This window comes from Astatotilapia calliptera, chromosome 23 (assembly GCF_964374335.1).
Source record: "Astatotilapia calliptera chromosome 23, fAstCal68.1, whole genome shotgun sequence".
Lineage (NCBI taxonomy): Eukaryota > Metazoa > Chordata > Actinopteri > Cichliformes > Cichlidae > Astatotilapia > Astatotilapia calliptera.
The window spans coordinates 48,070,129-48,142,217 of record NC_137443.1 but is presented as its reverse complement, the minus strand read 5'-3'; the positions used below and the strand labels follow the sequence as shown (position 1 = coordinate 48,142,217).

Here is a 72,089-nt window from a genome sequence, read left to right as displayed (position 1 = left end):
GCCGAGTACTCTGAACTGCCCCTCGGCGCATAAGCATAGACAACAGTCAGGACCCGTTCCCTGACCCGAAGGCGAAGGGAACAAACCCTCCACTGGGAGAAACCCCAACATACCAGCAGCAAGCCGAGCGGATACCAAGATACCCACCCCAGCCCGACGCCTCTCACCAGGGGCAACTCCAGATTGAGACAGAGTCCAGCTCCTCTTCAGGAGACTGGTTCCAGAGCCCAAGCCATGCGTTGAGATGAGCCCGACTATATCTAGCCGGTACCTCTCAACCTCACGCAGTAGCACAGGCTCCTTCCTCACCAGAGAGGTGACATTCCATGTCCCAATTGCCAGTCTTGGTAGCCAGGGATCGGTCTGCCAGGGTCTCTGCTCCTGGCCGCCGCCCGACTCACATTGCACCCGACCCCTACGGTGCCTCCTGTGGGTGGTGGGCATGCAGGGAGATGGGCTCCTGTCCCTTTTTCGGGCTGTGCCCAGCCGGGCTTCATGGACTAAGGCCTGGCCACCAAGAAAAAATGGATTCCACGTAAAAAAACAAAAACAAAAATAGGACTCTAGGGTGGATGGTGGTTATTCAAACAAACAAAAAACAAAGCCAAGGTGAAAACTAGTTGACCCACCAAAGCCTATCTCTGGACAACAGGCAGAATAGTTGTTGCTGTGGTAACAACTAATATGGATCAACACAAAGAATAAAGAAAGAATAAAAGCCTAACTGCTCTGTTGAGCAAAAGGAAATATATGAAATCCTGCGCTCACTCGCCTTTTTGTTCAAAACTAAAATTACAGACACTTGATCATGCATGTAGGTGTCAGTCACTAGCTCCTGGCTCTACCACTCAGTGTTAGCAGGCAAGGAGCTAGCAGCACTCTGCAGCCCACATCCTATAAATGTGTCAGCAGCCAATCGTCTTTCCAACCTTTCGGAAGAGTGAAGACTGAAGAAATACCAGCCTTCCTTTTTGGTAAATGGTAAATGGACTGGTTCTTATATGGCTGAGCACTCAAAGCACTTTACACAACTTGCCTCATTCATCCATTCAAACAAACACTTTTTTCAAAGTGTCTGGTCTAATTCATGACCTACAGCTTTGAAATAAGATTCTGGACTCATCGCTCACTGTGTGACAACAACAAAAGGCACCAGTCATCCTCCAACCGGTCTTCCTCCAACACCACAGTGTTTGGGATTTTCACATAGCAGTCTAAATCAGCCTTAGAAGACTTAATCTGGTGTTGGGTCTACATGCAGAGGTCTGCTCTCTTTCTCAGTGCTGGATAATTGTGTTGATCCCACAGGACCTGATCTGTGTTGGATCAAACATGTCACACTCAGAATCAGGAAACGTGCTGAACAGCATTTCTTCAAGTCCCCGTCATATGCATCTTGACAGGATTACAGGAAGCAACTACTTTTTTCAGTAGTGTATTATTGTAAAGCACATTTGGTTTCCCTCCTCGTCACATGTTCTCAACACTCTCTCAGCTATTTTTCACAGTCCATCTGCTCAACACTTAGTGTGGAGGAAACAGCTCATGATGGAATTTATTGTACTTAACTAAGAGCTTTGTTAGATGTTTGGATTTCTACTTTTCTACTTCAGTTTCTAATTCTGTACTTATTCATTCAAGTGTTTGAAACTGGATTAAAGAAATGAAATACTGCAGTGGTGTCGATATCCACTACTTAAACAATGTGAATGTATATAAGGATCAGTTCATCCAGGGTTGCTGTGGTTCAAACTGATGGCCAAAGGCTGCAAAGCTAAAGCTATGCACAGTTCTCTGTCATTGTTGTTCAAGCTCTGCACAAAAGCAGATGCCCTACCCCAACACCATCACCTGGGCTACATGCAAATAATAATGAGTTTGTCCTCCGGTCACTCAGTTCAGGTTTTCCAGAGCACTGATATATTGATTGGGGTTGAATGCAGACTGACAGAGGTCAGCGCTCATTCACGGTGCATTGCTTTAATCCAACAGCGGCACTGCCAGTACATTTTGATGATCATGGCTGGGCCTCCTTAACCACGAATTGCTGCATAAGTGCAGGTCTGAGATGGCAAAAAGAACCTGCAGGAGAGGGAAAATATAGAAAAAATTAAATAGAAATTAATTTTGAAAAGATGCACTTTACTGATACAACCATGAAATCAAACCATTCTGCACCTCCCAACTGATCAACAATAACAAGCCTAATTCGGCTTTTTTATTTCATCGATTGATAAATGATTTATTTAACTGAACTGGTTTCAGCAGATAAGTATAATGAATTTGCATTTTTCTACCAAAACAAAGTTTCCAATATTAGATGTTATATCCTAGTAATTTATCGAGCACTGCCTCACATCCTGATGAAATCACAATTCTAAAGTCTTGGATCTCTTTGCTTCACCTCATTCCCACCAAAGTATTCAAATCTGTATCTCACTGTCTCACAAACCATTTAGAAAATATTTAGAAAACAGCTCTCTACAGTCTTTTGTAATGACACCACCGGTGAAGAAAAAAAACTTGGACTCATTAAGACTCACAGTCCTTATGATAAGTATCAATCAGGGTTCAGAACCAATCAGAGCACAGAAAAAGCTCTTACTAACGTCATGACCTGAGGATCATCATGGAGTCAAAACTAATGATGCCATTAACTGTTGGAAGTCTCCGAAACTTTTAGGACGGCAAAGAAACAAGACACAAACAAACACAGTTCATCATACATTTCTCTGAAAGCCTTGGCACGATTAGTGACCCATCTCAAATTGACTCTGAGAAATTGATCCACACATTCGTATCAAGTAGGTGAGATTATTGCCACGCTCTATTTGCAAGGGTCTCCAAATCACAATACCACAACCAGAATCTTTACAGGTACATTTGACCACACTGAAGCACTGAATGTAATACAGAATAACCCTGAAAATTCTTCTTTTAGTTAGCAAAGCTCTCAGTGGTTTGGCCCCCAGTACACCTCGGACATGCTCGCTGTCTACAACCCAGTCAGACCCCTCAGCTCATCAGGTTCAGATCTGTTCCCAGAACCGGATCTCAGTCAGCGGAGGCTGCTTTCACTTATTGTGCTGCTGTTCTTTACAACAAGCTGCCTGCTGACCTGACATCAGTTACATCTGCATTCACACAGGCCTGCACTCAGTAGGTGTTATTGCTGTTTTCATTGGCTTCAGACAAACTTTTTTCTGTGTTAAACACATTGAGTTTTCATGTAATGAAATGTTCAATATGAATAAAATCTGCTCTGATAGCTGTCTTTAGTCTGTGGGGGTTTCTGGGTCCGCTGGTTCTTGTTCTCCTCTTCACAGACTCTCTGTGGGGTCCAAGTCAGGCAAGTTGACTAGACAGTCAAGCAAAGCATTCGGTACCAGTCGTGGCGCTGTGGGGAGGCTCTACGTAGGTCCTGCTGGAAAAGGAAATCAGCGTCTTCACAAAGCTAGTGAGCAGATAGAAGCATGAAGAGGCAGACACCAGCAGAGGGTCACTCCTCCTCCACACTCTAGATTTCTAAATGAAAAGTAAAATTTACTTTGATTTGAAAAGAGGACTTTGGACCAGCTCCTTTTCTCCATAAACTCAACCTCAATCTAGAGGATTAGTTCCTGCTTAGGTCAAAGGTTCCCTTAGACAGCGAGGTTGAAGGAACCTGAAGCTGCTCTTCAGATGTCCCGTGTGTTATGGAGGGGGTGGGACTCATTGTCCATGATTACCAGCAGTCTTGTCCACGTTCTATCACTGATCGCCTCCTCCAGGGTTTCGAGCTCTGTGCCAACAACAGACTGGGCCTTCCTGATGAGTTTGTCTGCGTCCTTTGCTTTGATGACTGCATAACAAAATCAGAGATAATGAGACAGGGGAAGGAAAGCTTACACAAGGCACGAGGACTATCAAAATAAGACAGGAAACACGACAAACAAAGAGACAGAAACCCAAACTCAAGACACACAAACTTGATGCAATAAGCACATGTTCAAGTTCAAGGAGACTGGAGGGAAACGCTAAAGGGAACCTTAAGCAACCTAAAGTCATCTAACATATTACGAGGTAACAACAATACGGGAATCAGAAAAAGTCATAAGCAGAAGGAAGCAAAGCTGCACCAATAGAAACTATAGATAAAAACAATAATGAGTTAACAAGATTCAAAACAGAACTCGTAGTCTTTGTGTGATCAGTACAACTAAAATCAAAACTGATACCAGTCTCTTTCCATTTATTGAAGGGAAAGTCAGAGGCTCACCCCAACAAACACAGAGTAACACAGCTTGTATAGTTGTTACAGTGATGCACCAACTGACAAACCTGCTGCAAAAACACATCATTAATTTGTGATTATATCTCTCCAGTGTGCTGTGAGCGCTTCTTATCCCACGAAAACTGAATATTTTTCAGAATATTAGAAGGCAGAGGAGCTAGCTTCCTGATGGATTCCTTCACATTTCCCGATGTGATGTGACACATCTGATTAGGGTTATTATTATAACATTATTATAACAGGTTATTATTACATTCACAGTAAATGTTTCTTTAAAACCTTTAATAAGAAGCGTTGAGAACTATCTACATGCTGGCAATGTGACTGCTGTCCTAGAAATGTACATGTGTACTTTATAAGGAGTCTTTATAATGCAGGACTGTCGTAAGCTCAGTGAATCAGATGTAATTATTCTCTTAATAAATGACTGTTTTTATGTCATATTATGAGCTAACGCAGTGATTGTTTATCCCCTCGCCTGCCTCTGAGGTCTCTCTCTGGGATCAGTCATAAGACTCCAGTTTTGCTTATTTCGTGTTTTGTATAACATAACAGACGCTGGAACAGATAAACAGGATGGCAGAGGACGTCAGTAGGCAGCGCACACGCCGTCAAATTATATTTCTATTTCAAGGTCTTCCCACTCATTAAGAGCCAAGAATTCATTATCAAATCTCTTTGTGTTGCTGTGTCCTTGTGCGCAGTTCAGTAAATACAGACACGGTGTTAGCACCAAAGCAGCGCCGCCTGTCATATCATCAGTAAAAGCACGGTGTGTGGAGGGCTGAACTATTGCTTTCCCACATTACGAGCTAGAGCTAGATATTATCATTAATTATGGTTGTCTACACCATCATAAAACACTAAATGAACTGAATGAAAAGACGGAATAAATGTCTCCAACAGATGTGTGCAATCAAAAGGACGCATTTGTAACAAACATATAAGCATAAAACATTTCTGATGCTCCCCACACAGCAGGTTATCATCTCATTCCAGTTCCTTTAAAAACACACTCCACACGGTCCATTTCAGGGCAAAAATAACGTGTTGCCTTTCATGTTTAACACATCAAAAGTTTCAATTTATTCTTCCTGAACAAGTTCTGTTAACCAAAGCCAATCTCTGTGTTTGAGAGGGAGGGGGGCTCTTCTGAACTCTCACACTGTGCAAGAGATGTTGTGCAAATTCAAAAACGCCCACTGCCATCTCCACTCTCTCTCATGCACAATCACTTACGGTTGCTTCAAGTGAAATACACATTTTCCGTGTAAAGTTTCCACAAACAATATGAAACGCACAAAGTGCACTATGTGTATCACATCGTTTAATGAAGTCAAACTGCTATAACTTCATTCAGTGATACAGTGAAACGTTTTAATGTCCCACAGTACAAATTTGGTGTCATGGAGATTGTCTAATCTGATCCACACAATAATCCAAAAAGAATCCACAATGACTCCTAAAATAAGGACTAAGATTATGTTTTCAAGGACAATCTCTTTGTTTGACAGGAAGGAAAGAAACCTTAAGAGGCTAAGACGGGGAGGTGGGGCGAAAAAGAGGAAATCAGTGAAAAGAACGGAGAATGTTTAAGCATCCAAACAGGATCACAAGATACATACAAATGACAACGAGACTGACAAACAGAAATGAGAATGCTGATCTCATACTTCTGCTACCTTTAAGGATAAGCAGACAGAAAGCAATGAACATCTTCCATAACGCTTTGTTGGGAACAGTAGCAGCAAACAAGAAAAACATTGAAAAACAACCACAGAGCAGATCAGGTGTTACGACGCCCTGAAGTCACAAAGCAAACTGCAGGAAAGAGAGAAGAGAGGAGACATAGTGTAGCATGTAACCGACCTGCTGACGTCAAAGTCATCATAGGTGATCATTCCAGTCCTAATCTGTTTTGGAGAAACTGACATTTTTGGAAAGAAATACAAACAATATTACATATTCTGATAGAATTGATTAGAGGCGGGACTAGGGTCGTCACTTCATGTGACTTAATGTGTGTCACTGACCTCCTACATCAGGTGATGCCACAACTGCTGGTCCCAATAGGAAGGTTTCCTATTATTTTATGGTTTGAATGACCTTTCTACTAGTGCATTTAGGCTCAAAGGAGGTCAGGGTCATAAAAATGGTCAAATATAGTATAAAGAAAGCAATGAACTACACTTGTGTAAGTGTTAACATTAGATATTGGAAACATGAACACAAAGCCAGCTGCACAAAGAGACTTTAAAGTGATCGCCACAGTGATTCTGCTTTAAAATCATCAACAGGTGCAAACTGAGGTGCAGCCTGACTGCTTATAATAATAATAATAATAATAATAATAATAATAATAATAATAATAATGGATTGCATTTATATAGCGCTTTATATTATCACTGCTCGAAGGTCACTTTGGGTTCCTGGCTAGCTTAGCGTGCTTTAACAAGAAGAAAAGTCAGTCATTCACCACCATCTTCCTGCCACTAAAACCACCAAAGTCCTCTTCTCCAGTGTCGGATACGAACAGGCTCAGGATGGCTTCGTCATCCACTCTCAGCTTCTTTCCTTCGTTGTCACTTTCAAAACCAAAGAAATCCTCGTTGTCAGTGTCAGAGTCGAACACCCTCAGAAGGGCCGTGGCGGTGTCCTCCTCTCCATCATGCAGCAGTCCAGCCCTTCAAAATCCGTTGGTGATCGTGGATGTTTTCACACTTTTCCACGCTGTCAGATTCCACCGGTGGAGTTGAGCATAACTTGCTTTTCGCATTGTTTTTCGCGCTACTTGTACGGCACTATGTTGTCTGGCGGATGGACACGTGACCAACACACCACTCTTGAACCCCGATACTGTGTGTCTGATCACATGCCCTTCCGCCAGGCAACGTAGTGCCGTACAACAGCGGAACAAACAAAACAAATCGTCTTACGATATGACAAAAATCACGGACAATCCATAGAAAAGCCGCACCTGACTAAAAGCCGCAGGGTTCAAAGCTTGTGCAAAAAGTAGCGGCTTATAGCCCGACAATTACGGTATATCTCTGCAGTGTGACTGTGCAGCTGCTTGCAGAGAGCAGCATATTGCAGTAGTTTCTGTCTTAGATGCCATATAATAATAATAATAATAATAATAATAATAATAATAATAATAATAATGGATTGCATTTATATAGCGCTTTATATTATCACTGCTCGAAGGTCACTTTGGGTTCCTGGCTAGCTTAGCGTTAGCATGCTATCTGTGCAGCTGCTTGCAGAGAGCAGCATATTGCAGTAGTTTCTGTCTTAGATGCCATATAATAATAATAATAATAATAATAATAATAATAATAATAATAATAATAATAATAATAATAATGGATTGGATTTATATAGCGCTTTTCAAGGCACCCAAAGCGCTTTACAATTCCACTATTCATTCACTCTCACATTCACACACTGGTGGAGGCAGCTACGGTTGTAGCCACAGCTGCCCTGGAGCAGACTGACAGAGGCGAGGCTGCCATATCGCACCATCGGCCCCTCTGGCCAACACCAGTAGGCGGCAGGTGAAGTGTCTTGCCCAAGCACACAACGACCGAGACTGTCCGAGCCAGGGCTCGAACCGGCAACCTTCCGGTTACAAGACGAACTCCCAACTCTGGAGCCACGATCGCCCATATTCACACTGTAGACTGCACATCAATTTCCTCCCTTGACACTTGAACTGAAATCAGCTGATTGGAGCTCAAGTGGAGTCGATAAACGTGATGGCAAGCTGACAAGTTCAAGGAACTGAGCTGTTAGGAATCAGTTCGTTACAGATCATTAGTCAAGGTTAAAGGAATAATTGCCTCAACAAAACTCTGACTCTTTGTTCACCTGCCTACAGCGCTGAAGAAAGACCTGTGATTGTTCTTAGTGTCTTCAATCACTGATCAATAGTAAGCTAGCTAGCTTTTATAGAACTTTTTATAGCCTCTGTCCTCTATTCTATTCTATTCTATTCTATTCTATTCTATTCTATTGTAGAGGGGGGAAAAGTCATTTTCCAGACTAAATAAAGATCTTCTAAATTAGTGAGATGGCATTTCCGTCCAAGCTTATAGGTTATGTGCTTTAAGGTGCACACGTGAGAGTTATACCAGGGAGTCAAGTACTTCGATTTGATGCTTTCTTTTTCAGAGGAGCCACAGTATCCAGAGTCATACAGTGTGAGGATGTTATACAATTACTAAGATAACTGAGTGTACACAGTAGCTGCTCTGGGCTGTGTTGCACATGGTATTGATGAAATTAGCAGTGGAGGAATTATGTCCTTAAATGTAGTTACAGCACTTTCCAAAGACATCTGCTGTAGTGAAAAGTATTCAGCACTGTTGTGTGATCCATTGTTGTAGAGTAGGCCAGTTTATAAGTGCTCAGGCCAATAAGAATCAAATTTTATTCCCAAAAACATTTTCTGTCAGGTTCAAGGTTCAAGGTTCTTTATTTGTCACATGTCACAGTGAAATGTAGCCTGACACGCTCCTCGACATGTGCAAAAATTGGGGGGGGGGGGTGTAGAGGAAGAACATTATATATATATATATATATATATATATATATATATATATATATATATATATATATATATATATATATATATATATATATATATATATATATACATATATATATATGCCTCCTGTCAGGCATCATATCGGCTAAGATGAACAGGCACATGGGTCAATACATGAGCGGGACACAGAAAGGAATTGGCAAGAATACCAGAGGCACAAAACACCAGCTACTGGTAGACAGAACAGTCAGCCGAGACTGCAAGACCAGACTGACCAACCTGTGCACGGCCTGGATTGATTACAAGAAGGCCTATGACTCAATGCCCCACAGCTGGATACTGGAATGCCTAGAATTGTACCAGATCAATGGGACCCTAAGAGCCTTCATCAGGAACTCAATGGGGATGTGGCGTACAACACTAGAGGCCAACTCCAAGCCCATAGCACAAGTCACCATCAAGTGCGGGATCTACCAAGGAGATGCTCTGTCCCCACTGCTGTTCTGCATAGGCCTGAACCCCCTCAGTGAGATCATTAACAAGACTGGCTACGGATACCGACTACGGAACGGAGCAGTTGTCAGCCACCTCCTGTACATGGATGACATCAAGCTGTATGCCAAGAGTGAACGAGACATCGATTCACTGATCCACACTACCAGGCTATACAGCAATGACATTGGAATGTCGTTCGGACTGGAGAAGTGTAGTCGGATGGTAACAAAGAGAGGGAAGGTAGTCAGAACTGAGGGGATTGAACTACCAGAAGGCAACATTGCAGACATAGAGGACAGTTACAAGTACCTGGGGATCCCGCAGGCAAATGGGAACCATGAAGAGGCCGCTAGAAAGGCTGCAACCACCAAGTACCTGCAGAGGGTCAGGCAAGTCCTGAGGAGTCAGCTGAATGGTAAGAACAAGATCCGGGCCATCAACACGTACGCCCTGCCCGTGATCAAGTACCCTGCTGGGGTAATAGGCTGGCCAAAGGAGGAGATAGAAGCCACCGACATAAAGACAAGAAAGCTCCTTACCATGCATGGAGGGTTTCACCCCAAGTCCAGCACCCTGAGGCTGTACGCTAAGTGGAAGGAAGGGGGCCGGGGACTGGTGAGTGTCAGCACCACAGTCCAGGATGAGACAACGAACATCCAAGAATACATTAGGAAGATGGCCCCAACTGACCGAGTGCTCAGTGAATACCTCAGGCAGCAGAAACCCAAGAAAGAGGAGGGAAACGAGGAACCATCATGGAAGGACAGGCCCCTGCACGGTATGTACCACCGGCAGATAGAGGAGGTGGCTGATATCCAGAAATCCTACCAGTGGCTGGACAAAGCTGGACTGAAAGACAGCACAGAGGCACTAATCATGGCAGCACAAGAACAAGCTCTGAGTACAAGATCCATAGAGGCTGGGGTCTATCACACCAGGCAAGACCCCAGGTGCAGGCTGTGTAAAGATGCCCCAGAGACAATCCAGCACATAACAGCAGGGTGCAAGATGCTAGCAGGCAAGGCATACATGGAACGCCATAACCAAGTGGCCGGCATAGTGTACAGGAACATCTGTGCCGAGTATAACCTGGAAGTCCCGAGGTCAAAATGGAAGATGCCCCCAAGGGTGGTGGAGAATGACCGAGCTAAGATCCTGTGGGACTTCCAGATACAGACGGACAAAATGGTGGTGGCTAACCAACCGGACATAGTGGTGGTAGACAAACAGAAGAAGACGGCCGTAGTGATCGATGTAGCGGTTCCAAATGACAGCAATATCAGGAAGAAGGAACACGAGAAGCTGGAGAAATACCAAGGGCTCAGAGAAGAGCTCGAAAGGATGTGGAGGGTGAAGGTAAAGGTGGTCCCCGTGGTAATCGGAGCACTAGGTGCGGTGACTCCCAAGCTAGGCGAGTGGCTCCAGCAGATCCCAGGAACAACATCGGAGATCTCTGTCCAGAAGAGCGCAGTCCTGGGAACAGCTAAGATACTGCGCAGGACCCTCAAGCTCCCAGGCCTCTGGTAGAGGACCCGAGCTTGAAGGATAAACCGCCCGCAGGGGCGTGCTGGGTGTTTTTTTTTTGTTTTTTTTTTATATATATATACACATATAGTATATACATTGGGTGAATGTGCAGTAGTAGCAGCAAGCAGGTGAATTCTGTACATTAATATGAATAGACATCTGACTATTTTACAGGATAGACAATATAAACATATTTAAAATTAAAGGAATTTGAAATGTACATTGTGCCTTGGTTTAGTGTCTGGAAGAGTCCTGTCTCAGTCAATTATAGATGATGTGAGAGGGCGGGTGTGTGTGTTTAGGGCACGGATGGCTTGGGGATAGAAGCTCCTCTTGAGTCTCTCTGTCCTTGCCCGGAAGATGCGGAACCTTCTACCAGATTGCAGAAGTTGGAACAGTTTGTTGCCAGGATGGGACGGGTCCTTCAGTATCTGCGCTGCTCTAGTCCGGCATCTCCTGGTGTAGGTGTCCTGAAGCGGAGGGAGAGCAATCCTGCAGCAGCGTTCTGCTGTACGGATCACTCTCTGGAGAGCTTTTTGGTCCTTCACACAGCTGTTCCCAAACCACGATGTCATGTTCTGTGTGAGGATGCTCTCCACAGCGCCTGTATAGAAAATCCTGAGGATCTCTGGAGAGACCCTGAACTTCCTCAGTTGTCGTAGGTGATACAGGCGCTGCCTAGCCTTTTTGGTCTGGACCTGAATGTGGGCAGCCCATGTCAGGTCTGAGGAGATGTGGACACCAAGATACTTGAAGGACTGCACCCTGTCCACTGGAGCTCCATTGATGATAATGGGCTTGTAGTCTCTGTGCTGACCCCTTCTGAAGTCCACCACCAGCTCCTTGGTCTTGCTGACGTTCAGCTGGAGGTGGTTGTCCTGGCACCACGATGCCAGATTCTTCACTTCATCCATGTAGGCCGTCTCATCGTTGTTGGAGATGGCACCCAACACCACTGTGTCGTCAGCAAACTTCACAATGGTGTTGGAGCCGTGGGTGGCCACACAGTCTGAAGCGTAGAGGGAGTAGAGCAGTGGCGAGAGGACACATCCCTGAGGTGCTCCTGTGTTGATGGTGATGCTGTTGGAGAAGCACCTGCCCACCCTCACCACCTGAGTTCTGCCAGTGAGGAAGTCCAACACCCATGCACACAGACGGCTGTTAAGTCCCAGATCCCTCAGCTTTGTGAACAGTCTGCAGGGCACTATTGTGTTAAACGCTGAACTGTAATCAACAAACAGCATTCGCACATAGTTACCCTGTTTCTTGTCCACGTGGCTGAGAGTGGTGTGTAGGACGTGGGCGATGGCATCCTCTGTGGATCTGTTGGATCTGTAGGCGAACTGCAGCGGATCTGTGGTGTCTGGGATGGAGGAGGAGATGATGTTCTTCAGCAGCCTCTCAAACACCTTCATTACTACCGAGGTCAGTGCAACTGGCCGGTAATCGTTCAGGGACGAGGGGTTGCTGTTCTTGGGCACAGGGATGATGATGGATCTTTTGAAGCATGTGGGGACCACAGACTTCGCCAGGGACTCGTTGAAGATGTAAGTGAACACACCTGCTAGCTGGTCAGCACAGCAGCGCAGCAGATGCCGTCTGGCCCCGCCGCTTTCCTTGTGTTCACTCTCCTCAGTGCCGCTCGGACGTCATGCTCCGCGATGCTGGTCACCGGTCTCTCACTGATGACGTCACTGTCCTCGGTAGTCAGGTGGTAGATAACATTAGCCGCCTGGCTAACCTCGAAACGGGGGTAGAACCGATTCAGCTCGTTGGTGAATGCAGAGTCAGCGTTGATCGGCGCAGTGTCCCTGGCTTTGTAGTCCGTAATGGTGCGTAGTCCGTGCCACATACTCCGTGTGTCACCCTGGTGGAAGCGGGACTCCACACGTTCCCGGTACCGGCGTTTGGCATCTCTCACCGCGCGCCGCACGCCGTATGAGGCCGCTTTGTAGGCGCTCATATCGCCAGTGGCGAGACCCGCGTTGTAGGAGGCGGTCCTGGCGTTTACTGCAGTGCGGATCGATCTGTCCATCCACGGTTTCTGGTTTGGGAATGTGGTGACTCTGGCAGTGGGGATAATCTCCTCCGCTAGCATATTGACGAAGCATACTGCTACTTCCGTAAACTCGTTGATGTCGACTGCGCATGCTCTGAACATGTCCCAGTCTACGTCGTTGAGTGCGTCCTGTAGCGTAGCTTCTGATTGGGCAGTCCACCGTTTTACTTCCCTCTTGGTCACGTCTTCCCTCCGTATGCTTTGTTTATACTGTTCAGTGAGTCTGTTCAGTGACAGGTTGCTTCTCCCACAAGAACTAACAGACTTAAAAACTCCTTTGTCCCACACGCCATCAAACTGTTTAACTCGTCTCTGGAGGGGAGAGGGAGGGGAAACAGGAAACAGGAGGACAAAGGAGGGGGGAACAACTAAGCTGTAGTGCCTCTGCACCTCACTGTACAATACCTTGTGCAATACTTTTTGTAAATAGTCAACAGTGCAATAGACTCAATACTTGAAATGTGCAATTCACTTGTATTTTTATTTTTTATTCCTATTTATTCTATTTATCCCCTTTGTATATTTTATTTATATTTGTCTCTGTATTTATGTGTGTGTGTGTGTGTGTGTGTGTGTGTGTGTGTGTGTGTGTGTGTGTGTGTGTGTGTGTGTGTGTGTGTGTGTGTGTATATATATGTATATATAAAACAATTCTGTAACTGTAACTTCTGTCGTTGCTGTGCTTTTTTTGGAAGTCGAATTTCCCAGAGGAACCCACCCGAGGGATTAATAAAGTTCTATCTTATCTTATCTTATCTTATACTGGGGGATGAGGAAGATGGCGTTGTGGTCAGACTTCCCAAAAGCCGGGTGTGAGACAGCTTTGTAGCCCTGCTTGTATGGCGTGTAGCAGTGATCCAAAATCCGATCCCCTCTCGTTGGACACGAGACATGCTGGTAAAAGTTTGGCATGACTTGTCTGAGGTTCGCTTTGTTAAAGTCTCCTGCTACAATGAGGGCTGCGCCCGGGTCCTTGTTTTGAAGCGAGCTCAGCACATCATGTAATTCGGACAAAGCCATACCTGTGTCCGCTTGGGGTGGGATGTAGACCGCTGTGGCGATGACCGAGGTGAACTCACGGGGCAGATAGAAAGGGCGGCACTTAATGCTCAGGAACTCCAGATGTGGCGAGCAGCCGCTGGAGAGAGTAGAAATGCTCCTGGCATCACACCACTTTCTGTTTATCATGAAACACACTCCCCCACCTTTGGTTTTGTTCGACTCTGCCGTTCTGTCCGCGCGGAGCACCAAGAATGAATCCGACGGAGTTACGGCCTGGTCCGGCACGGTGGGGTGTCAACAGGAATCCAAGTCCGTTTACAACAGCTGAATGGTTGGAATTAATTAACGATGGAAGAAAATAAATCACTAATTTACCACCGGGTGAGCCACTGTGTCACCCCTGAAACTGTAGCTGTGCACACGCCACACAAGCTGCTAGCTGAACTAAGAAACAATGTCCAGAGCTGACGATAAATGCATTTAATTTAATTCATTTATTATGTATTTATTTTACACATTAACAGGTTTCAGGTTGTATTGACAAAACATATATGCATGTGTAACCAGGCATGTTTTTAACGAGCATCATAAGACACTTCAGTGCTTTTCATGAATATGTTTAACACGTTTTTGTTTTTCACATAAACACATTTGATTCATGTCTGTTATCTTTTACCTGGTAGTTAGTTTTATCATGTAAAATTGTAACAAACTAGGGAAAAAGAATCGCATGTCAGATCATTTCTGTCCTTTCTGCATTATAGTTGTACACAGTGTTGTTTGTTGTTCTGCATGTGGCTGCTCCAATCACTCAGATTAAAGTTCATGTATATAGATTAACGATAAACATGTATATGGATCGAAAGGAGCCCATTGAGGTGGTTCGGGCATCTGACAAGGATGCCTCCTGGGCACCTCCCGGGCGAGGTGTTTTGGGCATGTCCCACTGGGAGGAGGCCCCGGGACAAACCCAGGACACGCTGGAGAGATTATATCTCTCGGCTGGCCTGGGAACGCCTCGGTGTTCCCCCGGATAAGCTGGAGGAGGTGGCTGTGGAGAGAGAGGTCTGGGCTTTGCTGCTTGGGCTGCTGCCCCCGTGACCCGGCCCCGGATAAGCGGAAGAAAATGGATGGATTAACACAACAGCAAATACATACATGTGTACCAGGTTCTCCAAAGGGTGACATGATGGTGACGAGTTGCATCTTTTTTATTGTTTATGGTCTGAACTATGATAAATATTCTTCATAGCCTTAAACTTAAACCAACCTCCTGTGTTCAGTCTTTGTCTCTGCGGCTCTGTTCACTGTGGTAAACGTAAAGGAAACATGCTCTTATCCAAACAGACTCTGTGTCTGTATGCAGCCATCTGTAGCACAACTTCATCATGGAAATAAACTCTATTCGAGGTTTGTTAACATACAGCAGCTCATACTGGCAATGAGACGTTTTACACTTCAAGAACAATAGAACCACATCTGGAGTACAACCGTCTTGGTTTAGTTTCTGTCCACATGAATAAGTCTTGGTTACACTTCTCATGGCTAAATACTGAACCAGGAGTACAGGAAACAAGAAACCTGTACATGGGTGCAGCGCGCTGTATTTGACACGTATCTGTAGTTAAAACCATCTTTGCACAGAGAGGTGAACAAATGTGCGCACACACATGCAACGCAGATGTAACAGTCCAGGCACAAATATACCACAACCAATAAATAGAGACACAAAGTATATACAGCATTTGAAGAGAGAGTGGGAGGAGCTACATGTCATTTATAAAACAACAAATCTTTTTAGAAAATAAGTTGCAAGAGCTCTTAATGGCACCACTCAGTGACACTGACATTAATTTCTATCATTACATGCAATTGTATCAAAACTGTTGATCAGACCTTAGTACACATCAGTAAACTAATCCTGAACTCGAATCCTTAAGATCCAGTTTTTAGGATCCAGTTTACTATCAGTGCTCGTTCGTGGTGTTAATATATCTTTTGCATCTCTGATGTCGTTGTCGACTAAATCCATTTCATGCTTTTATTGTATTTATTTTTTACATATAACTGTAGCAAACAGAAGTAAAAAGAACTGAAAACACAAAGAGAGCTTTTTGTTTATCTTCCTGTTGGTGAAAGTTGTGTCCATACTTTTACTGAAATATGTTGTATACATGCTTACTTGAGGGTCAAGTTTGGTAAAGCTTCGGTCCATTATGGGACACTGCAGGGAGGGATTCACATGTCTGTCAGCTGTCACTTGTTGTCTTGTTGTAACTGACAAGCTGCCATTTGTCAGTTAGCACCGCTGCTCTGTGGCTTCTTCTTTATTGTTTTGGGAGCTCGGGTCATGAGGCCGTCTGGTCTCAGTGTCTGTCAGTGATTGGCTGCTCAGGATGCTTCCTCAGCCTTGATCCTGAATGCAAGCATATATATTTTAATGTTAACATAAAGTTTTGGTTCTGGTTTCAAAAAAGGACACGTAACTTATAATAGCACAACGTTGCCAATACAGAACAAGGTGTTGTTTCTCCCCTGCAGCGAAGACTCCCAAAGACTAGTCTGCTCATAGAAAATACAGTTTCAGGCGTTCGTGGATACAAATATTTAACTTGTAAGGCAAATTAAAGCGAGCTTTTTCTAGTCTTGTGCAGGCTGCTGATCAACATCAAAGTGAGGGTCGAGTTTATAACAGTGGTGAGTTATTACTGTCCTGTATGAGCACAGGAAGTGTCAGACAGCTAGCTTGGCTCAGGCTAACTATTAACTGAAGCTCCACTGTTGTGCTTTGTGACTGGATGCTGCTACTAAAGCTTAAACCCCGATGGCAGGCACACTCATTATATCTCTGTTTCTCTGTTATATTCATTTATAAGACACCTTCCTGCAGCTTTGGGCATTTTTATTCAAACTCCAGAGCCTATCAGTAGGAGTGAGGCAAACACCTACAGCTGGTGACTACAGAGGATGAAAATACAGCATAATGAGGGTGTGTTTGGCACTTTAGCCATGACGTTATTCAATCAGGCTTTGCTACTTCCCAGTGACAACATATACACATGGTTGGACTTCCAGATATATCAGGAACCTTGGCTTTGCTTTTATTTTCAACACCATTTTTTTACTTCAAGTATTTTTGCCTTTTTACATTTGTCTTCACTTACTGACCATGTAGGACACTTAAAAGGAAATATGTTGTGCATCACCAGTCAAGCTAAAAATATGATAAAGTATGGTGTGACTTTTTGGCCAATATCAGACATTTGCACTGTGTGATGCAGGCTCAGAATACACTGATTTTAAAATGTAATTGTGCTTTTACCAAAATGTCCAAACAAAAGATTTTTCTATGAGTGTTTTCCTTTTGATTGTTTTAACCTCTTACTGTGCAGTAAGGTGCTTTGGTATCCAGGGGTCTGGAAGGTTCTCCTGGTTGTAGGACCTTCACCCTCCGTTGTGATGGCCTGTACCTCCAGCCTGTACAAACTAGCAGGGCGTAGGCCTGACACCACTAGAACATTACCATCCTGAAAGAGAGGAGACAACAAGTCAAGGAAACGTACGGGACAAAGTGTGAAACACTCATGTTGTGTGAAAGTGCAGCACGACTGAACCAGCTTTCAGCTCAGGGCCCCTGAGATTTGCCCACAGAAGAAAATAATTTTGAACTTGCATTTAAACTAGAAAAGAGAAAGCCAAGTATTTCACTGTACTATCACAAAACTAAGACACAAAGAAATCGATATCAGCAGACGGTGATTTTTGTTGCTTTTTTACATTTAATGTGATCAATTTCTCATTTCACGTGTGAAAGCAGCTCCCAGCCTGGCAGATCCCCAAAGGAGGCATCCTCTAGAACCAGTAATAACTGCGCGTTACAAAGGTCAGAGACCAGCAATAGAACTGGTAGACAGGCTAGCGGAGATAAGTAGCCCATGGCCTCAATACGGTGGCTGAGGATGCCAAAGAGTGGGGCGGATGAGCTCAGAAAATTAGGAATTGGAGGAGAAGAGATCAAAGGAAATTATGGACAATGTAAGAACCTGATAGATGAATGAGGGGAAACCTCAGTCAGGTAGTGATGTGGCTCGACTCTGAACTGTAGCTCAAATGATAGATGGCAGAAGCTGCCAATCTAGTGCTGGAGAAGTGAGCTGCTGCATTTTGGGAAAGAATGTTAGGGAAGAGAGAACCTGGCTAACTTTCTGCTGCATTAGTACGTAAGGGATAGACACAGGGAACCTGCCGTCGTACAGAAAGGAATCGCTGCTGATTAGCATCTGAAGGCCGGATGCAGGGAGACTGGCCAGTTCTACAGAACATTGCTTCTGCATTTTGCGAATGAAAACTTGTTTTTTGGAAACGATAGAAAGATGCACAGAGCTGATCTCCAGAAGGCAGAAGGGTTTCCTGCAGAGAAGCTTGTTGCTGCATTCTGCGACTGAGGGATAGAGAAAGAATCTGGCATCCCAGTTCACTGCTGAAGGGTCCACTGCTGCTTTGTATATGAAGGATCAATGCGGAAAAACCAGCATCCCAGTGGGATAGAGAGAAGGGAAACTGGCAAACCAGTGCCCCCTCTTTTTTCTTTTTTCTTTTTTTGCAAATGATAGATAGATGCAGAGAACTGGTGGTAGAAAAGCCTACTGGTTTTTGTGAATGACGGATAGAGAAGAACCTGGCATCCCAGTGACAAACTTGCTTCTTTAATTGCTCCTGAAGGAGGCATAGAAAACATCAAAGCTGGCATCCCTTGTCTAACACAGACAAATGGAGGCAGGTGCACAGAACTGAGCTTGCCCCTGCTACCTGGCACTGATGGGTGGGAGGAGCTACAAGATACACAGTAGCTTTTGCTGTTGGAGGTACAGTTTTGCTTCAGCATGGAAGAAGACTTCGGACAGACATTTGGATGTGTGAGGTTACAAAAGTTAGCTTCGAATGCTGGTGGTAGAAGCAGCTGACACCAGGCTACGGTCCAGTTTGAATCCGTAATGGAAGGATATTTGGGAGACCTTTCGGAAGCGCTGGAATGGCACGGCTTCTGAGTCGGGCGGCTTTTCGACTAACTTGCCCGGTCTGTGGGCCTGTTTCAGAGCAACGTGAGTGGAGCTGTGAGCTTTGCTGGTGGGTGATCTTGTTGAATTTCACAGAGGTGGCGAGTGGCCAGAGTTACTTCATAACTGAGGGTATTCGGCATTCGCCATGACATTGAGAGTGTTTGGGTTTCTTGGATTGCCTGGAGGCAAACCGATGAAGCAGAGCTCTGTAGTTCTTCGTCTGACGTGGTGACGGACAAGAGGGCGACCGTAAGCAAATGGAAGGTGACTGAGGGACTTTTTTTGCCTTTTCCTGCTTCAGTTCCAGCAGTGATGAGTTCCCTTCACTGTGCCTTTTCTCTATTGCTGGTTTAATAGTGAGTAAAGACAGATGTCGTTATGCATCTCTCACAGACTTTAGAAAAGCTGGTGACGACCTTTAGGCCCAGTATGAGTTGAGTCACTTTTACAGGTTAAAAACTTAGATGCTCATCGTGGTTCTTTATTTGTACATTTGTACATATAACCAGCAGTCGAGGCACACTGGAACTCTCTCATCTGGAGCATCTCTCAGTCATGCTCAGGGCTTTGATGTTTTGCAATAAGGTGGATTTTGCCATACCAAGCAATGCATGTATTTTAAAAACATCACTTTTCAGATTTAATTTTCCACATTGTATAGTTTAGTAAAGTCACTTCACTGACCGGCGGTAGGATCTGGGACTGGGAGATCAGGGTGCGAGGCAGCTTGACATTGTAGTTGCGGTTAGTTGAGATGACTTCTGCCCAGGTAACCTGGTAACCAGTTAGCTGCTGGTGGGATGAAGTCATAGATATATCCCAGCTAAAGATAGCTGTCACATTGCCACCCAGGACCTCAAAAGATGCGATCAGGTTGGTTGCTTTCACCAGGACTTTCTGAAGATTCATAGCTGAAAAATACACAACCGGACAGTCCAATGAAGTCAGATACTGGAAAGGTTTTCCTCTCCATGAGGAAGCAAGTGGCATAAACTTCCAATCGCTCACCAGAAGAAGTATAAAAACAGACAGACTGGAACATGATTATGTCTCCTCAGGCAGTTTTGAATATTTGTGCATATGATTCCTCTGAAATTACATTTCATGTTTACATCATTGTGTTGTGTATTTATACTGCTTTTGAAATGTGAAGGCTTAAAATGGGAAAAACAATCTGGAACGCTTTCTGGCACCTTCAGGAAATGAGTAGTTAAATCTGACAGATAAATACACAATACTGAGTTAGGTTTTCATGTTGTGCTCCAGCCGACGACATCCCGATATTTGCTCAGTAATAAGAAAAGGTGTCGATGTTGTGCTACCTCAGAAGCTACTGAAAAAAGCATACATGCATTTACATTTTAAGGTCATTTGAAGCACATCTTTTCAAACAGCTCAACAAATAACATCAAACAAAAGATTTTAATATGTGTACTTTGTTACTGCATCATTGTAACTAATGTAAAAGTGCTATTTTTACCAGAAGGAAAAAAATATGTTAATGTCATGGTAATGTGATGGACACTCGATGGAGAGGTGTAAGAAAGAGAGGACATGAGAGGAAGTTAAGATTTTATTTTGAAAGGTAAGGATTGCTCAACAAGTGAGATTTGATAATCTGGAAAAGTTCAGTTTAATTTATATTATATAATTACACCTATATGTACTGTTGCATTATGTTTTTGTTAACTTTCAAAACTAACTGAAGCGCACAAATCTTTGTGCCATTCGAGGATTGTGTGAAAAACGGGGCAGTTTAATACAGGCTACACTGACTGGTTTGCAGTGTTGCTATTTACAGTTGCATTTGCTGCACTATTTTGCACCATGTTATCATCATAATTCTTTTCTCAGCGTTGCACTACTACACCCAGTCTTAAAGTTGTCTCACTTCCCATTTCCAAGTTTAACCCTGATCATGGGTGTAAAGTTTCAAATTCCTCAAACGATGTACGGAAGGTAGGGGAGGGGCTGGTTGCATCGAGAGATTTGATTGGTCAGTTCAGCGTCAGTAATGTTTTTATACATATGTGTGCTGTGAGTCAGGATTGTTTTGTGTCTAAAGAAAAAAAGGCTTGATTAGAAGCTAACAGAGTTGACCTCGCTGACTCGTGCTGCACTTAGAAAGTGTTGAGGTGTGCAGACACTGATAAGTAAAATGAAATAAACAAGCCATTATGCGTTTGCCTCACCGGTTTCTCTGGGACAGTTGACAGGTGTTGGACTCTTGGCCTGGATGGTGGTGCAGGGAGGCGTATGAAAGCTGGTGCTTTCTGCCAGAGGATGACTCGTTTTGCTGACTGGCTGCAGAAGGACTTTGTACTTACAGGAGAAGAGTAAGCCCTGCAGGCTGATAAAGCTCTCCTAGATTAGACAGACAGGGTGTGAGCATGGCTGACTGGAGACTGATTCCCAATTTCAGATTACTGCAACTCTCATTTCACAGCAGGCAAGGCAAAGACTAAAATCACCTGTTCACAATGCATACGTTGTCTCGTCTTATCAATAACAAGATTAATAAAAGCAGTCCTTTTTATCTGTACCACCCATGTGATGCCTTTCAACTCTGTTTTATTTTGGCTATGGAAATGAAATAATTTCACCTCCATGATCAGAATGATACTCATTTATTTGAATAGGGTTACCTTTGTACTGGTCTCCTCCACAGGGCTGGTCTGGTCGTGTCCACAGTATTCAGGTCCCCACTGGATTCTGTAGAATTCAACCAGAGGATCTGCACACAACAAGCCAGAGAAGAAGCAATGTTTATGTTGAGTCTTGCACTTTGTTCATTAGCTGTATTATACTGCTATGTCCACGCAACCTTTAAAGTGTTTTTCTTCTTTGAACCTGCTTTTTGAAACCTAGTTATGTCATGACACAGATCAGAATTGTTTTGCTCTGTCGCTTTTTCCCTCACGCTTCCTCTGAGTGCTTTTATGGAGGTTGTTAGGATGAGAGTTTATACTGTAAGGATCCACCAGCTGTTATTCACTATAATACCTGACAAGGTGAGGAGATTTGAATACTCATTCATGAGATCCAATATGGTGTCTCACTCCCATTTCTGCTTTATCAGATTACATGTTCACTTTTTATTTCATGACCTATAACCCTGTTTTCAGGTCCATGGTGGAGATCTAGGATTTTACTGCAGAGATTTAGGTTTTTGATTCCAACCTTGCAGAAACATTAAACCACCAGCCCTGTTGTGATTGGGGCCATTTGTGGTGTCTTCTTGTCTCCAGTCACCAAGCACTCGCTCGGTGAACGTGTGTGCTTCCAACCACAGCCCTAAAACTTCAAATACATGAATTTATATTCACCCAAATCTCTGCAGCTTCCACTGTGCTGGATGATTCTGTCACCACCTGTCACCAGTCCTCCCAATCCTTTCTGCTATTTCGTTCTTCATCCTTGTTCTTAGGGTAGAGGTTTTAGCAGTGCTGCGCTGTGTCTTCCTTTTTTCCAGATACCTGAGCCATTATTTTTAAATGTCAGCTAACTAGTGAGCTTACTGCCCCATGTACACCAATAAACCTTTACTAAACTGCTGAACTTTTAATCATTACATCTTATTTCTGACCTGTATGTGGGTTAAAGCCCAACAACAGCTTAGCGTATTCCTGCGTTTCCATATCCTGCACAGCCTTCGGGCTGCAGAGAAATAGAAGCGAGAGGTAAGAGCTCACAGTTTGCATCATTGAAAGACGGATTGTCAGTCACATCAGGGAAAGATTACGGGAGCGACTAAATCCCTCACTCCACAGGACATTTTTGCACAGTCCACTGTTTGGCAGGTCAACATAACTCTTTCTTCCCCTGTGTTAACTGTGAGTGTGGTACAGAGCATTTATTTAGTTTTTAACTTTGAGTCTGTGTTCATAAAATTGTGTTTTTGCTCTGTATACTTTAGTTTTGTGCTTGTTTTCTTGCCTTTTATGCAGTTTGGCACTGACTGCTGTGATGCAGTAGTTTCCTAGAGACATTTAGCAGCTCTAAGCTAAGCTCGTGTTTCAAGATTCGCTTCAGCCTCTTGCTGATGTTGTGAAACTGGTGGTTAACATTGTGTCTCATGGCAGCAGACCAGCCTCCTTCCATAACATGAATTACTCATCATATTTACACCTTCTGCACAGAAAATACGTTTCTTTTTCAGAATGACGTGTATTGCAATTTTTGCTGAGTAAACCTTGGCACATGTATCTCTGCACGCTGTTTCAAACGGGGTATTTGTCTTTTAACAGCAGTTGTTTGAACGTTTGCAGAGCAGCTGCAGGATAGCTCAGATGTTACGTGTGATATGATTTGTACATACCCACGCTTCTCTGCCAGTAAACATGAACCCTGAGCTGTCCGTCCTGGTAGAACGGTGTCCCCACATCCAGGACGTCACCTGCAGGGCTTCTCGTGCCTTCAATACAGACAGAATACAATTAAACATGAACTGCATCACTTACAGTGATATCCAAACACATGCCATGACACAGCCGCAGGTACAAAAACCTTTGGTATCAATCATTGGAGGTAATTATTTTCTGTATGACTTGTTGGTGTCTCAAGCTGCTGTGGAGGAATTTGGGCCCCCTCTTGATGCTGGTGGCCTGTGAACAGCTCTTCTAAGGTCCCATCACAGTATTTCATGTGGAGGTCGGGACTTTGGGCCACAGCTTTCTGTTATAGATTTTGTCCTGTTGAAGAGTTGCTGTTTTGCAGTCGGTGCACTAGCATGAACTCAATACTAAATATGCTAACTGAGGCCTTTGCAGTCTGACTCTGGATGAATTTGCTCGGCCTCCTGGGATGGGTAACCATCTTTCCACACATGAATAATATTTTTTCCTGTGGTGTACTTCGTTATAACCCTTCCCAGACTGATGATTACATCACTGCTGATGTCGTTCCTCCTCAGTGTGTTAGTACACACCTGAATGCTGCAGACTTTGACTCTCATCTGCTGATAACCTCTTAATAAAGTGCATCTGACTGGGAGAAGCTGGACACTACTTACTTTTCCTCCTAATTCGGATGGAAGCAGTAAGGCTGCGCTGCACAACAGCATAACCCTGTAAAACCTTTGTTTTTCACATGACTACCTTTATGTTACCTAATCTCAGTGAATACAGAGCATCACTGTGGAAAGCTGATAGGTCGATCTCATTCAGGGTTTTTTAGAAGATAAAGTTGAAAATGAATATTAACTTATCATCAACTAGATGTACAGTAAAACCCAAAGTAAACAGAAACTGACTGAGGGCCTCCATTGCACATCAGAACGTGTAGGTTTGATGACAGTTTCTTCGTTAGTATTAACTATGACTTTATTTTCCCATCCTCGTGGATTATTCTGTATCTGCATGCAACAGTTATTCCCACCCGTGTCACACGGGGGGCTGTGCACGTGCTGATGCATCTCCAGTCGCTGTTTTCAGCCTGTTGCCTGTGATTTTAATGCTTCACTTTCAAGTTTTTATCATTTCATCACTGCAAGACTTAGAATAAAAAAGCAGTTTCTCCTTTACATTAAAGACAAATCTGTACATTTAATTTTGCCAATTCGATATATACATTTGGAGGCGGGGCTTATCACAACGTGCTTTTGTGAATGAACTCTGGTTTCCAAGCTTGTGAAGGTTTTTCCAAGAACAGAAATCCTTCAGCTTGTGAAAATGCTGAAAAACACACATACTTTGCATTTTAATGTCACGTACAGAAAACGTTGATGTGCTGGTGAACCTTTTCACCTTGAACGTTCACACGCCGCTTTCTGCTCTGCACAAAAGCACAGACGCTGACAGCGACTTCAATCCTTCTTTCATGAGGCACTCACTCTCACGCTCATTTCTGTAATTGTCAAGAACATTTCTATTTTTTCTTTGTATAATGTCAACCACCTCTTTGAAAGGAACGCCTTGACATTTTGAATTTCAAAGCTAAGAGTTTTCAGCCCCGTCACACTGATAAGTTTGTAGGTGTGGAATGTTAAGGTTGCATCTGGAGTGAAGCTCTGAGATACAGGAGATCAAAGATTGAACATCCCAGCAGGAGAAAACCTTTGAAATATTAAACCCCAACGTGCTTTTTTTAAAAATAAAAAGTGTCACCATAAGAGTGTAAAAGCAGACCTATCGACTATACAAACGGAGGAAGCTTTCAGTGCGAGCCTAAACATCTGAACACGCTTTTACACTTTGGGGAAATTTTAAGCCGACATGAAGACGTTTTCTTTTCTTCACGACAAAATTTCGAGCTGGAGCTGAAAAAGCCTCGGTGTCGTGTGCGTGTTTCCGTACTTTGCTGCGTGGTGAAGTGGAGGACAGCGCGCGGTCCTTTGAACTGAGTTTGTCCCCAGTAAGACACAGCCTGAACCTCCACACTGTAGCTCCTGTTGGTCCTCATGCTGTCCAGCTCCACCTGGCTCTGTGCACACAGACACACACAGACACACAATTAGGCACACACCACACCACTGATTCCATGTTATATTCAAGTCATATTTGCTTCCAGTTGTGATCACAGATGTAAACATGCTACACACACTCCACTCCACGAGGGTTTCGGAGAACATTACATGCATTATATCTTTCTTGGGTCTTAAAGAGAAGTCATGTTTTTGACGTGCTCCATCTGCAGCTGTGGCATTCTCACCTTTCTGACCGTCTTCCTCCTCTTGGTCAGGGATGAGGCGGAAGAATGTCCAACTGCAGTCCAGCTCCAACTGACCTTGTAGTGGTGGATGGGAACATCCAGGTCAGGAGGCATGCTCCACTCAATCCTGGCTCCCACTGTGCTCCCAGGACCAAAGCTCATATTTGCTACTCTCAGCTCAGTGGGAGCAGGAGGATTGGAGGGATCTGAGGGGCACATGTTGGATGTTATTAATATCTGTTTGCATGCAGAAACAATGACCTTTAGTGCACTGACATGTGCTTAGTTTTTAACCCATCCTGCAAAGTTCACAAAAGGCCGATTCATTCACACGTTACTCTCAAAAGAACCAAAAAATCGATTCCGGAAGACATCTGCCGTATTTACAGGTAGTACTGTGTGGCAGGCTGTGGTTTGTGGCTTGGCTGCAAGGGAGGAGCAGTGGGTTCAGGGCATGGTGTCAGGGGGGCTGACTGCCATCATCTGATCATGTATTTGAGTATATCAGCAGGACCAGAGCAGCGGTCTGTGCGGCGTGAAGCGGAGGAGGGCAGCTGGAAGGCCGCTGCAGAAACAGATTACGGATAAAAACGAACACTCGGCGTGTAACGCTGTGTGCGTGGGTCCTTCACTATCACACACTACCATTGCATTCATTAATAGTGAGGACTGCTGCCTGCCATTAGCATGAACTGGCTGGATGCTGGTATTTATATCCGGTGCTTCCTCGGCCTGATCACGATCAGTGATCAATCAGATGGTAAAACTGTTCTAATAATACATTCCAGCACATGAGGGCACCACCTACACTGCGTCCCTCAGTACCTCAGCACCGTGCAGCAACAGTGGGAGAACGCCATGAACACGTCTGAACTGATTAAGGTTCACATCTTTGCGACTTGCCGAGGCGGCTCCTCTGAGACTGTGGCAGCTACAGAAACCACACAGAGCAAAACAATGAATCCTCTGAGGACTCTCTCCATAACCTCTGCATATATACCACAGTACAACCATTTGCTAAACAGTCTATTTTCCCTTGCATAGCTTCTAACTGTGCCAGTGTTGATATTATGAACTTTTGGCTTCTTGACTTTAAGCTCATTAAAAACACCTCTCTTCTCTATCTCTTCTACTTCGGGTAGTAGAGGCAGGAGTGGGCCTGGTGCTGTGCTCTGTCACTTTGTATTTTCTAAGCTGTTAAAATATATTTTGCTTTCAGCTGATGTCACTGTAGCTGGTCGGTCTGAACTCCTCTTCTGTCACCACCTCTGCCTGTTTGAACGTTGCTGCATCGCCTACTTTCTTCACTGGCCTACAGCCACTCTGAGGATCACCACATCAGCACGGCTACATCAGCGCAGTCACTCTCTGTTGCCAGACTTTGCTTTTGTGTGTCTGCAGCTGGCAGCTTGTCCAAAGTCTGACTGTCACCTGGCTCCAGCCCCCTGACGGTGACTCATTGTGGTTAATGCTGCTGTTTGGCGAATGGGAGGAGCGGACTCTACGAACACACACACACACACAGACATGCAATGTGTGTCTGACCTGTGCTTGAGTGGAAGTGTCTGCTGGGCGTGGTGAAACCTCTGGTCCCGTGAAGGTTAACGGCTGCCACTCTAAACTGGTACCAGCGACCGGGCCGGATGTCTGACAGCCTCGCTCTCTGCTCCGTCGTCTGTTTGGGAGAAAACAGCGTGTTTGGTCAGTGTTTAGGTTTCTGTCTTGGCGATGACGATTTTTAACGTCTAAGAAAATAAGTTGATAGATTTTTAAGCATGTCACAATTCATTGTTGAGTTAAGAGGAATTTACCAAAATGTCTTATGACCCGTAAAACGTTTGCAGAATATTTGAACATGCAGTGATGAATTTTAGCAGATCCAGATCCAGATGCAGGCTTGTCTTTCAGATTTCCACCTCGGACACTTAACCTCACATTAATGCACAGCTGCTAGAAACTGCAGATGAAGTTATTAAACTACAAGCAAAATAATAATCTCATGTCTAACAAAGTTAAAAGTCTGAAAATTTGAAATAAATGTGATAAAATGTGTTGTTGCTGTGCCCGCCGTACATGTGGAAACTGTAACATCTACTTTTACCAGCAGCACTTTATGAAGTTCATGCCGAGCTGAGTTCAGCTTATTATTCGCCTCCACAACAGTCCCAGTGCATCATGTGACGCCTGTGTTGCAGTGCTGCCGCCATCAACAAAGCAAAAACAGAAACAGCAGAGCTGTTCTGTCAGCACTTGGAGACCCAGCACCTTACAAAGAGATTTTATTTGGGCTTTCTTTCCTTTAATTTGTCACGTCTCAGTAACAGTCTATATTGGAGGCAGTTAACTAACCTGTGCAGCCACCTGCCACGACGTGGCCGTGTCCTCGCTCGGCTGGATGCCAAAGTTCCATCTCCTCTGCAGAACGTAGACGACAGGCTCGGCCGAGATGTTGAAGCGCGATGACCAGTGCACCTCCAGCTGGCCAGAAGACACTTCTTCAAAGGCTAGCTCCTTCCTTGGCTTCAGAGGAGCACCTGGACAGACAAAACATCCACCAAAGGTGAAACAGAGTACAACTGAAGGGACAGTGCTGTCCATCATCTGCTGTAGCTCCGCAGTGGGGCTCCTAGTCAGCACCCACCAATGCTGCAGGGATTTGCAGATTTACTCAGGGAGAATTTCCACTTCATTTGTTTGAGTAAAGGCCCAGGGGGGCAGTTTTTAGGTTATCAGGACTGATAACATTAGAGTGCGTGTGCCTGCATGGGTTCTCTCTGGATACTCGGGCTTCCTCTATGTCATCAAGTGTGACTCATTTGTGACCAGTCCAGGCTGTAGCCTCTCACCCTGCGACAGCCGGGATGAGCTCTAGCTGAACTGGATAAGTGGGAGAAATGGACGCATGAAGCTTCTTTATTATTTCCTACAGTCAAATCGTTAAACACATTTATAGTCAGGGCTGCACATAAGTGGTCCGCAGGTGCGAATGTCAAAATAAAAGACCGCACCAGATAAGAAGTTGCAGCGCGCGTTTGCGCACATATCAAAGGCAGTGTTTCTGTCCACTAGAGTGGGATTTTCACGGCACATTCTGCACCACATCTCTGTGCGTTCATCATTTGTTTGAAGCCAGCTCACCTCCTGCAGCCACTTGTCCGAGAATACGCGCTTCTTGTGTGGTTCGGACTCCTCCTGACATTTCTTCGGAGGTGGAGGAACACCTGCTTAAAGGAGCTTCTTCAACATCTCTAAGAGTTCTAAACAAACGTCTGTCCTCCTCCACAAAATCTAATGGACGCAAACGCGCGTTGCAACTTCTTATCTGGTGCGCGTCTTTTATTTTGACAGCGAATGCTCACCTGCTTATGTGCAGCCCTGGTTGTAGTGATGTGATTCTGGCTCAACATACCCTTGTAGATGTCACTGGGAGTCTGGCAGGTGTGGCCACAGCTGTTAGAGCAGCATTTCTTCTGAGCAGAGCATTCTTTGTCGTGGTCACAGCTTTCCACACAGGCAGCAGCAAAACCACTGGCTCTCTGTGGAGGTGGACAGCTGCCCTGCTTCACCATCAGCACAGAGTGCAGGAACTCACAGCTGGTCACACACTCCCAGTGCTTTCTGGGAAACACCCGCTGGATGAATCAAAGGCAAAGTAGTTAGCACAGGTTAACTACTGTTACAGCTACTTCCTGCTCTTTGCTTAGAACATGGTGTAATTCTCACACTTGACATACGACAGTGAAACAATGAATAAACTGTGAAATATGATAATGTCAGGTTTGCATCAATAAGTAGCATCTAGACAAGAAGATTAAGAAAAGCGAGACAAAAAGAACAGCACTGAATATGAATAATATTTCCAGGAACAGGCGGATTCTCCAGGTCTTTACTGGGACTGAGAGTTTAACAGACTCTCCACCTTTATTTCAAACTGTGATTGCACAAACAACCCTCGGCTGTTTTTGTACTGTACTCAGAAAGCATACAGTACGACTGACTCTATGCTGCACCATACCTCACATAACTCTCTGCAGTTGCCTTTCCCCTTCATCTCCCAGGAGTCTCTGCAGGGCTCCAGGCACTGTGGAAGTCAAAGCAGTGTGAGCACGTTTAAGGTTTATGGTCAGAGATGAAGAAATACATTTGGAGGTTATGCACAGTGAAGTGTTCATGTTTTATTGCTGAACACAAGAGTGTGAGACAGTTTAATGTCTCTGTGAAACTGCAGGTAACCACAGATTACAGCCTGTCACATCTCGCTTTAGTTAAGTATAAATAATTGTAAAAATTATACAAACATGTACAGGGATGGTGTGTGTGTGTGTGTGTGTGTGTGTGTGTGTGTGTGTGTGTGTGTGTGTGTGTGTGTGTGTGTGTGTGTGTGTGTGTGTGTGTGTGTGTGTGTGTGGGCATTCAACTGATTGTACCCATAATATTAACTTCAATAAAATGAAGAATAATTGGTGCTTTTTTCATGAATGTTATTAATTCATAATGATGCTGTTGTTTCCAGGGGAAGTGGACATGAAAGTGTGGTGACATCAGACTAGCTGCACAGTGAGGACATCAGTGCCTCCTTCTGTCTCGTCCTTTTTAAATATGATCATATTTCTCTGTCATGTCTGTAAGCAAACACACAAGGTGACACAACTCTGTGTAGGTGCACACCTGTGTGAGGGGATTTATGTTACACTCGGGGGGTTTCTGGAGCATGTCAAGCGTTAACAGTGTAGTGCTCTGCACCACAAAGCCCAATCCTGCACCAGTAAGCAGAGGCAGCCCAGGGGAGCAAGTGTGCACTGGTTCTAATTTCATGCTGTAGCGAGAAGCAGTGGGGGAAAGTGAAAAGCACGACAGCCTCACGAGGGCATAGCAAGTCATCTGAAAGTTGGAGGAGTGCTCCAAATGCTCAGCAGATAAGGCACACGCTGCACAGGAAGTGACGCTTCACTAACTCACAACACTTTTGTCTGACCTGGAAAAACCGTTTGTTGCACTGTAAATTCAGACAAAACACAAAGTTATTGTACTCAAATCTTCCAAATATGGTATCTACTGCCATACTTACTCTGGCATTACGTTGACCTCCAGTAACACTGCTGGGAATCAGGATGTGTACATCGATCCACATATAAACAAACATCTAGGACTGATTTCTTCCTTTTGTGCAACATCTCTAAAATTAGAAATGTCCTGTCTCTGAGTGAAAACGAGCTCATGCATTTGTTTGCTTTCACAGAAAGAGCGAGCATGTCTGCTGTACTGTTACATCCAGAATCACATTTAAAATCTTTCTCCACAAATACTTCGGGCCCATCTTACACTCATAGTCTCTCATTGTGTCTCAGACTGTGGGCTTGCTTGTGTTTCACTGGATATTAGATGACTCTATCACTCATACCCTCCTAATCCAAGCTGTAGATCTTTAATGTCAATAATATGTTTGCAACAAGCAAGTCGTAAAAGATCTACCCATGAATGATTTTTCTCGCCATGCTGAAGCCTGGTGTCGCTCTGATTTGGTAGGACAGAGCACCCTGAGTAAAGATCCGGCTCAGCTGGCCTCAGGCTGCTTCCCAGTTCTCATGTGCACAAACTAAACTCAGTCTAACGTTGTATTAAATGGACATAAAGCTGCAAGACAAGGTTCCATTAATTGTTTCTGCATTATTTCATACAATAACATGAGTTGTGCATAATCATGAGCATCATCCTGGTCTCCCGCTCAGACAAATGGTTCGATCCACTTTGCAACACTGGGAGATGCAGTTGCTTCAAGTAATGACACCGATTCCTTTGATTCAGGTACGCAGCACAATAGACCGCTGCAGAGGAAGAAGAAATGAAACGACACAAATTGGGCTTTAAACATCTTTCTTGGTTAAGCTCATAGTCCAGGCTGCGGCTCAGGAGACACAGCGGGGTCATTTACCAACCAAACGTCAGTGGCTCGATCCTCACAGTGTAACTGTGGTTTACAGTCACACATGTTTACTTCTGTAAAGCTTACAGATTTGTCATCGCTGCTTACAGGGGGGACAATAAGCTTTTGGGTTAATATGAAGCCACAAACGCCCTCCGATGAAAACAAGCCACACATGCCGGGTTGTAGACGTGCTGAATGAAGCAGGTGTCGGTGCTCTTAGTGCTCCACGAGGAAGAGTTCAGCAGCACAAGCAAGATGAAGAATACGTTAAAGATTGTACACGAGTCCACAAGACAGGAGAAGCAGCATGTTGTGTGTGAGCGTCGGAGCTGCTGCAGAGCCAAGCAACAACACCGATGACAGACTCGCTTTGTGCCTGATGTTCCAACTAGTTTGGGTCATTTGCAACCTGACGGAAATATCTGTGCACAGAACAACAACGAGCGACAACAAATTCCAGCCACTCAGTCGGCGGCTTTATCTGTTTGTTCTTCCAGCATCACAGATCAACCCTTAATGATTATGTACAACTCTGAGTTTGCTGTCACAGCGTGAGAGGCAGTTACACCCTGGTCAGGTCGCCCTGCAGGGCTGACAAGGGAGAGCTGCACAATTATGTGACATGATGTACTGTTTTAGAGCCCCGTGCTGAGGCAACCACATCTTTTAATCAACAAAAGGGTTGTGAAAGTTAAAAAAGGGAAAAACTCACAGTCAGTGATGTGCACTAAGATAAGGGAAGATACAGGGAAGAAGAAGTTGCTGCAAAGTAGAGTGTGGCCCACACTGTGCTGCTCCGCAGTGGAGTGTCTGATTGCCCTGTTCCAGGCCTGTCATCTCCCATCTCCTGTCCACGCTCTCCACAACAGGACGCTTCCACTAACGCACACTGACATTCCCACTCTCGTGTCATTCCCTTTGCAGCTCAGCATCACTGAGTTTTCTGCCCCATTTCAAGCTTAAATCATTTTGTTTCACTACTCTGAAGATAAAGCAGCCCATGAAATGTATTTCTTACTAAAACCTGAGCCGTGCTGTTCTTATTTACCTACAACGCACAGCAGTGTGTGTGTCATTACACTATTATTATTGTAGTGCAGTAATTCTGTTTATGTGGTCATGTTGTGTGTCTTGGTTTAATGTTGGGGTTAAAGTGAGGCCAGGTGCAGGTTTGGGCTGGTTGGTGTTGGGGTGAGTTTCAGCTATGGTCCATATGTCAGCATGATGCCTTCTAAACTAATGGAGACATTATTGTGCTGTTGGGTTATTTTGGCAGTGGATGTTCCTTATTCCTCCATGACCAAATGGAGATAATGGAGCAGCATCTTCTCTGCTGACCGTGTAAAATGCCGTTCCTTTGGTTCCTGACACGGTTTGATTCTCTGCCCAGACGAACCCCACAGAGACCAAACAGGCCGTGTTTGTGTCTTGTTTCCTGTTTGACATTGTCTCTGAAAATGTTCCAGATTTTTGAACGTCCACAGGCGAACTTTAACTTTTCCTAGAAAATTATTTCGCAGGTACTTGAAAATATGAGTTGAAGGAATGAAAGAAAAGGTTTTCTGGCTCTTAATCAAACATCACATCAAGGCTGTTGTGTATTGAAGGACACTAATTACTGCTGAGAGGAAGAAGGTCATTACACTGCGCTCGATGCCAGTTTGTGTATGTTTCGCTCAGGACACTGGTGTCAGCACGTGACTATGATGCTCGCTCATTGTTCCAGTGCCACAGTGCCATCTTAAGCCTTTTTTAAGAGCTGAATCGAACTAGACTGTGTGGGAGTGTCTTGTTAATCAACTCTGGCATTTGCAAATGGCTGTATGCCTGCAGGAAATAGTGACAGAAGGATTAACAAGCTCTCATTACCACCAGAGCCCATGAGGATGACATGAGGCCAAAGTGATAGGCTGTCTCACAGCAACAAGGATCAGCAAGCTTATCATCAGACCTCTCTAAGATTAAGAGCTGGGCAGGGGTATGTTGGAACTGGGACTGTCATGTTAGCCACACTCACAAGTCTGACATGAGTAATATTTTATAACACGGAGGAATATTAAATCTCTAAAGTTGTCACTACGGAGATGTTTTATCTTTTACTGTGGTTCATATTTAAAGTGCTGTTTGTCTGTAAGTATAAAACTGTCTAGATGCAGGCTCATAATCCAGGTGTGGAAATCTGGAGTGAGGCCCACATCCAGCCTCGGTGTTATTACTGCTGAGGTTCGATGGCATCCGTGATGTCAGACAGCTGACAGGTGAATGTGGGCAGACATGAGTGGAGGATTTCGTACTTTAATAAAGATCTGCATCGTCATTTAAGTTTCAGACGTTCGTTGAAGTTCTTAAATCAGTCTGATATTTTAAATGTGCATGTTTGTTATAAATGTAAGTAGGTATTATATATTTAAGCTGTTAATCAGCCTATCACAGCGGCCCCCAACCTTCTTTGTGCCACGGAGCAGTTTAACGTCAGACGATGTTTTCACGGCTTTAAGGTGTCGCAGATAAATACGACAAAATTAAAGACACGACCGAGACAGAAACTGGTATTTTGTAAATATAATAATAGACGTGAATTCACTGTGTAACTGTGTAACGTTGTTAGCAGCGTCCTCCTGAAATGCACCAACAACACTGAGAGTAACATCCTCCTCTCTGCCCCTTAATGCTCTCTGGTAACTCTTAAATATTTCTTTCAAAATAAGACGCACGACTACAACACGGGAAAAGACCCAGGAAACCGAGTTAACGATGAAAACCCTGAAAATCATAAATTTCACAGCTGAAAGTGTGAAAAGCCTCAACTCCCTCTCCACATCCAGCCTCGGTGTTATTACTGCTGAGGTTAGATGGCATCCGTGATGTCAGACAGCTGACAGGTCAACTCTCGCAGCGCGGTAACGACTGTACCTGCTGATTCCAGGTCTTTCTGCAGCTCAAGTTGGCTCTGGGACAACTCTTCTGATAACTTTTTTCACTCCACTGTCTGAAATCTTGTGGGGAACAACTGTCCATAGTGACATGCCTTCCCCTGATAAATGTGCATACAGTTCAATTCAGATTAATTTACACAGCACCAAATCACAACTACAATCACCTCAAGGTGCTTTATATTGTAAGACTGAACAATAATACAGAGAAAGCCCAACGATCAGATGACCCCTGAGAGCAAGCATGTGGACACAGTGGAATCATTAGAATCAGTTTTTATGATCCATAAAGCCTGGTGGCATAAATCAATCAATGAAACTACAGGCTTATATTAAAGACATAACGCTGTGGACGACCTCCAATTTCCTTCTAAACTCAGACAAAAAAAGGTTTATATTTACGGCTAAAAATCTCAGAAAGATGGTGTCTGACCGGATTCTTGGGGCATTACCTTCATTAACATATTTCCAGGCTGGACGACTGTAATTCATTATTATCAGGAAGTCCTAAAAACTCACTGAAAAGCCTTCAGCTGATCCAAAATGCTGCAGCAAGAGTCCTGACAGGGACTAGAAAGAGAGAGCAGATTTCTCCTGTTTTGGCTTCCTGTTAAATCCAGAATTCAAAATCCTGCTCCTCACATACAAGGTCTTAAATAATCAGGCCCCATCTTATCTTAATGACCTTGTAGTACCATATCACCCTATTAGAGCACTTTGCTCTCGCTCTGCAGGCTTACTTGTTGTTCCTAGAGTATTTAAAAGTAGAATGGGAGGCAGAGCCTTCAGTTTTCAGGCCCCTCTTCTGTGGAACCAGCTTCCAGTTTGGATTCAGGAGACAGACACTATCTCTACTTTCAAGATTAGGCTTCAAACTTTCCTTTTTGCTAAAGCATATAGTTAGGGCTGGACCAGGTGGAGTTGAACCATCTGTTATACAATTATAAGCTCAGACTATTGCAGTACTTTGTGTGATGAGCGGCTCTTCTTCTTCATTCATCTCTTTTCACCCCCACATGTTTATAGACCACTGCATCGTGTCATGTTTGTCTTCTCTGTTCCTTGTTGTGTCCTGTTACATTAAAATTAAAAAAAATATTTATGCCCAAAATGGTGACTTTAAGTAAATTCATTACATGTAAATTTTCCATGTATAAATGTTACATTTAATGGAATCTGATATACAGTCAGTTCATACAAAGGATGTTTTCATTAATGTTTAATTATTTAGATAAATAACCATTTTATTTTGTATAAGTTACATTATCACATTATTACATTATCTTATCAAAATGATTGCTTGATGTTGCGTGTTAGAGTATCTCACATTGATAAGCTCTGATTTGGGTTTATTTTGCAGCAATGGGACATGGGCACCTTGCACAGGACGATGATCTCAGCAGCAAATCTACAGCACAAAGGCTGAAAAAGAAAAGACTCAAAGTGCTGCAGTGGCCCATCACAGAGCAGAACTCCGCCTGGCTGAAAGGACAGAGAAAAGCCCACAAACGTCAATGAACTGACGTAACACTAAAAAGCGGCTGGCCAACATTCCCCACATGAGTGTCAGATACTAATAAGTCATATAGAAAAGGATTGTTTCTAATTATTGCTGCTAAAGATGGTTGTTCACGCTGCTGAATCATGGATAAGCTACTTTGTTTTTCACATGAGTGGATTTAAAAACACCAGGACTACCTGAGCATCATTTCACAAACAATGTTCAGATTATCAAAAAGATAGCCATCCATCTTTTACTGTCTGCCTCTTTCATGACTCCTGATGTATTAACAGGGAAACTGCTTTGACATATAGGATGTCACAGAATAAAGAGCCACAACTGGTGATGAATGGCAGACTTAAGAAATGGGTAATAACCACTATAATCCACCAGCACGTCCCAGTACATACAGATGTACACCTGTGCACAGAGCATGCTGTCAGGTTGCATGTGGCCTGATTTATTGCTGCAAAAGCAAGGAGCATAAAACTACACACACATGAGGAGAGCGAGAAAGAGTGATTTATTACTCTGAAAGGCTCCAGCAGTCCCACATGACTTCCTATTTTTACACTCACAGCTAACTGAAACTCTTCGGTTCTTGTCCGTGATGTAAACGTGTATATGAGAACAGTGTGTGCCAATAATTCTATCATTTACGTTTTAATCTGCATCTTTTCATTCATGCTGCAAAACAAGGGGGAATTTACATGATATACATTTATAGATTTTTTTCCAGGCAATTCCAGGATTTTTAAAAATGTACTAAGGGAGAGCAAGTCAGAGGGGCCCGTGGGAAATAAGAAAATCTATTGGAAATAAATATAGAGTTGAGAAACGAGGGAAGTTGTTTTGGATTCAAAACTGCATGTTAATGGAAATACTTGCATCCTTACAAAGGTACAAAAATACTTCAATAAAGTGCTTCAGATTGAATGAGGAGCACATTCACGTTACATGCATTCATGCATTCATGAGCGCATCACTTTATAAACTTCTGTCTTATACTGTATGAAAATAGCACAATGTAAAACACTTTAGACTACAAGCCACATTTAAATCATTTAGTGCACTTCATCCATCGTGCATCCACACTTACAACAATTAACTTAAACTGCATGTAGTGGGGAAACCCACACAGGGAGGAAGAACATGTAGTGTGGCCCAGTTAACCAGGAGATTTATCCAGGAGGTGAGAGTGTTGTTATTTTCTATGGACAATCAGAACACTTCATGCAAATGAGGTTCAGGAACAACCCACTGTGTCAGGTTTGTGTGACGAATGGAAAATCAGAAGGACGTACTTTTAAAAATGTCTCCTACCTTTGCACACTGTTTATGATTATGACACCAGCCCAAGGATCCGTTATTCTGAAGACGAGACTAAAAGGAGGAAGACAAGGACACAAGCATAAACAAACGGGTCTGTCTGAGTTAAGCACCAATGAATCCAGTTTAAAGCTGAGTGATGTCACTTTCAGAGGAACGTGAGAAACCAACAGGTGTCTAACTTTGCAGACTGTTAAAGTATTGAATAGGAACATCTAGTGCCAACCCTGTTCATTTAAATAAAGCATGCAGACCTCATAGCTCAGATACTTTATGCACGACGATCTTTTCCAGCAATATTCAAACTTCCAAACATGTTGCTGTTGTCGGAGCAGCTCCTGTCTTTGGGATCAGACAGCAAAGACTGGTTGCAGGCCTGTTACTCTGATGTTTTTATACAATACAACCTCCAAAAAAACCTTATGACCTGGTTTTAAAACACAAACATCCAAAGTGCTCAGTTGGAGACAAGACAGGATGCCACTGACCAGTAAGTAGTGGTGGCTAGATCCATTTTTGAATGAACGCTGAGAGTCTCCTGCTCTTCTGGAGTTAAACCTGCTGACTTGGCTGGTGAATAAAATGACAGTAACAAGAAATGTTTGTTTCTTTTTAATCTATGAGCAGCTGGGGGATTGTTCACTGTTCTCCTTTTTTCTTCTTTTTTTCCATTTCAAAGCCGTTGAAAATGTTGGCAGCAAACAGTGAGATTGAAATATCGAACAGTGATTGTCTTACAGCGCTGTTTGCTCTGTCTGTAGATAAATGGAATATGAACGATCGAGAGCAGAGACAAACTGTCTTGTTTGGTTTTATTGAAGCCAAGGTCATTATGTCAATCAACAGTTTTACTTATTTTGTTATTGGCTGTTTAAAACTGAGCTCGCATCAATTTCCTGAAAAAGACTCCTTCTACAGAATCACAGGAATCAGATAATGAAAAAGTATTCATTGACTTTTTCCATGCAATCTTTGCCCATTCTTCTTTGCAAAATAGCTCCAGTTTAGTCATCTGTGAATCCCAATTTTCAAGCCTCGCCACAGAACAACAGGATCTAGGTGTGGACTTTAATTCTAGCACTGTCCACACCACTGCAGTGTAGCTCTGGCCGTTACCAGTTTAAGCTGGCCAGTGAGCCTCACATGTGGGTGGCTGTAGCTCAGGCAGTAGTGCAGGTCATCTACTTATTGGAAGGTTGGTGGTTCGATTCCTGGCTTCCCCTAGTCTGCATGCCAAATATCCATGAGCAAGATACTGACCCCAAATTGTTCTCTGATGTGTGTGAATGTTAGTTAGAAAATGTGCTTGTGTCAATGGGTGAATGCACAAGTTGTGTAGTGCTCAGAAGAGCAGAGAAGCGTTATATAAGAACCAGTCTGTTTGCAGTGCAGTGGGGAACTACTGCATCAGGTCGATAACTGGAAACATCACCAGCGTTAACAAATGAATCATTTCTAAATTTTGTGAAAGTAGAAATAATAATAAATCATAACAGAGGTGCTGGATTAGACAGTGGTGAAACATAAAACGTATACTATGGCCCTACAGGACAAGTCGTGCTTCTAATTGTGACTTTCACAGGAGCTTTGTGAGGAATGGAGCCCAAGAATAATTAGTGTGAAAAACCTGAGGATGGACGTTAACTATAGTCTAAATCTAAAACAGGGTACAAAGAATAGCCCTAAAATAAAGTGACACGCAGATTCACAAAGTCAATGTGAGCATGTTTCACACTTCAATAGTTAATGAATTGACATGAGTGCTGTGGGAATACTGGCTACTGCAAAACTAGGAATGGCAAATGATGTATCAGTGATACATGTCTGAGGGGCAGCTTTGGAGAGCTGGAACTGAAGCAGGGACACAGTACAGTAGTCTGCTTCTTGGCATGTTTGACGAGCACCACAGCACACATTACAGGCTGGACCGTCATTCTGTGCAGTTTCATTGGACTAAGTGAGGCACACTCGAAAGCCTGAACCAAAGAGTCACACTGCAAGTGTGTGCACGTGTCAGTGTGTGTGTGCACGTGTCAGTGTGCGTGTGCACGTGTCAGTGTGTGTGTGTGTGTGTGTGTGTGTGTGTGAGAGAGAGAGAGAGAGAATGGCAGAGGAAGAATCCGTTTGAATCCCTATAATGAGCCGTATGGTCTATTCTGGCCTTTCAGTTGAACAGTGAACATCAAGCATGACTGAACTTATTTTTATCATGTTGTCAACTCCATGATGTCACTGTTTTAGATCGTTTCAGACTCTTAGAATTTTATGATATTTAGATATCATTTCTAAAGTAAAGTTTTTTTTGTTTTTCTTGTTGAGTCAGTGTCTCTGGAGTATACTCACCATCATCCTGAGACCTTGTTTTGTAGTGTAAACGTGACTTTCCATTACCTTGTGCACTGGTTTCCCTCAGCTTTCCCTAAAGTGCCCATATCTGACTGCATATGTTTCATTTTATAGCAGTATATATAATAAGAAATATATTTACTTATATTAAAAGTTATTTTATTAACGTAATGTAACTTTACATAAACATTATTGCACAGATCTATTGTTTGAAACTCTTTTTCAGAACTCATGTAAGGGTCATGGATATTTTCTTTCAAACCAATAAAAAAAGCATTTGCTGATTAAAAAAAAGTTAAATAAGTGAAATTTAAGGACTGGTTATGTATAAACAGCCGTTGTCAAAGGTGTCCTGACCTGCAGAATCGAGAGCGCCGCTACACTGTGCAAGCTGAGGCATCGCGACGCACACCTGGCCCTGGAAACGCTCTCCGACCAGGACTCATCAGCATCGGCGCGCTGCCTCCTGGCACAGACACCTGAGCTGCAGAGGAAAATAATCCACAGGCTGGTCCTGACAGCGCTGTTTGTGGTCAGCATCTCCGTTCCGAGGTGGGATGCTGAAACAAAAGATGCGGAGTAATGTGATGGAAGCCCAGCTTTACTAGCTATTATATAGCCAAGGGTGGAGCTATGAGATCTAGGCGTACACAGCTCGGGTCATGAGGCTGAGGGATGCTCATGAGCCGGTGTTTTCATTCCAGTCGGTCAATGTGCGCACAGCCAGGAGTATTGGCTCAACAATTCAATACTTTATTGTCCCACAAGGGGGGATTAGTTTAGCAGCAAGGGCAACATTAAGAACAAACAAAACAATGATAAAAAGCCACAAGACCGTTATTTACTTGTCATTAGATGTAGCCAGAATAATATGATGCTCACAAAAACGCACGGAGACGAACAATGACGAATAAATGAGCAGTGGCGTCATAATTGATCGTGACTAGTTCAATGGCTGATTTGCAGTAAGGTACAGTAGTCAGGCAAATTGAAGGCTAGCTATGAATGTATTAATGAATGACCACATTCTTCACACTCTTTATTACCGGTTCCTATTTTACCCTCTCACGGCTGCAGCCTTCCAGCTCCCAGCCGAACACACACCACCAACACCAACAGTCACGGCCCACTTCAGTCCTTTAAAGAGGCTTGTTGAGCCGATGCAGCTCCGGTGCGTCCGCCCCCGCGCTCCCGCGCCACCGACCCACGCCCTGCCACAGAACCAAAATACAAACTTAAATTTGCTTTCATGAGCACTGGTCGTGATAAATGTCAAGCTCGAACATCTAATTACACCATCGTGGTTTGTGTGTCTGATACCAGCTTCATTGATGTTCGTTGTTTCTGTATTTTATTGATCTGCTTCTGAATCACGGGCTGCACTCCTGTGAAGACTTCCTGTTTTATGAGCCAGGGGGATTTTACGTCTATTTTCAGACTTTCGTGGAGCTGAACTTAAAAGGTTTTGCATGTGTGGCGCTGTTAATTCAGGTTTGGATGTGCACATTTGTAAAATAGTTTTACATGCAGTCAGATTGCTTTGTATTTTTGTGTGGACTGGAGTATGCATTTGTGAGCCCTTTAAAGTTACGCACAAATCACTGTACACGATTGTAAATCTTACTTTATGCTCGTGGATCATATCATAAGCAATTGTGACCTTTTTTGAGGCAAATTTCTGTCCATATATAAACAATGACCAGCTAACCTAACCCCATTAACGTCTGTGGGAGGAAGCCAGGGTACTCGGGGAGAACCCCACGCAGAAACGGCCCAGGCTGGATTTGAACTCAGGGCCCTCTTGCTTTGCTGACCACCACACCATCCAATTTTGAATTTTTTTCATGTAAATCGGGCCTTTATTTCACAGAATTTTAGTCAATGAAATATTTTACTGTTACTCTAGCTTGTGTTTCCTTGGTGTGTTTTCTGAGTGAATGAAAAAGGAGTCTACCTACTCTGTGCTTGTATGTGCTGCTTGATGCCAGCACAGGTTGCTACTCCATTAGTAGAAAGGAAACATTTATGTTCCTGAATCAGTGATTTTACACACTGGAGACATTTTTTCCGAGGATGAGAGCTTTTTCCTCAACATGACCAGGGCATAGCAGGGAATGTATTTGTCAGGGAATTCTAGCTGGTATGTTTAGTGGTAGCTGCAAACACCATTTTTATAGACTCCTCTATTAAAGTAACCACAAGCATATCTCTCATAAGTAAGCGGTTCACTGCTGGTTTCCTTGCCCAAGGAAAGGAGAAAAATGACGTTTTGGAAATTCTGAAGAGATCCTCCTTGGATTGTCAGTTCCCTCATGCCTGGCGTAAGGGCCCCCCTTGCACTGCTAGAGCATCCTGCAGTGTTAATAGGCGCTTTTTTCTCCGCTGCACTAGATTTCCAAACAGTCACTCATGCCTCCCCGCTCCCTCTCAGGTTTTATAGTACTGTCTTTGACCTAATGAGCCTTTACAGCTGAGATTTTTTACCTCTCAGAGGTTCAAAACGAGAGGCAGAGCAGGTTCATTACGCCTCTACATATACATTCAAACACAAGGCGATGAAATGCTCCGAGTGTTTTAACTAACAGTGGCTCCTCAGTGTACTCACTGGAGAAAATGACATGAAGCCTACAAGCAATCCTCTGAATTGTTTTCCGATTTGTTTTGCATCTGCCAGGGATAGTCCTAAAATAGGCTGTTAATGAAGTGAGTGTCTCCAAAGAAGTGGTGAGCTGCTGCTGCTGTGGTGGCCCACCCACTACAGGATGGAGAAAATCCCTCTGAGCCCCCCGGTGAGGGGTTTGGCTTACTCACAAATAAAAACAACATACTATGACAGCGTAGACTCACTATGTGTGTGTTGTGTCTGCCAGTGTTCTGGGGCTTTTTTCCCTCTTTTCCCAAAATGTCCTCTACACTTCGACTGGGAAGAACAACAGCATGAAAGCAGACTTTTGATAGAGCCTGTGATCCAGTGCATATGGACAGAGCCTTATCAGTTCTATCTCCCCACACGAAAGCCATTATTTTGGCCTTAATGCTGGTGGAGTCTTGGAGAACAAAAAGAACTACGTGCTTTGACCTTTACTCACAAAGTTCATCATTCATGGGAGATTTAGAAGTAATGCAATACTGAGTCTTCATCAAATTATTACAATTTCATTGTGAAACATTGCAAACATTCCCAGACAATAACGAGAGGTTTTGGATGCGTTTTAGCACGTCCTTACCTGCGATCATTCGAAGCACCGTGAAACTGGGGATTCCAATCAGAGGTTAATGTTGAATTGGGCTGGTGGGTGAACGAGGAGGTTTGTCTTTAAATAACTTCCAAATTGATTTGTTTCTGTTTGTTTCTTTGTGAACAATCTGTGCTGCTGCTGCTCCGCGACTCATTCTTCTTTGGGAATATAACAAACTGCATTCTACAGTATACCAGCAAATGCTACATGAGCTGTCGTGCTATGATTGATGCTTTCCACCTGCTAGAATAACAGCAACAGCTCCCACCTGCCTATTCACAACGTGTCTGCCTGCTCTCCACCTGCTGATGGTCTGCAACTCTCCTGCCTACTCAGTTCCTCCTTCTTGCTCTCCTCGCTCACCATAACAAGTAAGACAGAGTCAGACACTTACACAACTCACCACTACAACACTTACCTGTTGGATCTCGCTAAGTGCTGCTCTCTTCTGTGGCAGAGCTCCTGTGATCCAATTCTCATTGAGGCTCTCCTTTACTCCCAGTTCCCTGCTTGATAACCGTTTCTCCTTCTCTGATGAACCCTACTGCAAACTCAGGCCTGAGTCTGCTCTCTGAGTCCTGCCTGATTCAATCCCTGGCTGTATTACTACATAACAGTAACAACTAAATATAAGCATACGTGCATATGTGTTGCTAGTAGGACTCAAACATGTCATAACTCACTGGATGTCCACTTTTGTGATGTTGAACGAGTTTTCACTTCAGCTCACCTCTGAACAAATTGCAGTAACTCTCTTGCATCCTGCCTCTCATTAAACACAACTAACATCCCTTGATGGTTCTTGATCTTGCATCCAACTATCTTTTCTATGGAGGTCCCTGATTCTTAATCTATAATCACGTGGGAATAGTAAGTGGAGCTGTGTTAATGTTGGTCCCATTAGTCCCAATCCCCATCTTCTGCTCAGTGAATGTATCTTCTGACAGGCACAGCTACGCATTTTTGGAGTTTGATTGCAGCCTCTGATCTCCAGCTCTAATAGTAATTTTGTATGGCTTCGCGGGCCAAATGTAATTAGGCTGCGGGCCAAATTTGGCCCGCGGGCCAGAGTTTGACACCTGTGGCCTAGGCCCTTATGTCTGTCTAATACATCCCTGCAGTTTAACTAATTGGTGTGTGTCATCTGGAGGCATGGATACATAAAGCTGGGTATCCTTTGCATAGCAATGAAAATGTATGATATGTTTTCTAATAATACTACCAGCACGTGTAATATAAAAAATGATATTGGTCCTGGCACAGACCTCTGTGGAACTCCATAATTACCTTTAGTGTGTGAATATAATTCACTATTTACATGAACAAACTGGAAACTGTTGATTCTGACTGATATGACTCAAACCACTGCAGCACATTAATCTCTATGACAACAGGTGTTCACTCGTACTCTACCAAAAGCCCCTCCAGGGACAAATAATGATCAAGACTCCAGACTCAGATCAGCAAATTCCTCCACAGGTTAATGAACAGACTCCTTACTGCTTCACATTAAGGGGATTGTGGGTTTGAACCTGCTGACCGACTGGGGCCTTTCAGTCTGGAGTTTGCATGTTCTGTGTGTGTGCCTCCAAAGACATACTGGGGTAATAGGTGACTCTAAATTGGCCATGGTGTTGTTGGTAAATGGACTGGTTCTTAAATGGTGGTTTTCTACCCTGTCTGAGCACTCAAAGCGCTTTATACAACGTGCCTCATTCACCAGCACCCATTCATACAAGCACTGTGCCTTCCAAGGCTTTGGAACAGCTTACCACTCACTCTTCACACTAACAGCTTGAACCTCATCAGTTTGGACAAATGATGTTATTTTTGCTTAACTAAAAAGATTGCACACTTCCTCCACCACTCACATTTTGGGGGGAAAAACTACAGCCGAACAACAAAGCAAAGCAAAAAAGTACTTAAGCTGAAGAAGTTTGGAAAGCTTACATTCCAATAACCCAAAGCTGTTTCCTCATGTGGAACCATCGCAACGTACTCTTGTAATTGTTCAGTATATAAACTTCCATCATGACTGTTGCTAGAGAGAACAACATTCCCTGCCCATTACACACTCAGGAAACTTGTAGACCTCCTTTATGAGGTGTACCCCCATTGAGTGGGGTTTCCCTTCAGTAACAAGTGCCTGAAGCAGTGTGGAGCTCTCCTCACAGCTGCAAGGAGCCTGAAGGACCCCACACTGGAAAATGAGATTCCACCAGGACACATACAGAGAGGAAGACACACACACTGTTGTAAATCTAAAACAGACTTACAGTATGGTATTTTTTTATTCTATTTATTTATTCGTTTCTGCATTTGGGAAAACCTTGAAAAAAAAGCAGATACCCTCTGGTACGATATGATATGAGTGTTGGTGATGGTGAAGATTTACTGTCAACTAAAGAACCTCATTTTTAATGGCTGACATTTTGGAACATAGTGACAGGATGTTTAGGTTGTAAACAAAGCAACCAATTCATTGAACTTATCTAAATGGATTTAGATTAAACACTGAAAAAACAACTGAGATGACACTAATAATTTATAATCACTCATTTTTTGTTTTTCCTCCAAACAACTTCTCTGACTGTATCACTTTGTGGTTTTTCCAGCAAGTGAGTCCACAGTGGGCAGGTGTAGGTGAGATGTGGGGCTGTGTGGGCTGGGCAAACCCACATTAATCCCATGGATGTCCCAAGTGGGTGTGCCCACACACGGCAGTTTTGCCTTTTCTGGTCGTTATTTGGGATTTCTGATAAGAGCTGGCTTGTCCACAGAAGATCCCTGTGTGGTCCATGTAAGCTGCATTTGAAATGTGTTGTTTTTTTCTCATAGACACTGTCAACAGAACCCAAGCCGACCTGAAATGGTAGCTTCAGTGAACACATGGTTGAACAATGCTTGAGGCCAGTATTGGGGAAGCAGCAAAATACCTTTGCAAAATGTGACTTTTTATTTCATGTTCAAGAAAACCTTATGGGATTACCAGAATTTCTCCCCATCTTATGATTTGTAACAGGAAACAGCTGTTAGTAAAGAGTGTTCAATGGTCACTTTTTCAAGCCTGCTCTATAACGTTATTACTCCTTCTTGTTGAATAAACACATGACCAGTACGTTATTTCTTAAGTCTGATAGTGTTTGTCTACAATGGGGGGGCTTCAAAGCTGCTTGGAGATGAAGAGTGGCTACCACATTACAATCAGACATCAGACCAAGTGGGAAACAAATTGTTAGAGTTGTAGAGTTCGCAAGAAATAGCAAATTGAGAGAATCCTGAACATATCAGCTGCTACTGGAGTGAAAGGAAGTGAAGGTCAGTGATTAGTTGATGCCAACCAGGTATCTGAATGCAAACAGTATCAGTTCCTCCAAGAATCCATGTGCACAAGATATGTGGATGAGAGGGCGTGAGAGAGAAAGCAGAAGGCTCCGACCGAAGCCACGAGTAGACGGTAAAAACAAGGTAAAACAGCACACAATCCATCCTGCTGGTCCTTATTAACCCTGAGGTGTCTGCAGGCCAGATGGCTTATTATTCTGCACTTCCTCCAGTTCTACCTCAGAGGCAGATAGACTAGGGCCTGCATACAAACTTAGATTCATTTCAATGTTATTTATATGCTGCAGTATCAAATCACAACAACAGTCACCTACTGGAGCTGTATATTGTAAAAGGCACCCTACAACAATACAGAAAGAACCTCAATCATAAGCACTTGGTAACAGTGGGCAGGAAAAACAGAATGAAACCTCCAGCAGAATCACGCACACATCTGCCATGATGGGTGTGGGTGAGGGGAGGGAGACAGGCCAAAAGACACACTGTGGAAGAGATCCAGAGATTAATAATAACTAATGATTAGATGCAGAGTGGTGTATAAACACAGAGAGAACAAGTGAGCGAGGAAGATGCTCAGTGCATCATGGGAAGCCCCCTGGCAGCCTAGGCCAATAGACTATGTGCACGTTAGCATATGCTACTTCCGGTGCGGAAACTCGTGTGGGGAGCTTTGTTTCCAGTGTCCTAGTCACGCCTGGTTTACGGTCCAAAACAAGTTAAGCAAATGATTGAATCAAGCGGCGATTTACATTTCTATAGATGTCTCGGGCATTTACCCAATATATCTGTAAATGATGTTCATCGACTTGTCGATATTTTTCCCCTGCGCCTCAGAGCAAAAGAGAAAAGGGATTCAAATGTTTCTCAGTATCTGTAAACAGCGGTCCCTCGTTTATGCCGGGTGTTATGTTCTAAAAATAACCAGCGAGAGGTGAAATCAAGGAGCCAATTTTATTTTTTGACGGTGCAAAACGTTTGGTGGACATCGTGGACATACAGTACTGCACTTCAGTTACACTGCTAGCATCGATGCAGCGATTCTGTACTGTACAGGAGAGACGGAGGAGATCGTCTGCAGCGATCAGGACGCAGGACACAATGTGATGTAAAAAAATAAGCAGGCTTGCACTAAAAAATCTGCGAAACAGCGAGGTGAAAGGTGAACCGCGTTATAGCGAGGGACCGCTGTAATTTTGAAGGTAAGTCACAACATACCCTTTCTTTCCGTTTTCGAGTTTTGGACATGATTTTGGAGGATATCTTCGCAGTAGCGATTGACCGCAAAGTAAAGATACCGGAAATGTACAACCCCACATCCGGTCTCAAACCAGGAAGTTAGCATTTTCTCGTGCACAGGGTCAATTAACCCTTTAAGACCTACCATAGAACCAAGTCCACCACAGCTTTTCTTTATATTTTTAGATGCTGTAGTGCCAATTTGGGAGTATTTCAAGTTTCTATACATCAATACAATCATTATATCCCCAATTTTAATAATATGCATGCATTAAGTCCATAGTAACTACATAAATTGCAAAAAAAGTGCAATAAATTGCAAAAAAATTGAAAATCATCTTTGTTTTTTTTACACATATTTCTAGTTAGAGAAATTTCAGAGGTAAAAAAGTTGCACAAAATAATTTCCAACCACATAAATTTATTTTGAGTGTCTTCATAGTTTTATTTTTGAGATACACCAATTTTTATATACTGCAGGAAAAACAAAAGTAAATATTATAATGCATATTTGCAAAAAAAACCCAAAAAACAGCATGTGCATCTAAATAAGCTATATATCTTTGTAATTGCCCTATAGGAAAAAAAACGTCCAGTTTTGGTCAGGTAATGGCGGACATCAGATAGATTGTGCTGACGTTTAGTAGGAAGTGTTATGAACAGCTCATCAGATCAGAAAGCGTGTTTCTGGAATATAATATGTTTGTTGCTGCAGATGCTTTTTACACAGGGTTAAAGTGCAACTAAGGGAGGGTTCAGGGTCACCACTGCGATCCCTATAATCTTTATCATAAAGAAAAGTTTTAAGCCTTGCTTTGTCCACTGACCTTTTGGCCTCGTCCTAAAAGAGAGCTGCTCTCTCTCCCGTTCCAGATTACCACACCTGATTGCTACAGCTGAGCAGCATCAAGATCGTCTGTGGAACAGCATATAGAGCTCCAGCAACAAATGCTTTGCTCTTTCTTTTGGCGCTTGGAAGTGTGTGCCTGCCTGCTATCGCTGTTTTGCTTTGGTTACTGGAAGCCAAAGGTGGGAAATATGTGAGACCTAGTTTGTGTTGCTATGTAGTCATGGTATTTTGAAGTTGTAGGGGTTTGCTGCCATTTCTTTTTTATGTAAACCGTTTCTTTAGACCCTACAATAATACATGCAGAGAGAAACCCAACAATCATACGACCCCTCAAGAGCTTGGCGACATTGGGAAGGAAAACCTCCCTTTTAACAGGAAGAAAGTGGCTGTTTATAAAGACATATCTGTGGGATATTATGAATTATTTTTTTCTCTAATGGTAAAAATTCTATTACTAGTTGAGTTTAAAGGAATACTTAGTTCAACACAAGTCTGACTCTTTTTTGGACTGACCTGACGGATCCAACGTATAGTGACTGTCATGGTTCTGAGTTTGTTTTGTATGTTGCCGATGACATTTTCCACTAGTTAATCTTGAGTTTATTCTTTCCATGTTCCTGAGTTCCCTTTGTTTCTTGTCCTTTAGGTTGCACTTGTGTTGCCTGTGTCTCTTATGTCTCTTTCCTTCCGTGTCTTCCTCTTTCTCTCTCCCTCCATGTTCCTCTATGTTTCTCTGTGTTCCTCACCCTCTCGCTCCATGCCTTAGTCATGTCTGTGTCTCCCTTACTGGTACCCATGTTCTCCTCCCTGTGGTTCATCCTTTGTCTCCTCAGTCTGTCATACACTGTCTTTCCTCTGTTCAGTTGTCAAGCGTACATGTCCTTGTCTGGGTTTCAGCCACTTCCTGTTTTATTTTGACAGTCCCTTGTCTCATGTGTATTGTGTTCACCAGCTCGATAGCAGACCGGGAGGTCAAGGAGCCCGGCGAGAACAGCAGACTCCCGCACATCGTTTTCAAACCCCCCACGGTCTTTCACTACTCAGGTTAAACATGATGTATAAGCCACTTAGATAACTGCGAAATGTTAATGTTTGGTTAGTTTCAGTGTTTATTTGTTCTGAGTAAATCGGTTTGGCTGAGATTAGCTGACTCTGGATTAAATCTAACATTAAAAATATTTTAATTCAGGAAACATTTTCACCGGGAACAAAAACAGCATCTTAGTACATGGAGATTCTGAAGGCTGCTTCAAAAATGATCAGATTCTGTTAAATATTTTTTTCAGTTCTCTTCCAAACCCCAGCAGCTGTCTGTCATTTTTGAGTGTCCACCAGGGGCGGAGCGTGGGGGTGGCTTACTGGGCTTAAGCCCGGGTTGTTTTGTCAGAAGCCCGGGGTCTTTTGGAGTGTAATGTTTTCATAGTTAGATGCCTGGCTGACAACTGTATAAAACAAAAAGTACACACAATATTCGAAGCACATAGTGCACACTGTGGGAATTTACGACTGTGCGTGAATCCCCCCCTGATATTGGTATGATCCGAGCTCAGGCACTAAGCGACTGAGCGAGGGGGCGGGGCAGCTGCTGCCTGTGAGTGCGCTGTTGGAGGTTGGAGAGACAGAGCCAGCCATACTAAGGAGAGCTTAAGTTTGACCAGGTACCAAAGCAAATCATTCGTACCGTACAAATAATGTAAATATGACGGTGCATCACGAAAGATATCAAACTGATCACTTGACCAATATTACGTTACTCGCTCTTCAAGTGACTCAACAAATGGCGAAATGAAAAGCCAAACAAATGCTATTTTTTTAGAGTCTTAGCTTACGTGTGTTTATTTCATATTCTCAGTTCTTACCCTCCCCGACTAAATCGGTTTCAGTTATGTACTGAAATATAAGAATGGACATGAGAGGCTTCTTTCAAAGAAAAAACTCAGGTAAATGTTGTTTTCTATATTATGCTTTGTATGTTGTTCAGTATATTCCTATGCAAAACAAGAGGGATTTCAGTACACGGGAGGATATTCACATTTGTAACCAGATATTTACACTTTAGGGAGAAAACATTTTTACTGTACAACATCAATTTAGAGTAAACTTTTATTTTAGACAAATATTGAAATATCTTTTGAATTAGTTAAATGTCAGAATAAAGAGAGAGAGATCGGTCTATTTATTATCACTTTCATCAAATGTAGGAGTACATGTACACTAAGTTTATTGTTAAATAATAAGAAACTCCAGACGATTCCATTCTGAGCTGAAGAAGCTTCTGATTGGTTCGTAGAGTCCATGTGAGTAAACTGGTGGCGCAGCTGTGGATGCATATAAGGCAAAACACAGAGGCTGTTTCTGTGACATGGGAAAATCAAGAGATGTCAACAAAACACCAGGAACAGAACTGTGGAGCTCCATAAGTGTGGCTCAGTTTGAATACAATTTGGTGCCATTTACAATTAAGAAATACAGATAGTTTCTCTCTTTACTCTGAAAGTTAACAAATATAAATTAAACATTTAGTCTAATTTGAGGTTTTACCTTAAATAAGTGTTTGTGTTTTTATCTGAAGAGCATGTAAATATCTGGTTTCAACTGTATATTTGATGATGTTGGTGTTTGGTTTGTTTCTCAGCACAAAGAGGGAGAGAGGGTGAGAGAGGGAGATGGAGAGGAGAATGAGGACAGAAGAGAAATGGAACAAGAACCAGGTGAGACAGACATGTTAGTCAAATGGTTGTTTGCCAAAACATCAGAACATGTATCTCGTACCTAGTGTATCTTTTTAGGTTTGTTATTTTTCAAATTCTATATTTATTAAGTTATGCAAACTTATTTGCACAACAAGGCTAATTAGTTATATAAACTTTTGTGAATCTAAATAGAGTACTTTGGTAGAATTAAAAATAATATGGCGGACTTCCGGTTTAGGTGACTATGGCGTAGGTCGCACCGAGCGTAGCTCCTGCAGAGTCTAGTTATTATCTAGCATTTCCAGGCACATTTTGACGGGTTTTTTCTTTTTGTTTAGTTCCGAGACAAGACTGTTTTTGCTTTTTGTGTTTACAATGTCGCGTAAGGTTAATAAGAGCGCAAGCACCTCTCAGCCGAACTTGCGGCCTGCTGCTAACACTGCATCCCCGCCTCGTGGTAAAACTTCGCCACTGCCTGGGTCACCCGACACGCCGCTCGTCGATACGGAAAAATTCACGAAGGCTGAACTCCTCTCTGAACTTCGTGAAGAAATTTCATCACTGTTTAAAAAGGAACTGACGACAGCGTTTGCGGAGAATCTCACGTCTATCAGGTCCGACATACAGCAACTAAAAACGGACCTTTCCTCAGATATAACTACCATGCGGCAGGAATTCGCTGGCCTCAGGAGCACAGTTACGGAGATGGAACAGTCTCTCTCCACATGCACGGATGATATTGTCCACCTCCAAGCCAAAGTGGATGCGATGTCAAAGGAGTTGGCCAAATTGGAGAATAAATGCGAGGATTTGGAGTCCAGGGGCCCGTTCTTCGTACGTCGCTTACTACATCCAAGATCAAATGACACATCCAAGATCAAATCATCGCGCTAACTCTGAGCTCGCTATTCCGGTTCCCCGAACACACCTGTTGTCGACGATTAGTATAGCTGGATGAAGTAATGTGAGATCACTGGGTGGCCCAACAGGGGCTACGCATCGATAGTAGAAACATTGATCGGCAACCCTTTGATTGGTCGGCGAAAATGTCGAAGGAGCGCGCTCGGTATTCTTCGGCAGCAGAGCAAGAACTCTTGAGTGAGGGATTTTAGGAGTTTAGGTTTAGGGATTTTAGGCTGGCAGAAAGTTGCTGACAAATTAAACTCGTAAGTAATTTAATAATAACAATAATAATGGAGTGGATCTATATAGCGCTCTTCAAGGCACCCAAAGCGTTTTACAATGCCACTATTCAGTCACTCTCACATTCACACACTGGTAGCTGTCACAGCTGCCCTGGGGCAGACTGACAGAAGCCAGGCTGCCATATCGCGCCATCGGCCCCTCTGGCCAACACCAGTAGGTGGTAGGGTAGATTTATCATATCACACTATATTATCCAATATTATATTACATTATATTATATTACATTATGTTATATTATATCCCCTTTCACATTAGAGCCACAACAGGACCCACTAGAACATGGGAACAAGTAAAAGTGAAATATAAGAATATTCTACAGAATGGTAATATTTATCACTTATATTGCTTTTCGTCTCTTGGACAGAGACCCTGAAATAATCTGTTTGTTTGTTTATAACAGCAACCAAGAAAAGGGGCAGCGCAAAAAAAGACAGGTGGTGGTCCTGCACCCCCTCGTCAACAAGTTGGTTAAGTAAATAATACCCTCACGGGAAAATCGATATCTCTCTATGAGCACACTGTCGCGCTGAGCTAAAGGATCCTGTCTATCCCGCAATATACGCTGAATTCTGAAAACTCTCCTTATCAATCTTGCACCTTCCGCAATGGGTTGGTTGCGTATACGGACAGGACATGGCTGCGACAGGCTTCCCAAATCCACCTTCGCTTTTATAGCCGTGGTCTCTCATCTTGATTACACGAAGTAAATTGCAATTACTACTCTGAAATCTGAATTACATCTGTAATAATCACATACATGTAATAGAATGTTAATAGTACATTTCCCTTTTTTAGGAAATGACCTGTATGTATCTGTGTGACATCAATAAATGGATCAAGTGCTGCATTATCTTTAGTTACATTGATGTTATTTATGTATGGTACAACAGTGGTAAAATATCGCTGTTGCTTTCGTATACATGAAGCGGAAATACCTGAGTGGCCGCGATCTAATCCTGTTTACATAAAGTAAACCTGCTCCCGAGCAGGTTTACGCTTACGGCTCTGTTGCTATGACAGCAAGTCCCGGATGGGCTTCGAAGAACCGAACGATCCAGGATCACGCGAAATCGTCAACAGTCAAATCCGGCTAACTTACTTAGCGAGGTACGAAGAACGGGCCCCAGGTCTCGCCGCAATAATATACGCATTGTTGGTGTGCCAGAGGAGAACGTCCTGTCCGCTACAGATGTGTCTGTGCTGTTGATGGAGGCATTTCAGCTTGGGAAGGAGCCGCTTGTAGACAGAGGCCACCGAACTTTGGCCCCCAAACCTAACACCGGTGAACGCCCCCGTGCTATGGTTGTGAAGCTGCACTATTACGCGGACTGTGCTAGGATTCTCCAGAAGGCCAGGGAGCTGCAGAGGGTGCAGATAAATAATATGACCATTTCTGTGTTCCCCGACCACACCGCTAAGACAGCGCGGGCCCGTGCGGCTTTCAATGAGGTCCGTCGCCAGCTTCACGGCATCCAGGGAGTCCGATTTGGGATCCTCTATCCGGCAAGACTGCGGATCACTTATCAAGGAATGCAGCGCGACTTCGTCTCGCCAGATGAGGCCAAGGAATATATTAAGACAATAACCACGCGATAAAAAATATAGCAGGACAATGTTTGTTTGTTTGAAATAGCGCATGATCCAAATCCAAACCTCATTGTGGTAAGCTAAGTTTGTTACTCTGCCAAACACTTGTTTTGTTTTACCTGTCTAATAGTAAAATATAATTGGGTTATTTTTATTTTATTTGTGCCTTTTAATCTATTGAGAAAAGACTCTGTTGGAGCTTTGGTTTGACACGGTTCGTTTCGTAGTCGGGAGCGTTTTTGTTCAGATTGCTCCGGGTGGGAGCGTGCACTGCCATCTCCATCGTTTGGGGATGGGGGCTTTTGCTGTGCAGGGGGGAGGCGGGAGGGTGTGTTTGACGTGTTATTATTATTTTTATTCTGAATCTGTACTTCTGTTGTTGTGGATTTGCGTTGTGTGTTTGTGTGAGTGTGTTTTTCCACTTGTTCTTTCTTTGGGGGTGAAGAAATAAGTATTTTCTCTTTTATCTTTCTGCAATGATCAGCACTTCAGGTCAGTCCTTAGGCAATTGTGGGATTAGATTTTTAACTTGGAATGTCAAAGGTATGAATAGCCCAATTAAACGATCTAAAATATTCTTGCATCTTAAACGTTTAAAGAGTGATGTAATGTTTTTGCAAGAGACCCATTTGCGAGATCGGGATCATCTTAGGCTCAGGTGCCCATGGGTGGGTCATACTTTCCATTCAATGTTTAATTCAAAAGCCAGGGGGGTGGCGATCTTAATAAACAGAAGGGTACAGTTTACAGCCTCTGAGATTAAAGCTGACAAAAACGGGAGGTATTTGGTTGTTGTAGGCACCATGTACAATGTACCCGTCCTCTTAGTCAATGTGTATGCGCCAAATTTTGATAATCCAGGTTTTACAGATGCACTTTTGAGTAGTCTCCCTTCCCTTGATACTCATCTTTTGATATTGGGTGGTGACTTAAACTGTGTTATTGATCCTGCCTTAGATCGCTCGAATCCTCGGACCCTGACCCAATCCTCTATGTCCAAGTCTATTTCAGAGTTTATGTCTCAGAATGGTTTTGTAGATCCCTGGAGGTTTTCTAACCCTACTGCCAGAGCGTACTCTTTCTTTTCTCAGGTACATCAGTCCTTTTCGCGGATTGATTATTTTTTTGTGGACGGTTCCCTTATTCCAAAAGTACTGTCATCTACATATCATCCTATTGTCATTTCCGATCACGCACCACTTAGCGTTGACATCAAGCTCATAGCCCGGTCCTCTTTTTCCTCACCCTGGAGATTTAACTCTTTGTTGCTTTCGGATGAGGGGTTTGTTACCTTTATCAAATCCGCAATTGATGAATTTATGGTGTTTAACGACAGCGATACTGTTACGAGGTCATTACTTTGGGAATCTCTTAAGGCATATGTGCGTGGGCAAATAATTTCTTTCTCTGCCCATTCCACTAAAAGCCACAAAGCCAAACTTCAAACTTTGACTACGCAAATTTGTGACATAGACAGGTTGTTGACAGTCCCACTCCCGATTTGCATAAAAGACGACTTGACTTGCAGACCGAATTTGATTTACTTTCTACGGCAGATGCTGAACGTCTCTTACTTCGTGCGCGTGCGACTTATTATGAACATGGTGATAAGCCCAGAAGGCTTTTGGCCCATCAGTTAAAACGTCAGGCCTCTTCTCGATTAATTTCTCAAATTAAAGATGCGGCAGGCAACTTGGTCTCTGATTCAAAGGAAGTCAACGAGGTGTTTAAGACGTATTATTCCTCCCTATATGAATCTGAATCTGCTGCTGACGCCTCTGAGATGGATTCCTTTTTTAACGGTCTTATAATGCCCACTGTCGATCCTGTTATAGCTGAACAATTAGATGCCCCTTTTAGGTTGGATGACATTGTGCATGCAATCAAGACCATGCACAATAGTAAGGCACCAGGACCTGATGGGATTTCAGTTGAATTTTTAAAAACATTTAAGATAAGATAAGATAACCTTTATTAGTCCCACACGTGGGAAATTTTTGTCACAGCAGGAAGTGGACAGTGCAAAAGTTATGAGGCAAAAATTAGAATACAATAAGAATAAATACAGTACACAACTGTACAGAATAGAATAAAATACTATATACAGTAGAATAAAATAAAATACTATATACAGTAGAATAAAATAAAATACTATATACAGTAGAATAAAATAAAATAAATATACAATAAGACAAGTTTGTAGACAAGTTAGCCCCACTACTTCTTTCAGTGTATAATGAATCTTTTGTACGTGGTCTATTGCCCCCTACATTGTCTCAAGCACTAATTACTGTTCTCTTAAAGAAGGGTAAGGATCCTACGTCTTGCACCTCGTATAGGCCTATTTCACTGCTGAATGTTGATGTTAAAGTCTTGGCTAAAATTTTAGCAATTCGCCTTGAAAAGGTTCTTCCTACTATTATTTCAGATGAACAGAATGGCTTTATTAAAGGCCGCCAGCTGTTCTTTAATGTCCGCACGCTTTTGAATGTCATTCTCTCCCAACACTCGACCACTAATTCAGAAGTAGTTATCTCACTTGATGCTGAGAAAGCTTTCGATCGTGTGGAGTGGAGCTTTCTCTTTGCGGTCTTGCAAAGATTTGGTTTCAAGGACAGATTCATTTCATGGATTCGACTGTTGTACAAGGCACCCCAAGCCAGTGTCTATACAAATGGTGTTTCCTCTGGCTACTTCTCATTGTCACGCGGCACGAGACAGGGTTGCCCCCTGTCCCCCCTACTTTTTGCTATTGTAATTGAACCCCTATCTATAGCTTTGAAGGCTCTTCCTCATTTTCGTGGTATTTCCCGGTCAGGCCTTGACGTAAAATTGTCTTTATATGCAGATGACCTGCTTCTATATGTTTCTGATCCCTTATCTAGCATACCATCGATTGTGTCTCTACTAAACAAGTTCGGCTCTCTGTCAGGTTACAAAATAAATCTTCTTAAAAGTGAATGTTTCCCCATAAATTCTTTAAGTCTTACACTTAAACAATCTGACATTCCTTTTAGACTTAGCCCTGCTGGCTTTAAATATTTGGGAGTTAACGTGACTCGTACTTTGTCTTCTCTATACTCTTCCAATTTCTCCCCTTTAATGACTCAAATTCAATCGGATTTTCAGAGATGGAAATCGCTACCTTTGTCCCTAATTGGTCGGATCAATGCTGTAAAGATGAACATTTTGCCTCGATTGTTATTTCTGTTTCAGAGTATTCCTATATTTTTACCTAAAGCTTTTTTCAAAAAGTTAGACCAGCTAGTTACATCGTTTTTGTGGGGAGGGAAACACCCCAGGGTGAGGAAATCATTATTACAGAGACTGACATTTGATGGTGGTCTTGCCTTGCCTAACTTTTTATTTTACTATTGGTCCTCTCATGTTCACAAATTGACCCATTGGCTTGAATCTCAAGACCTGCTGTGGTGCAAACTGGAACGCCTGTCGTGCACTTCCTCATCCTTAGAAGCTTTATTGTTCTCTCCACTACCACTTAAGCCTTCTCATTTCACCCAAAATCCCGTGGTACAGTCTAGTCTAAGGGTCTGGTCACAATTCAGGAGTCATTTTAAGTACATCTCTGCGTCAGTACACATGCCCATCACGCAGAACCATCTGTTTACTCCTGGCCTCATTGATGGTACCTATGTACAGTGGAAGCATCATGGTATTAATACGTTTAAGGATCTCTATAAAGATGGTACTTTCTTAACTTTTTTAGACCTGTGTTCAGAAACAAATCTTCCGGCTACCAATCTATTCCGTTATTTTCAGGCGCGGCATTGCACTTCTGCTCTCTTCCCCTCCTACCCTCTTCTCCCAAATGTCCAACCGTGGGAGGAATTCTTATCCCTTAAACCCAATAAGAAGTCAATTATATCTTTAATATATAAACAACTTATGGATTTAAATATCCATTCAGTTGCTAAAATTAGGGGGGCTTGGGAGCGGGAGTTAGGAGTAATTTTTTCGGATCAGCAATGGGAGAAAGCAGTATCCAATGTCCGTTATAGTACGTCCTGTGCCAGGTTACAACTCATCCAGTTCAAGGTGTTGTACAGGGTTTACTATTCAAAGTCTCGTCTGTCTGAGATTCACCCACAAGTGATGGATCAGTGTGAGAGATGTCATGCCACCCCATGTGACCTAGGCCATATGTTCTTTCTGTGCCCAAGACTCCATGGCTTCTGGAGTCAGTATTCAGTTATTCTTTCCAAAGCTCTTGGGACCCAGATCTGCATGGACCCTTTTCTAGCTGTTTTTGGGCTTCCAGTCAACACTGGTCTAACCGACCCTACACACTTCAAAATTTTAGCCTTTACATCACTTTTGGCTAGACGTTGCATCTTACTCCTTTGGAAATCTTCAAAGCCACCTTCAGTTTCTTTTTGGTTTAGAGATGTGATGTCATTTCTTAAATTGCAAAAGATAGGCCTTGTGGCGAAGGGCAAATACAGAGAATTTTATCGTATCTGGGGGCCCTTCGTAGACTATTGCAAGTCATTACACGCTCTACCAGCTGATTAATATCACATCTCTTCCCCCCCCCTTTTTTTTTTTTTTTTTTTGTGTGTGTGTTTTGGGGTTTGTTGTTTGTGTTTGTTTTGGGTTTCTTATTAGGTTTTGTTTTGTTTGTTTATTTAAGCGTGTGTGTGGGTGTGCCTGTGTGTGTGTGTGTGTTATCGTATCTGTTTATGTAAGAAAAACTAAAAAATATGTGAGGGGAACAGATTGAATTGTCATTGTAAACCACTGTACACTTGTCTCTCAATAAAAATATGAGGAAAAAAATAATAATAATAATATGGCACAAACTTGTGACTCACAAAGACAAATACAGAGGGATCATTAATTAGTAATGATTCTCTTTCTGATCATTTAGAGAGGTCAGGGGAAATCAGGAAAGCAAGAGAAAACCAAAACACAACAGCATCACAGCAGGAAGCAGCAGGTGGATCGTTAAGGACAGCTGAAGGAGGTTTACTGGAAGGAGCAGCAGGAGATGATTTAGGAACTCTAGAACGTGATCCAAGACAATGTCCTCCCACAATATCCGCTGAGCCAGTTTGGAGGCCAGCAGAGGGCGTTCAATAAGAGTTGGTTTGAACAGTTTACATGGCTGGAGTATTCTGTTGTGAGGAACTTGGCTTTCTGTTTTTCATGTCGCATTTTTGGGAAGCGGAATACTTTAAAAAAAGATGGCCTCAGTCATTCAGGGTTCTGCAATTGGAAGAGGGCTTTAAATGCCTTTAGGGAGCACGAAAAGAGTTCCAGCCATTCGTCTTCTATGATCTGCCGGCACAGCTTTAAGACCACAAAAAACCAAGGTGACGCTGTTGAGCAACTTAGATCAGCAAGCGCAGCAGAGATTTCAGAGAGACGACAGTATCTCCACAGGATCTTAGCTGTAACAAGTTTCCTTGGAAAACAAGGAATACCATTCTGTGGCCACGGTGGGCAGGAATCCACCAGTCATAATCAAGGCAACTTCCTGGAGTGCTTGAAGCTGCTGAAAACATTTGATCTATTTTTGAAAAATTACAGTCCTTTTTTTAATTTTTTCTAATTTATTTATTATTTTTTTGTGTCCCGTTTGGATCTATAGCCATCAGAATTGTTGTCTTAAGGCCAAGAAAGATGCCAAGCGGATTTATTTTACCAAGTGGATCATCATGGCCTTGCCATATTGGTCCATTTGATTGACCTTTATTATAATTATGAATTTATTTTATTTTCAGTTGCTACAAACGGGACAGACATGACTGGCGGATAGGACAGGGAGAAAGAATGAAAGAAAGAGAGGGAGAGAAAGAAAACCAAAGGGGAGAAGAGACGGTGAGAAGGGGGGGAAGGAAGAGAAAAAAAAACAAAAAACAAAAAAACAAAACACCTGGGTCACCTGTATGGAGAAAAAAAACAGAAGAGAAAGCAAACAACAAAGAGCAACATAATAAAAAAAACAGCACCATCACAATAAACTAGCTAGCAGTAGATATCAGTAGATACTAAATAATAAACGATATTGTGCAGCACGCAAGATAGACAGCGCACAATGTGCTTTGAGGCAGCAGCCAAGAAAGCTGTAGTCCGCGTCTGTGAATACCCGTGTGTACACCTGTGTGCATACCTGTGTGGATCAGCATGCTTGCATTCCAAAGGTTTCTCCATGTAATGATCTGCTAGGGAGTGTGGGGAGCCACAGCCCTGTCCTCCAGGGTATGAAGCAGGTATGGAGGAGATCAAAACTCCAGACATCCAGAGGCCCCCAGAACACAAGAGACCAAGGAAGACCAACAGAGGGGCAGCCGCGCCACTGTCCCAGAAAGAGCTGAGGAGAGTCCCAGATGAGGGCTCACTCAGCAGCCGCGGAGCAGAAGCCAGGGGGAGTTGCAGTGACGCGCCCGTGAGCTCCGCCGGCAGCCAGCCATGCCTGAGTGACCGAGCCCCAGGCCGAGAGGCCGGGGGCACCCCACCTCCGAAGTGGCCCGAGCGAGCCCCAGGCTCCAGGCCCCGATAAGTGGCCGCCAAGGAGTGAGCCGGTGTGTACCCGGACACCCACCCCCAGACACAAAGAACCACCAACGCACCGACACCTGAGGGAGTCCGCCACTGGCAGGGGAAGTGGTGGTAGGGGGAGATAGGCCTCCAAACCTTGGAGGGCCTGAGATGTCCACAGAGAGGTGACGTCTGATACCCAACCTGACATATAGACACAGACATACAGGCACACACAGATACAAACATCCATTCCCACCCTCATGCTCTCATATGCACTTACTCCACACTCAACCAACGTGGAGACAGACATAAAGAGACGCTGTACACACGATCACACTCCCCAAGCGTACTCTACAAACCGGGTCTAGGTACCCTTGCCCCTGGAGGGGGAAACTGCACCCAGACCCAGGTGGTGTTACCCTTTTCCCTGCGGTGGGGGGAGGCAGACCGCCCCGACTCCGCAGCAGCAGGGAGGCCCCACACTCCAGACCGCAGTCGGATGGCCAACTCCTCCTCCTAGCCCCCCCGCTCCAGCAGGTCGCAGAGAATGGGGGTGAGAGAAGACTCCAAACCTCCCTCCACCCGCTCATTGTAATGTTGATGCATGTGTGTTCTAAGGTGCATTTAAAACCCAGGAGGGCATGGAGCTACCTGCCAGAGAGCAGCAGGTAAGCGCATGGTCCCTCCTGCTAGCCCTCAATGTCTACGTGTATTTAACATTGAGAGGTGGGAAACGACGCCAGGGGTGGGGTGTAAACCCTGATGGTCTTTTGGAGTCCGTGTAGCGTGCCCACCCCCAAGATCCTATATGTATGTGTAATGAGAGTGTGAGTAATGTGAATGTCTAAGTTGTGGGATAAAATTGAGGCAGAGGCAGCCAGAAGGGGACAGAGGGGGGGGGGGGGTAGCCTCCTCTGCACCCTGGTGACATACCCCTACTCCAAGGCCCTGCATGTGTGGGTGGTTGTGGTGGAGCAGGAAGAGGGAGGCAGCTGGAGATGGGGAGGGAAGGAAGGGAGGGGCAAGTGACCCCTCCCTGGGGCCAGCTCCCCCGCTGACCCCAGTAGGCACCCCCATACTCCGCGACCCGCCAGGGAAAGGGGGCCCAGGCCCATCCAGACCGGGGCCCAGTGCAGCAGCGCCCCCCGGCCCCACAGAGCCCGGGACAGTCCACCCAACCCCACCACAGAAAAAACTGCACTCACCCCACCATCCACTCATCTTCCAGACTACATAAGACAATAAACACCCAGGCTGAGATCTTCCTCCACCTCTCCTGTATCTCCCCCTCCTGCAGAGAGTTCCTGGGGAGAGGAAAGCTCCTGCTAGGTGTGACAATCTCCCCCACCAGTTGAAGAGCCCCCCCAGGTGGCTCGACGCACCGGCGGCACCCTGCGCCAGGGATGGGCCCCCATGCACCCACCTGCCCACAACCCCAGCAACACACAAACCAGGACCCAAGGACCCAAGGCCCCGAGGCCCGGCCAGGGCCCCAGCCCAGAGACGGAGCGCCCCCAGAACCTCACGCCCATCCCGGACCCACCCAGGGGCAGACAGGCTACCAGGTCAGTAACCCACGTCCGTCAGCAAAGACCCTCCCCTAGCCCCGCTGCACGCAGCCACGAGGAAACGGTCACCCGAGAGCCAAAAGAGCCCCCAACCGGACATGACCGCTACCCCGGGTTGAGCCCCCCAAGGAATATGCCTCCAGGGAACCCCCCGACACCCTAAGCCTGTCCCTACAGGCTTACAGTCCTGTCTCACATGCTACCTATCTGTCTCATTTTTCACACAATGAGATGATAACCAGCATTTCACATGAAATAACTGGAAATATAGTTAAAGAGATGAAGGAAGCTGAGATGTACTCTGTTATGGCTGATGAGGCTAGAGATGGGCACACGGAGCAGCTTGCAGTGTGTGTACGTTTTGTGTCATGTAAAGGCCATGTCAAAGAATGTTTTCTTGGTCTACGGAAACTAGAAAGGTTTGATGCACAGTGCATTACAGACACTATTGAGGAGCTGTTGCAGTATCACACGCTCAGTGACTTACTTTGTGTTGCTCAATCCTATGATGGGGCATCTGTCATGAGTGGTGCTGTGGGTGGTGTGCAGTCCCGTTTCAGACAGAGACACCGTGAAGCAGTATATGTGCACTGCTCAACCTTGTCCTTTGCCATACATGCAAGGCTATTCCAGCTGCTTCTGACTTCTTTGGACTTTTGGAAAATGTCTACTCGTTTTTTAACACCTCCCTGGTAAACCACACAAAGTTTAAGGAACTGCAAAAGGACCTTGGACTGTTTGCATCTGAGCTTGTTCAGCTCTCTAACACAAGATGGCCCTGCCAAGTAAATTCCATCAAAGCCCTTCTCAACAACATTTCTGCAGTTTTAGCAACTCTTGAAGCCAAAAACACTCCTATTGCTAAAGGGATCTTGTCCAAGCTGTCAAAACCCAAGACTGTGTACATGTTAATCATGTTCTCTGCTGCTTGGCATCACTGAAGGCCTGCACCGCTACCTGCAGGGAGAAAGGCTAGACATGGGCAAAGCTGTGGAGTACAAGATGTCGGTAGTTGATACACTAAGTAAACTGCGCACAGAGGCTGCTGCTGAGGAAATATTTGAGAAGACCATGGACATTTGTGGAAGCTACAACATCCAGATTCCTCAGGGGGCACGACACAAACAGAAAAGACTTGAAGGATTTGTACTTGAGTCCAGCTGTGCTGCAACACCAAATCTCAGAAGCTCAGCAGAGTTTAGGTACGAGATATTCTTTCCTTGTTTGGACCGAATGTTGCAGGAGCTAGCAGACAGATTTTCTGGGGCAGGACAGAAAATAATGGAGGGCATTCAGGCATGCAATCCATCCTCCCCAACATTCCTTTCCAAAGATGCCTTAAAACCCATTGCGGCACACTACCATGTGACGATAAAGCCTGAAGAACTTGTTGTGGCAAAAAACTTCATGAAAAGAAAAATGGAAAAAGAGAACATTTGCGACATCACAACTGCCTTCCACTTGCTTGACGAGGACATGTTCCCAACTCTGAAGGTCATCTTTAGAATTGCACTAACCATTCCTGTCAGTAGCTGCAGCTGTGAGCGCTCTTTTAGTGCCTTGCGTCGTCTCCACATGTGGCTAAGGAGAACCATGGGACAAGAGAGGCTGAATGATTTGGCCATATTATCTATTGAAAAGTACTTGGATAATGTTGACCCCGAAAATGTCATTGATAGGTTTGCAAAACTCAAGCCTCGAAGATACAATCTCATGTTACCACAATAAAGAGGTGTTGTCAGTGTAGTGCAGATCTGTGATGATTTTCAGTGCTACTGTCATCTAGTTTTGATTTTGGTTCTTTGTTGGTTAAGTCCTAAAGTAGTCCTGATTTTGAACTGTTATTCTGCTGTTTTCATTCCGGATCAGTTCTGGGTGTGGTTGAAATGGGGTTTAGTCCCCGTATCTTGAAACAGCCCTAACTTCGTTCTGCCTTGCTGTTTAAGTAAAAAACTGTTTTTAAGCTGCATATGTGATATTTTTTTTCACATATTAATTTTTCTTTTCTTTTTTAAAGCTTACAACACAGCCTAATAAATCTTCAACTTCACAGCAGGTTTTTTTGTCATTTCCAACCCCCCCGCGCGCGTGCGCGTATTACCCTTTAGGGCTAAGCCCCGGGTGTACACAATGTCTGGCTCCGCCTCTGGTGTCCACTAAAATAAAAATAAAAGTGTTCTAACATCTCACCTGTTTGTTTCTATTAAGACATGTACACTGTTTTTATTAATAGAGAGATTGATGTATAAGTCACTTAGATAACTTCTAAATCGTGTTTGGTTTGTTTCAATGTTTCTTTGTTCCTGAGTAAAACGGTTTGGCTGAGATTAAAGTTAAGCTTCATAACATATAAATCACAGTTAAGAGGGGATTGCAGTAAAAACTCCGGACCTGTGACATCATCAAGTACGCTGATGTTCCAACTGTACAAATCACGAGTCCGGACTCGGCAAGTCCAGACTTGCCCAGAATGCGTGTAAGGAGTCGCGTACTTGAGAATTGAGAAAGGGGCCTAGTATTTTCAGGTTTCTTAGTATTTTCCCAGTTTAGGTTGTTGTTGCATTTTGTTTTTTGTATCCTCGTGTTCAGACTGTATTACCTCGTCTTTTGTTTCCAAGCTTCTGCTTCCCTGTGTTGTCTGCATGTGGGTCCACACCTCGCCATACACGATCTGCACCCGCAGATCTTAACAAGTGAGGGTACCCTGGGAATGCCTAGCAGAGACCTAGTCTCTGAAGGACATTGGGGACCTCATTAATCCCACTTACACGTCTTCCATAGAAGAAGCAGCGTTTCAGGACAAGGGGGAAAACAGGGCCCCTAGGGTGGATGAGTTCCTGAAGGCTCTGGATGGTATAGGGCTGTCTTGGCTGAGATGCCTCTACAATGCTACATGAACATCTGGGGCTGTACCTCTGAATTGGCAAAGCAGTGGTGGTTCTTAGCTTTAAGAAGGGAGAGCCAGAGGGTGTGCTCCAACTATAGGGGAATCACACTCCTCAGTCTCAACGATCAATCAATCAATCAATCTTTATTTATAAAGCACTTTTCATACAAAAAATGTAGCAGAAAGTGCTTTACATAGTTAAAAGCAGCCCACCCCACCCTCCAACGCACTCCCCGCACTCTCATTAACATAAATGATGTGAATACACACATACACATATCCCCCCCCCCCTCCACACACACACACACACACACACACACACGCACACTTAAAGAGTAAAAATTGGGCTGGGTTCACATGAGCCAAGTGAGCCAAGTGAGGAAACACTATAACAGGGAGCCGTCTGCACCGAGAGCCGGTCACAGACCGCAACCTCCAGGCTGGGCACACAGCAGGAGGACCAACTTTATCCTCTTGAGGATGTTTGAGGGTGCATGGGAGTTCACCTAACCAGTCAACATGTGTTCTGTGGACTTGGAGAAAGTGTTGTGTCCCTTGGGAGATTCAAGATTCAAAGTCTTTATTGTCAATACAACAATATACACAGTATACAGTGTACCGAAATGTCGTTTCACTCCAAGCCCCCCGTGGTGCATTTAAAAGAATATAAAAAATATATCTCCAAGAGATGTAAAACTTGAAATTACAAATAAATAATAACTCGCTAGATTTTGTGGAGATCTGGTGGAAGTGCATCCAAAGTCTCGGGGCAGAACGACTCTGAGTCCCGTGGTCAGGTGAGCAGGTGGAACAGACAGACGGGAAGCTGAAGAAGAGCGGATAAATATGGAGGAGCGAGGTTATGAAGCGCTTTGAAAGTGAGAAGCAGGATCTGACACAGAGTGAACTGGAAGCCAATGTTTAAGAACAGGTGTTATATGTTCAGTGGATCTAGTTCTGGACGCAGTACGAGCAGCTGTATTTTTATTTTTTTCCTGTCCCATTTGGTTCTTTAGCCGTCAGAATTGTTGTCTGAAGACCAACAAGGAGACCCAATGGATTTACTTTGCCAAATGGATCATCACGGCCTTGCCCTATTGGTCCATTTGATCGACCTCTGTTGTTATTGTTTATTAGTGTGAATGCTTGAAAAGCATTCACAGTATTGTTCTTCTAATCTTTATTATTAGTGTGAATGCTTGAAAAGCATTCACAGTATTGTTGTTGTAATCTTTATTATTATTATTAGTGTGAATGCTTGAAAAGCATTCACAGTATTGTTATTCTAATCTTTATTATTAGTGTGAATGCTTGAAAAGCATTCACAGTATTGTTATTCGAATCTTTATTAGTGTGAATGCTTGAAAAGCATTCACAGTATTGTTATTCGAATCTTTATTAGTGTGAATGCTTGAAAAGCATTCACAGTATTGTTCTTCTAATCTTTATTATTATATTTTCTTATTCCGTACGTTTTTTGAAAGCCTACTCCTTCAAAACCGTTCAACTTAGAAAAACCATTCAAACATCGTTAGATTCCTATTATTTTGGACATGACTGCTTCTATTTTTCTCATTTTTAACATTTATATTTTTAATTTTATTCAACTTTATTCAACAAAAATTTCCCATGTATTTCAATGGGGAGACCCTTCAAATTCTCATTCAACTTACTCATTTTTAAACTCTTACTACTTCCACATACATTGACATAGAGCCACCATTCAAACTTTAAAACGAAGACAAGACATTCAACTATTCAACTTGTATTTATCTTTTCAATATCTATTATACTTTTTCTTCAGTTCCAGTTTAAGTTTCATGATGTTTTTTCACCCGTTTCAGAGTTTATAATGGGTGTGTATGGGACGGAATGTTGGGGCTAGAGTGAGGCAGCTCAACTGCTAGAGTGAGAGGAGCAAAAAAATTAATCTTAAAATCTTTTTTAAAACTGCTGCTGTGTCCACAGCGTTTGCTCTACAGGTATGATTTTACCCTCAAAACGTAGCCATGGCTGTCCTCTTTCATCCAATGTGTTTACTATTGTACTAGGTGTTACAGTTCTTTCATAAATGTCACCAATGCACAGCCTCCTCCCTCCAACTCTTCCATAGACTCTAATGTTAAAATGGCTCAGAAGGTTCGTTTGAAAATCAGAAGAGCATGGTGTCTTTCCACTGTCACCACGCCCATATAATAAACTCCACAGGCATGAAAACTGAGAATTTGGTAGACTAGACATTGCTGTCGCTCACAGTGAAAGAATTTTGTCAATACGACTTTTACTTTTCATTTGGGAACGATTTGTTTGGGCCTGACTTTTCTGTTCATTTTAAGCAGCAAAAGTGAGGCGCATGTCTGTGTACGTGTGTATGGAGCCATTGGGTGCAGTCACTATAGCAACCAGGCTCACACCTGCCTGCTTAACGAGCTCTGCCTGCCACTCTGCCAAGATTCATCTTAAACACTTCTCTTTCAACTGCTGCTGTGTCCACAGTGTTAAAGCCATCATTTTACCCTCAAAACGTCGCCATCGTTGTTCTTTTTCCAACATCTTGTCTTTCAAAGCTCAGAGATGTAAACTTTTTAAACTGTGTGGGTCCAAGTGGAGGGATCACATTTGAGTCATTCAGTGATTCAAAGAATATGACCTTTTAATATTCATTCAGATGTTTTCTGACTCTAAATGTTCTTTTCTCATTTCTTAGGTTTTTCTAATTTACAATTAAAACATTTTCAGCTTTTTTCCAACTTCTTCTTCTGTGTAACCTTCAGCTTTTAGCAGTTCAGCACTTTTGTTTTCAGGTTAAATTCGGGTTTTTTTTTTTATCTCATTCAAGATTTTTAACTTAAATTCAGTAATTAATTCATTTCAGTGCATACATTCAGATTCAAGCATTCACACTGCAGTTTCTTCAGAAAATGCACTTTCTAGTTATTATTATTATTATTATTATATATTCCGTACGTTTTTTGGCATCTCACTCCTTCAAAACCGCTCAACTTAGAAAAACCATTCAAACACCGTTAGATTCCTATTCTTTTGGACATGAATGCTTCTACTTTTCTCATTTTTAACATTTATATTTTTAATTTTATTCAACTTTATTCAACAAAAATTTATAATGTATTTCAATGGAGAGACCCTTCAAATTCTCATTCAACTTACTCATTTTTAAACTCTTACTACTTCAACATACGTTCACATAGAGCCACCATTCAAACTTTAAAACGAAGACAAGACATTCAACTATTCAACTTGTATTTATCTTTTCAATATCTATTATACTTTTTCTTCAGTTCCAGTTTAAGTTTCATGATGTTTTTTCACCCGTTTCAGAGTTTATAATGGGTGTCTATGGGACGGAATGTTGGGGCTAGAGTGAGACAGCTCAACTGCTAGAGTGAGAGGAGCAAAAAAATTAATCTTAAAATATTTTTTAAAACTGCTGCTGTGTCCACAGCGTTTGCTCTACAGGTATGATTTTACCCTCAAAACGTAGCCATGGCTGTCCTCTTTCATCCAATGTGTTTACTATTGTACTAGGTGTTATGGTTCTTTCATAAATGTCACCAATGCACAGCCTCCTCCCTCCAACTCTTCCATAGACTCTAATGTTAAAATGGCTCAGAAGGTTCGTTTGAAAATCAGAAGAGCATGGTGTCTTTCCACTGTCACCACGTCCATATAATAAACTCCACAGGCATGAAAACTGAGAATTAGGTAGACTAGACATGGCTGTCGCTCACGGTGAAAGAATTTTGTCAATACGACATGTACTTTTCATTTGGGAAGAATTTGTTTGGGCCTGACTTTTCTGTTCATTTTAAGCAGCAAAAGTGAGGTGCATGTCTGTGTCCGTGTGTATGGAGCCATTGGGTGCGGTCACTATAGCAACCAGGCTCACACCTGCCTGCTTAACGAGCTCTCTCTCTCACTCTGCCAAGATTCATCTTAAACACTTCTCTTTCAACTGCTGCTGTCTCCACAGTGTTACAGCCATCATTTTACCCTCAAAACGTCGCCATCGTTGTTCTCTTTCCAACATCTTGTCTTTCAAAGCTCAGAGATGTAAACTTTTTAAACTGTGTGGATCCAAGTGGAGGGATCACATTTTAGTCATTCAGTGATTCAAAGAATATGACCTTTTAATATTCTTTCAGATGTTTTCTGACTCTAAATGTTCTTTTCTCATTTCTTAGGGTTTTCTAATTTACATTTAAAACATTTTCAGTTTTTTCCAACTTCTTCTTCTGTGTAACGTTCAGCTTTTAGCAGTTCAGCACCTTTGTTTTCAGGTTAAATTCGGTTTTTTTTGTTTTTTTTTATCTCATTCAATATTTTTAACTCAAAATTCAGCAATTAATTCATTTCAGTGCATACATTCAGATTCAAGCATTCACACTGCAGTTTCTTCAGAAAATGCACTTTCTAGTTAGTGTGAATGCTTGAAAAGCATTCACAGTATTGTTATTCTAATCTTTATTATTATTATATTTTATTTTTCCGTACGTTTTTTGAAAGCCTACTCCTTCAAAACCGTTCAACTTAGAAAAACCATTCAAACACCGTTAGATTCCTATTCTTTTGGACAACATTGCTTCTATTTTTCTCATTTTTAACATTTATATTTTTAATTTTATTCAACTTTTTTCAACAAAAATTTATAATGTATTTCAATGGGGAGACCCTTCAAATTCTCATTCAACTTACTCATTTTTAAACTCTTACTACTTCCACATACGTTGACATAGAGCCACCATTCAAACTTTAAAACGAAGACAAGACATTCAACTATTCAACTTGTATTTATCTTTTCAATATCTATTATACTTTTTCTTCAGTTCCAGTTTAAGTTTCATGATGTTTTTTCACCCGTTTCAGAGTTTATAATGGGTGTGTATGGGACGGAATGTTGGGGCTAGAGTGAGGCAGCTCAACTGCTAGAGTGAGAGGAGCAAAAAAATTAATCTTAAAATCTTTTTTAAAACTGCTGCTGTGTCCGCAGCGTTTGCTCTACAGGTATGATTTTACCCTCAAAACGTAGCCATGGCTGTCCTCTTTCATCCAATGTGTTTACTATTGTACTAGGTGTTATGGTTCTTTCATAAATGTCACCAATGCACAGCCTCCTCCCTCCAACTCTTCCATAGACTCTAATGTTAAAATGGCTCAGAAGGTTCGTTTGAAAATCAGAAGAGCATGGTGTCTTTCCACTGTCACCACGTCCATATAATAAACTCCACAGGCATGAAAACTGAGAATTCAGTAGACTAGAAGCTGCTGTCGCTCACGGTGAAAGAATTTTGTCAATACGACTTTTACTTTTCATTTGGGAACGATTTGTTTCGGCCTGACTTTTCTGTTCATTTTAAGCAGCAAAAGTGAGGCGCATGTCTGTGTACGTGTGTATGGAGCCATTGGGTGCGGTCACTATAGCAACCAGGCTCACACCTGCCTGCTTAACGAGCTCTGCCTGCCACTGTACCAAGATTCATCTTAAGAACTTCTCTTTCAACTGCTGCTGTGTCCACAGTGTTACAGCCATCATTTTACCCTCAAATTGTCGCCATTATTGTTCTCTTTCCAACACCGTATCTTTCAAAGCTCAGGCATTTAAACTTTTTAAACTGTGTGGATCAAAGTGGAGGGATCACATTTGAGTCATTCAGTGATTCAAAGAATATGACCTTTTAATATTCATTCAGATGTTTTCTGACTCTAAATGTTCTTTTCTCATTTCTTAGGGTTTTCTAATTTACATTTAAAACATTTTCAGTTTTTTTCCAACTCCTTCTTCTGTGTAACCTTCAGCTTTTAGCAGTTCAGCACCTTTGTTTTCAGGTTAAATTCGGGGTTTTTTTTGTTTTTTTTTTTAATCTCATTCAATATTTTTAACTCAAAATTCAGCAATTAATTCATTTCAGTGCATACATTCAGATTCAAGCATTCACACTGCAGTTTCTTCAGAAAATGCACTTTCTAGTTATATTTTATTATTATTATTATCTATTCCGTACGTTTTTTGAAAGCCTACTCCTTCAAAACCGTTCAACTTAGAAAAACCATTCAAACACCATTAGATTCCTATTCTTTTGGACAACATTGCTTCTATTTTTTCTCATTTTTAACATTTATATTTTTAATTTTATTCAACTTTTTTCAACAAAAATTTATAATGTATTTCAATGGGGAGACCCTTCAAATTCTCATTCAACTTCCTCCTCTTTAAACTGTATCTACTTCCACATACATTGACATAGAGCCACCATTCAAACTTTAAAACGAAGACAAGACATTCAACTATTCAACTTGTATTTATCTTTTCAATATCTATTATACTTTTTCTTCAGTTCCAGTTTAAGTTTCATGATGTTTTTTCACCCGTTTCAGAGTTTATAATGGGTGTGTATGGGACGGAATGTTGGGGCTAGAGTGAGGCAGCTCAACTGCTAGAGTGAGAGGAGCAAAAAAATTAATCTTAAAATCTTTTTTAAAACTGCTGCTGTGTCCACAGCGTTTGCTTTACAGGTATGATTTTACCCTCAAAACGTAGCCATGGCTGTCCTCTTTCATCCAATGTGTTTACTATTGTCCTAGGTGTTACGGTTCTTTCATAAATGTCACCAATGCACAGCCTCCTCCCTCCAACTCTTCCATAGACTCTAATGTTAAAACGGCTCAGAAGGTTCGTTTGAAAATCAGAAGAGCATGGTGTCTTTCCACTGTCACCACGTCCATATAATAAGCTCCACAGGCATGACAACTGAGAATTAGGTAGACTAGACATTGCTGTCGCTCACGGTGAAAGAATTTTGTCAATACGACTTTTACTTTTCATTTGGGAGCGATTTGTTTCGGCCTGACTTTTCTGTTCATTTTAAGCAGCAAAAGTGAGGCGCATGTCTGTGTACGTGTGTATGGAGCCATTGGGTGCGGTCACTATAGCAACCAGGCTCACACCTGCCTGCTTAACGAGCTCTGCCTGCCACTGTACCAAGATTCATCTTAAGCACTTCTCTTTCAACTGCTGCTGTGTCCACAGTGTTACAGCCATCATTTTACCCTCAAATTGTCGCCATTATTGTTCTCTTTCCAACACCGTATCTTTCAAAGCTCAGGCATTTAAACTTTTTAAACTGTGTGGATCAAAGTGGAGGGATCACATTTTAGTCATTCAGTGATTCAAAGAATATGACCTTTTAAAATTCATTCAGATGTTTTCTGACTCTAAATGTTCTTTTCTCATTTCTTACGGTTTTCTAATTTACATTTAAAACATTTTCAGTTTTTTTCCAACTTCTTCTGTGTAACCTTCAGCTTTTA

General features: G+C 43.0%; 1 protein-coding gene across 1 annotated transcript; it reads right to left on the bottom strand.

Moving 5' to 3' along the window:
* Positions 1-14,370: 14,370 nt before the first annotated feature.
* anos1a (anosmin 1a) lies at positions 14,371-40,258 on the bottom strand. Its single transcript, XM_026160177.2, has 14 exons — positions 40,006-40,258; positions 37,297-37,356; positions 29,629-29,694; positions 29,023-29,245; positions 27,963-28,147; positions 27,159-27,288; positions 25,614-25,819; positions 25,259-25,385; positions 23,284-23,379; positions 21,611-21,699; positions 21,158-21,329; positions 19,650-19,876; positions 17,291-17,432; positions 14,371-16,321 (listed from the first exon to the last, which is right to left on the bottom strand). The coding sequence occupies exons 1-14, from the start codon at positions 40,186-40,188 to the stop codon at positions 16,272-16,274; spliced, it is 1,956 nt and encodes a 651-aa protein (XP_026015962.2). The 5' UTR covers positions 40,189-40,258; the 3' UTR covers positions 14,371-16,271.
* Between the last annotated feature and the right edge of the window lie 31,831 nt (positions 40,259-72,089).

Excerpts from the sequence above, each read along its gene's own strand:
- anos1a (XM_026160177.2), bottom strand. The coding sequence starts at position 40,188 with ATGCTGACCACAAACAGCGCTGTCAGGACCAGCCTGTGGATTATTTTC. Across the intron at positions 21,330-21,610 it reads TGGAGGAGACCAGTACAAAG|GAGAGCTTTATCAGCCTGCA; the intron begins GTAACCCTATTC and ends TGTCTAATCTAG. Across the intron at positions 19,877-21,157 it reads CAACTGTCCCAGAGAAACCG|CTATGAATCTTCAGAAAGTC; the intron begins GTGAGGCAAACG and ends TGTATTTTTCAG.